Source organism: Sabethes cyaneus, chromosome 3 (genome assembly GCF_943734655.1).
Source record: "Sabethes cyaneus chromosome 3, idSabCyanKW18_F2, whole genome shotgun sequence".
In the NCBI taxonomy this organism is placed as follows: Eukaryota; Metazoa; Arthropoda; class Insecta; order Diptera; family Culicidae; genus Sabethes; species Sabethes cyaneus.
This window is the reverse complement of record NC_071355.1, coordinates 230,473,623-230,545,711: the sequence shown is the minus strand read 5'-3', so window position 1 is coordinate 230,545,711 and position 72,089 is coordinate 230,473,623. Positions and strand designations below refer to the sequence as shown.

At 40.4% G+C, this 72,089-nt stretch overlaps 2 protein-coding genes across 2 annotated transcripts; both read left to right on the top strand.

Moving 5' to 3' along the window:
• The first annotated feature begins 5,159 nt into the window (after positions 1–5,159).
• LOC128740861 (17-beta-hydroxysteroid dehydrogenase type 3-like) lies at positions 5,160–14,348 on the top strand. The gene is made up of 4 exons (XM_053836431.1): positions 5,160–5,325; positions 5,391–5,624; positions 5,681–6,018; positions 14,088–14,348. The coding sequence occupies exons 1-4, from the start codon at positions 5,160–5,162 to the stop codon at positions 14,346–14,348; spliced, it is 999 nt and encodes a 332-aa protein (XP_053692406.1).
• Positions 14,349–50,762: 36,414 nt separating this feature from the next.
• On the top strand, positions 50,763–57,234 carry LOC128743892 (uncharacterized). The gene is made up of 5 exons (XM_053840577.1): positions 50,763–50,795; positions 50,866–51,702; positions 56,580–56,777; positions 56,845–56,976; positions 57,037–57,234. The coding sequence occupies exons 1-5, from the start codon at positions 50,763–50,765 to the stop codon at positions 57,232–57,234; spliced, it is 1,398 nt and encodes a 465-aa protein (XP_053696552.1).
• The last annotated feature ends 14,855 nt before the right edge of the window (positions 57,235–72,089 follow it).

Sequence of the window (72,089 nt, the reverse complement as noted above, 5' to 3'; positions counted from 1 at the left end):
TAACTCGAGAACTAATCAAGCAAATGGAACCAAATTTGACATGTAAGTGGTTTTGGACGCAAGATTTTTTTGTATGGTGAATTGAGACCCCTCTCTTCTTTAGAAAGCGAGTTATGGCCCATCTCCCCTTTAAGAGGGTGGGCTTCCATACAAATGAAATGCAAATTTCCTCTTATCTCGAGAACTAATCAATCGAATGGAACCAAATTTGGCATGTGGGAGTTTTAGATGGCAGAAGTTTTTTCTATGGTGAATTACGACCCCTTCCCCTTTTAAGAGGGGAGCTCCCATACAAATGAAATTCAAATTTCCTTATAACTTGAGAACTAATCAAGCAAATGGAACCAAATTTGGCATGTGGGAGATTTTGGAGTCTTGAATTTATTTTACGATAGTTAGAGACCTCTCACCCCTGTGGTAGGGGAATGTGGACTCTCATACAAATAAAACAGAAATTTTTGCGAAACTCAAAAACTAATCGAACTCGAGAAATTCGAGACTCTTCCATAAAACATTAGTCAATACAAGACCACAAAAACTATCTATAGTAACACTAGATCATTCAGGACGAGACGGTCGCGAGTGTTGCCGGTGACCCGCCGTCGAAACCGCCGCCCACTGGGGGGCTTGCAAAACTTGAGATTGTGACAAAGATCATCCGAGATTCATGATTTATGTACAACACAGGTTAATTTGTGGCAATACGAAGTTTGTCGGGTCAGCTAGTACTTATATAAAATTCAATAGTGATCTTTCATTTGTCACCAAGATCATCCAAATCTGTCTATCGACTCTGAGAAAAGTGAGTGCAAAACGTTCTTAAGTACACACATACGTACACTCGCGCATACGTACACTCACACATACATACATACACACTATTTTCCTAGGTTTCCAAAAATAAAATACGGAAACAGTTTGCTTTTACATTTTATCCGTTATCTGCAGCCAACTAAACTAAGCTATTAATCATCGCCTCGGTGATAAATTTCTGTTCGCTTCTTCATGAAGATCGAAGCATTCGAAGAAGAGTGAAGAATATCATGTACGCTTCGCACCGCAAACGGACCGAAGGCGAAGAATAGAAAGCGCAAAGATAAAACACAAATGTTCGGCCTATGTATTATTCTCTCGCAAGTCACATCGCTGCAAGCTTTGTAGTGTTATTATTATCTTCATTCTGGAGCAGTGAGGCGTTATTGAATCTTCGAATGCGTTCCTGCTTGAAGACTAAAAATAGGCGTTATGATGCGATTATCAGCAAGCCTGATTGCAGCAACTCGATCAACTGGATCATGTGGTTGATAGCTACAATAGCTATTATCCCAATATTTAGTTCATTTGTGAAATTGAGAAGAACAACTGATTACTCTCGTTGGTATGCTGTTAGTAGCCACGACAACCAACATTTCTCCACCGAATGGTATCAGAAACCCATTGCGAGTGGCCGTTTCCTAAATTTTTCCAGACGGTGACTTCCACCAGGCCGTTTATACTGTTGTTGTTGTTGTTGTTGTTGTTGTTGTTGTTGTTGTTGTTGTTGTTGTTGTTGTTGTTGTTGTTGTTGTTGTTGCTGTTGTTGCTGTTGTTGTTGTTGTTGTTGTTGCTGTTGCTGTCGTTGTTGTTGCTGTTGTTGTTGTTGTTGTTCTTGTTGTTGTTGTTGTTGTTGTTGTTGTTGTTGTTGTTGTTGTTGTTGTTGTTGTTGTTGTTGTTGTTGTTGTTGTTGTTGTTGTTGTTGTTGTTGTTGTTGTTGTTGTTGTTGTTGTTGTTGTTGTTGTTGTTGTTGTTGTTGTTGTTGTTGTTGTTGTTGTTGTTGTTGTTGTTGTTGTTGTTGTTGTTGTTGTTGTTGTTGTTATTTATTTACGAGTGTAAAATCTTGAATAGTGCATTCGTGTCGTCCTTCATACTGTATATCTCCCCGTTCACCGCAAGCCCCGAAGGAAAGAACAGCAGCTTGGACAATTGCTTCTCGCTGATCGTCAGTTATAGAAGAACCTTCTTTGGGAACTTTGTGAGGGCGATGTATTTGACGCCATCGCTTACCTTCTCGGTGGGGCGTAATGTACATGTACCCAGTGCTTTGCCAGTCGTTGCCATCTAACATCAAGTAGGTCACGTCATCCATCGCCAAAAAGATGTTTTTCACTAACAACTTCAGCCTTGATTGCCTGCTGCTCAGATATGACCAACCATGATTGATGCATCCACATAAAAATGTCATTTTGGTGAGGTATTTCTGCACCGTTAGGTTTCGACCTCCCCAAGGCGCGGAAGGCTGAGGACACCTCGCTCCCGGAGTCCCTTTTCAGCTTTTGCTACACTTAATCTTTCTCTAGAAGGGAGAGGTTGTTGTATGTGCCGGATCGGTTATATCCGGCGGACACGAAGAGCCTCACGATGTTCAACTTCTTCACTCCGGGCTGCAGCTGGCAGTACGAACAAAGCATCGAGTGTAGTTGCTTGGCTGATTCCGTCACAATCAATTGATAACGCTATCAAATTATTTTTGTACACAATCGGATTGCTACGATTGGCGGTATATAAGTGGATTCATCACCAGTTGGCTGGGTAATCACATAAAAAATTGCTAAAATCTGTACATTTTTTATGCATATATTATGTCCAAGAATTAAAAGTTGTCAACAGTTTTTTGCACTATGCAGTATACGCTCAAACAAAAATATGGTACTTTTTGGGTAATTTAGACTTAGCGATCAGTGATTAGCGAAATTTTCGCTAATGTGAGTTCATCGATTAGCGTTTAGCGATTAGCAAGCTAACCTTTTCGGTTAGCGGATTAGTGGTTAGCGACGCTAAATTTTCGGTTAGCGGTGCCCACCACAATATATTGGGTTTTATTTAGGAATTGAATATCAAATGTAGTATGACATGAGATTATAAAAATCATTTCATAAAAGATATTACATGTCATTCATTCATTCAGATATGATAACATAACCAGTTATTTAACTCATTTTACTACAATATTCTAAATATACTTACTTACTTACTTACTTAATCAGCTCCAGGCCGTAATTTCCTCTGCTGTACGAAGAAGTCGTCTCCATTCCACTCGGTCCATGGCCGAAATTCGCCAGCCACGTAGTCTGCGTAGGGTCCGCAGGTCGCCTTCCACTTGATCGATCCATCTTGCTCGCTGCGCGCCCCGCCGTCTCGTTCCAGTCGGATCATTATTGAGAACTTTCTTAACCGGGCTGTCGTCCGACATCCTCTCGCAAGCATCGCAAGCGACCGATTTTTGCGGTATGAGCGATGGGTGGTTCCCTATGCAGCTGATGCAATTCATGGTTTGTTCCCCTCCTCCACGTTCCGTCTTCCATCTGCACTCCGCCGTAGATGGTGCACAACACCTTCTGTTCGAAAACACTAAGGGCGCGTTGGTCCTCCAAGAGCATAGTCCATGTCTCATGGCCGCAAAGGACTACCGGTCTAATCAGCGTCTTGAAGATTGTTAACTTCGTGCGGTGGTGAATTTTGTTCGATCGCAGCGTCCTACGGAGTCCAAAGTAGGCACGATTTCCAGCCATAAGCGTCTGCTGGTGTCGTTGTCTGGGGTAACCAGTGAGCCCAGATACACGAACTCTTCTACCACCTCGATTTCATCATCGTCTAAATGAATCCGGGGAGGGAGGTCTGCATTCACCTATCTAGAACCTCTTGCTTTCATGTATTTTGTTTTCGACACAATAATGACAAGTCCAATCCCTTTGGCTTCAGCTTTCAGTCCGATGTACGTTTCCGCCATCCTCTCAAAGGTACGTGTAATGATGTCAACGTCGTCAGCGAAACCAAGAAGCTGGACGAACTTCATGAATATCATGCCACACGTGTCTATCTCCGCTCTTCTTATCACACCCTCCAAAGCGATATTGAATAGCAAACATGAAATCCCATCACCTTGCCGTAACCCTCTTCGAGATGCAAAATGGCTCGAGACTGCCCATGATACTCGAACAACACACATTACTAGATCCATCATCGCCTGACCAATCGCGTTGGTTCGTCCGCAAATCCGTAGTAGTGCATAATCTGCCATAGCTGATATCGATCGATCGTGTCATACGCCGATTTGAAGTTGATGAATAAATGATGCGTGGGCACGTTGTATTCGGGACATTTCTGCAATACTTGCCGAATCTGATCCGTGGTGGCACGGGCACCCATGAATCCCGCTTGATATTGCCCCACGAGCTCCTTTGCAAATAGTGATAATCGACGACATAAAAGTTGGGAGAGCACCTTGTAGGCGGCGTTCAACAGTGTGATTGCGCGGTAATTACAACAATCCAACATGTCGCCCTTTTTGTAGATCGGACACACGATGCCTTCCGTCCACTCATCCGGTATTAGCTCCTCCTCCCAAATCTTGACAATGACCCAGTGCAGCGCTCTAGCCAGTGCGTCACCACCGTATTTCAGCAGCTCGCCGGGTAGCTGATCAGCCCCAGCCGCTTTATTGTTCTTCAGTCGACCGATCTCTTCTGCTCTGCTACCTCCTGGAGGTCGGGGGCTGGTATTCTGTCGTCTTCTGCACGTGCTCCAAGGTCTATTGCCATATCGTCACCTCCATGTTCAGCTACATCGCTGTTAAGGTGCTCGTCATAATACTGTTTCCATCTCTCGATCACCTCACATTCGTTCGTGAGAAGATTACCGACTGAGTCCCGACATATTGCTCTTCTGTTGGTAGCGCTGCTTTCAGTTGCCGCGCGTATTCCTGGGCAACAATGTTCTAAATATGTATCTACTCAATAACAAAGTGTGTTATCACATATATTTGCTTTCTAATAGTTTCAAAAATTTCCAATAAGGCTCAATAAGAGCCTTGTCTGTAGCCAAAACGAGAGGCGCGATGTGTATTTTCGTGGTAATAATCGCCCATATTAAGCAAAGACTCAAATCAATCACACCAGATTGCATTCAAGACGAGCAAAAGTGACACGACTTCCTGCACCGGTATTGAGGGCAAATGTTAATCGTTCCAATTTTCAACTACATTATTACGCTGTTCAGAACAGTGGCGTCACTCTTCTATAGAAATGACTGATGAGATTTATCAAACTCACCCGAGGCAAGCAGCAATCGAAGCCGTCAGTCGGTTCACATAATTCACAGCATCTGCGACAAGTGCCGTAGTGATGCAGTTCGACTTTGTGGGTTTTGTGCTTTACCTGTTGACGGCTTTAGGAGTGTACGCAAGTGTCATATATTTTTACGAATGTGCTAGGTCACCCTTAGCTATTTTGTGGAGTGTCATTTTCCCGAACCGCAAACCGCTAAGCGAGCGGTACGGACCTTGGGCTGGTAGCGCCAAGAATGCGGAAAATATTTTATCAAAATGTCAACATACTTTCTTAAATCTTCCGCAGTAATCACCGGATCTTCCGATGGCATCGGGAAACAGTATGCAATCAATTTGGCCAGTAAAGGCATGAATGTCTTTTTGATCTCAAGAACCGAATCGAAGCTGTCTGAGCTTGCCGAACAAATACGTTCACAATATTCCGTTGATGTTCAGTGGATGGCAATTGACTTTTCCCAGGGAGTGGAAATTTTTGAAACTATTAGAAAATCACTTTCCGGACTAACGATAGGAATACTGGGTGAGTTCATTAATGGAATTTAAGGGAATTAAAACAATCAAATCGATCTTCATTAGTCAACAATGTCGGAGTGGCTCAAGACGGTTTCTTCGAATTTGAACGTAGCCCCATCCAGGATGTACAACAAACAATATCTGTCAACATAACGGCCGCTACGATGATGACCCACATGTTGCTGCCAGAGATGAAACAACGACGACGTGGACTTATTATCAACATATCGTCCTGCGCCGGGTTAGCACCGATGCCATACCTTGCCCTCTATGGGGCTTCCAAGGCATTTCTAACTAGTTTTACAGCGGCTCTTTCTCAAGAACTTCGTGACTCCGGAGTCGAATCTCAACTGGTCACTCCGATGTTTGTGCGTACCAATATTAACGAGTATTTACACAGCGTAAAATTATTGTCACTGCTATTGACAGACGTTGAACGGTATAGCAAACAAGCTGTTTTCACGATCGGCCGGTCAAACTGTACCACTGGATATTGGGTACACGGAATACAGGCAATTTCTATCCATATTCGTTAGAATACTAGATTTAAAGGAGGTTTTATTACAGGTAACACTTATGCGACTTCTCCCAACAAGAGGTATTTCAACTTACTGGTATTACGTGGCAAAACTTTTACAAAACAAAATATGTAGTTTAAAAGTGGAAAACAAGAGGGATCGATTGTAATGCAATATACTAAACACTAAAATGAGTCAGTACGAATGTTTAAAATATATGTGAGATTTGATATTTAGATATTTCTTTCAAAGAAACGCATATTTCAAGTTCGTTTTTTCCAAAAACATCCTTTTCTATGCAGGCGAATATCAATCACCATGCTTCTCCATTACATTCCTGTATCTTTACTTCTTTTAAAAAAATTGTATGATAAAAACGAAAAATCATACTCTTCTAAATTTCTGACATGTTACGTAAAAAATGCTCAGTCTCCAGAAAAAATATAAAAATTGGGTGTCCCTTTGATCTACATTTTCCGAATTACTTTTCCAGTATTCAAAACTATTAAAATCGGTTTAGTGGTTTTGAAGTTACGATTTTTTTAAATAAAGAAAGGTTGGCAAAAAAGGGCACTTTAAATGCCAAATAAAAAATGCGAGTCTGAAATTTACGGAAAGACAGTAATATTGAGACTTGAGAGCAATGCTTTTCGTTACTCTTAATTTCCATTTAATTTCCTGTTTCTCTTAATATTCTCAGTTGCTCTACTTTTCTATTTCTATGTTTTTCGCTTTTCTTACTCTTCTATTGATCTGTTGCATCGATTCTCAATAAACTCTTTTTCGAGTGCCTCCAAAATAAAGTCTCCTTGCATACGATGTCCTACAAAAATCACCTTTATCACCGCCCCGATCGCATCACCGTGAGCCAACTAAAATATGCGCATACGTTCAGCATGCATTAGTACAACACGGCCTGATTTGATGAATTCCGAGCTTTCCAGCCGACGTCCCTACCGAATTACTTACGCCATTCTTCGGCAGCTTATCTAGTTCAACCGATCGATCTTGCCTTCTTCGACAGAAACCGCTCGGGCTCGGCTGCTGGCGATGGCGATGGCAATGGCGACGACGGCGGTGGATCTACAACAGTGGCAGTGATGATGATGACGATGATGAATTTTTTATTTGCCCCACGGGGAAACCTAAGCCGAGAGCCGCTAAACTACACTCAAAGGTGGTATAGCCCCATTTCCATATATACCATTTACCAGTCACCTACAGAACGCCCCGTTCTCGCCCCGTCAGCCGGCCCCGGTATCCATTAGAAGCTGAAAATAGTGCTCTCCATAAGCTTCTCGATGGGTACCCCACAATCGCGAACAGCTCAGAGGTCTTACCGCCGCCGCCGCCGCCGCCGAACCCTGTACTAACGAACACCCTCTGCCGGCCAAGAGCCCGCGTGTCCAAGTCTATCGATTTCGCCGATCGGTGTGTTCCCATCGTCCGAAAGGCGCTAGTCTAAACTATAACATTAATTTTAAATAGATTGAAAAAGATTTATGTCTACTCGAGATGGTTATCTTAACATAACAACAAAAAGGTACATTGTCTCTAATGATGCTTCCCTCTTTCCAGTGCCCTAAGCGTGCGCTTCGCTTTCGGCCGTTGCTTGTCCCGGACTCCTCGTCCTCGTGGTCGGCGAGCGTCCGTCGGCCGCCTAGTTCAGGCTGGCCGCAGCCGGCACAGCGAATGTTCTTCTCTAATCGTAGCACGTTAATCTCTCATATCAGCTACGCCATTATTGCCACCGGCGAGGAACAGTGACCGCAGCCGCCGGTCGGTCCATATCGAGACAGAAATCAAATCATGTGTTTCGGGAAAGTTGTTTATCATCGCGGATTATGGAATTAATTTCTCGAAACAATCTCTTCGAGCTCGATTTATTGGTCGGTGCTTCTGGCGGCCACCACCGGGTGGTGGTTGGCGCCTCCGTTAGAAATTTGTTTTGTTCTATCTATTGAAATGTTCAAATTTGACGGCTGACGAGTTGGGTTTCGGACCTTTGGTTTTCGAACTTTAATCGTCGCTTTTGCCGGATAATATATTGCAATTTTACAGTCCAACCAGTAGCATAACATAACTCAATCCGCGTGTGAAACCCAAAACCCGTCAGTTGGGTACAATTTATAGCTTGGCATCCACCTGCGAGCGGCGCGTTCTCTGATTCCATTATAGCGTGATCAACAAAGTGTCCTTTCTTTCTTCTAAACCAGCGGCTACCTTTCTCGAACGAAAACTAAGACTTAAGGAAAAAATATGGTGCGATCGAATTGAATCAGGTTTGAATAAATAATAAACATCCGGTGTCCGCAGCCGTCCATCGATATGCCTTCAATGAGAGTCTCACTGCGGCTGCGGCTGCTGGATGCATGATGCCGTGACGAGGCATGATCATGAATGAGATTCGTGTTTGCGTGAGCGACAAGAATTCCTGCACACCGCCGAACTAACTGCGGCCATGGAACATGGGGCAGAGCAATTGTAAGGCACGATCGGAGGGCTGTGCCGAACAGACCGAACACAGGGGGGAATCATCGCCACTAGATGCTGCTGCGATCGATGGCTGCGACTCGGTGACACGTGAACTGACGGGACGGAACGACCGACGGTTGGACCGGGTCGGTGGATACGAATCCACAGCGGCATGACATATGAAATTGACAACCTTTTAATATTTTCAAATGTATTTTATTGCTCTTAATTTCTTCATATTCCTCTTTGCCGACCGGCAGGGATGTACCTGCCGGGCGGAGTGTGTTTGTGTGAAAGTTGTCTGGACGCATTTGCTTAAGGAGTACATTATATCGGAGAGTAATTTACTGTGTATGATACTTTGTTACAGTCCAGCTGCAGCGCAGTGTTTAACAGTTGACACTGAAAAATGTATCGTCACGAGTGAAAGCTACTTTATATAATGAGCTAGTTTTTCGAAATAGTTTTAAAAGGGCCACCATGATCTCATCCAGTGGCATCGGGTACGATTTCCCAATAAGGTCAGGAATTTTTTTAGAATTTTCTGCATTTTATACTAATTTGAAATTATAGCTTGGTTCGACTCATGCACCTTCCAGCATTGGACAAAAGGTAGGAGTCATAACAACTACTTGTTAAGCGTAGCTACCATCCCCCCCCCCCTCCTCACCTTTCCGCTCTCCCCCCTCCTTCACCAAAAAAAATATTTTATATTTCTTTCCCCTACCGTCCCTTCATCAATTATAGAACCATCGTTTCAAAAAAATATCAATATTTATCGCATTTCAAGGTCAAGACTAAAAACATGAGATCTATTCAACTTACCTGGTGTCGGTTCAATTCCTTTGAAGTCGGAATTAGTGTCTTTCTACTCACTACTTACTGCTCATTACGCACTACTTACTACTCAATACTCACGAGTCACTACTTGCTACTCACTACTCACTACTCACTATTCACTATTCACTACTCACTACTCACCACTCGTTACTCACTACTCACCGCTTACTACTCACAACTGACTACTCACTACTTACTACTAACTAGTTATTACTCACTATTTACTACTCGCTACTTACTACTCACTACTCACTACTCATTACTCACTACTTACAACTGACTACTCACTACTCACTACTTACTACTCACTGCTCTCTATTTATGACTCACTACTCACTACTGCTTACTACTTACTACTTACTACTCATTACTTACTACTCACTAGTTATTACTCACTACTTACTACTCACTACTCATTACCCACTACTCACTACTTAATACTCACTACTTACTACTTACTAATCACTACTTGGCCAAACTCGCGTTTTAGTCTTTGACCTTGAAATGCGGTCAGGCATTAATATTAATATTTTTGAAACGATGGCTCTGCAATAGATGGAGGGACGGTAGGGGAAGGTAATGAAAATTTTTTGGGAAAGGAGGAAAAAGAGTGGAAAGGTAGGGGGGGGTAATAGGTAGCTACGCTTAACAAGTTGTCGTTGTGACTCCTACTTTTTATGGTTCAAAGGTACACGGGTACCAGCGAGCCACACGCCCTGGCGGGTGTTGTGGGTTCAAATCCGGTTATAAGCTCTGATTATAGCTTGGTTCGACCCATGCACCTTCCAGCCTTGGACAAAAGGTAGGAGTCAAAACGACAACTTGTTAAGCGTAGCTACCTATCACCCCTCCCTCTTTCCTTTCCACTCTTTCCTCTCCTTTCCCAAAAAATTTTGATTACCTTCCCCTACCGTCCCTCCATCAATTGTAGGACCATCGTTTCAAAAAATATTAATTCACTACTTACTATGCGCTACTTACCACGCACTACTTTCTACTCACTACCTATCACCTTTGGTACACTTCGAAAGTTATACCAAGTCAAAGTTAAAAAGTGTTACAAGTATCCCCGGATGGCGGTACCTAACATAACGGGTGGCAGTAGTTTAGTTAGTAAAACATTCGGGTACCAACCGAAAGAGCTGCCATCGCCCTACCCAATATATTTTTGGTCGTTATATCGAACATATCGAAATTAGCCAGTTCATCAAATGATTCATTCTTCGCATCAGTCACTTCCTCCCTTTTCAAAAGAGAATCAGTAAAGACTGTACTGGAAAAAGAGAGCTTTTGTTGCTTTTAGCAGCATTAGTGTGTGGTTTATAGCATGTGGATCAAAATTGATAAATTTTTGACTGAAACTAACTAACTAGTGTTATGTTTACGTTTACAGAATTTGATCACATTCCATTAAGTAGGCAGATTTCACCATGGTTTCCCAAAGCCCTCCGAAACGAGCTGCTCACGGCGAACTAAATCTTCACTTTATTTCGTTATTCGCACACCAGCTGAAAATTTAATTTTATTCAGTAAGCTTTATTTTGTGAAAATGAGTGAGTTTAAATGCTACCAAAAATCAGCGGGAAAGAGACCACTTACAAGATCTTTGAGCAGCGTTCATGTAGAAACCTGTATGGAACTGACCGTACTCTCTTTCATTATAGTATGGTTTTGGACTGGTGACTTTATAAAATATGACCCACAACAATAGACGATTCCTGAAACGGAAAATAGGGATGACACTTGAAGTCAAAGGATTTCGATTAAATCCATGAAAGGTAATTATCGACGTTGCTGCACAGAAACTGTCTTGTTGTGACAAACGATCCAGTTCAATGTTAACCGAGTGAAGTTTACCAGTGTCCACGGCATATTACATTATTACATGATTTTTATAGGTTTCTGGGGATTAAATGAAAAGTTATTATACAATTATCTCTTCACATTTTCGCCGATTATATTTCGAAAACTACACAACAATAGGTTCTGAGAAAGAAAGTTCCCTGACTTAAAAATCGTTTCGAAAAAAAAACGCTCAACTAGTAGGGTAGCCTGGGGTAATATGCAGGGTTTAAGGAAATCGTGGATTTTCCCTAATAAAACTTAAAGCAAACATCAATCTTAAATACTGAACATAATCTCATGAATATTAGTTAAAAGTTTCTGAAGCTATCATTCTGAAAATATTTGTGAAAAAGGCGTGCAAAGTGATTTTTGATACTGAGGCAAAAGTCTGAAAACGCAACTAGCCGGGGCAAAATGCACCCATGCATGTTTAGTATCAATTAAAGGGAATATATTCAATAAATTCAATAATTGTAATACAATTCGTGCGTGCTGTCGTTTCTAGTTTTTACCCAATGCTGTGATTACAGTTCCCAATCGAGGGAAGGAAGATGAATTATTGGAGGTATGTTTTCCTTGGAATTCCGTGTACCCGAGTAGCATAATTTTTGAAACACAGTATTTAACAGCCTCCAATGCTGACTACAGTTGTTTAACAGTACCTGACAACATGTTAGACATTCGGACGTAATTGCGTGTCATTTTTAAAAAGAAGCAAAGTAAATAAAGCATGTTTGTTGAAGGTGCATTTTGCCCCGAGTAACGGGGTGCATTTTGCCCCGAACCTACACAAAAAAAAATTCTTGTAAAAACAATAGTAATAAATATCAAAACTTCTGAGTTCTGACGTTTTATTGTTTATTGTTTCTTTATTGTTTTCCCCATAAGATCTAGAGTCTAAATGAAGATTTCAAATATGAATGGGAAAAGCCGATTTGAGTTGAGATTTTACCCATTCTCAAATCGGCATAAAAACCCATTATCTTTTCTTATTAGAACTGTGTAGCTCAAACCAAATTAATCGAATTATAACATTTACCAGCGATTAATCTGATCGGAGCAGTTAAAAAGCGTTAGTAAAGCGAAGCAAAAAGTTGCAGGTTATTTATAGAAAACATATTTTTGTTATTATTTACGTTTCCTTATTAGACAGAACTGCCAAATTCACATAGTAGCCAAAGCAAACATCGATTTAACAGGCAGAATTACTTTTTTATTTTTATATTGTGTTTTGGCTTAGAAATAAAGGGGATGCATTTGGCCTCGACGGTGCTTATTACCCCAGGTACCCCTATGTAATCTAAAATTAACATGTTACCGCTTAGAATTGCCACCAAAGATTTTGGTATGGTATGGTTATGGTAAGCAAATCAAATGGTTATTTATACCTAATTTCAACCCTGCTGGAAGTATCCCATGGGATTGTGACCACTGTTTGCGACCAATCGGCTCCGTTTCCCAGGCCGCACAACTAATCCCCGCGAATCATTTATCCCATTCCGTTTTCACTGGCCGTCTCATCGATCAACAGATCCCGATCTGTCCATATTTTCCGACTCTTTTGTGTCGAAATGCCATGTTTTCCGTCAGTCATTCATTTTCTTTCAGTTGTTCTGTCGAAGATATCGGCTACCAGGCAGCCAGCCAGCCACCGCACCGGTAGCTCTTTCAGCAGGAACGATTCCTTCGTGATTCGTGCGATCGGCAATTGTTTCCCCCGTCATCTGCCGCCCCGAGCGATCACCTGGCAAGCAGGCAGATCCGCGATGGACGCTTTTCACCTGACAGAATGCGCCAAGTCGCCAAGAAACACTGGATTTGTTTGCTGTGTTTTGTTGGGGTGCTGCAGGATTTTGTCCGGCCGCACTTGCCGCGCCAGGCAACTGCCTGGTTCGTTTTGATCAGGAAAAGTGTCTGACACTTATCACGACGTCACTCGCAAGCGTGACGGCGCGCGCAGGAATGAAAATGTCTTGATTTCCACTGACAGTGATTCACTGACACCTTCACATACAATGCCGTCAAGTGCTTGGTTTTTGACGTAAACAAAGCCTGAGATTTTTACCCAAGACCGCGTTCATCTATTCGGAATGCTAGAGCAGCTCTCGGTAGGACCACCCTACTAGCGATTGTGAAATTTGCTAACAAAGTTTTCGAACAAAATCAGCTTGAGCTATCAGACAGTTTTGTCCATTATTTTGATTGACGTTGCCAATCGCCTATATAATTTTGATCGTTTGAAGCGCTATAAAAATAATGATTTTGAATTCCAACCGTCTATTTAATCACCGCTCATCTAATTTGCCTCCTAAAAGCCCCAATCGCCGTCGTTCACCGGACAGTAGCCGCAACGACTATAAGCAGAGCTGTTTTACAGTGGCTATACTGATTTACATAAAATTGATTTCGATTAAATTACCACGCTGCTGGCTGGTTGGCCTGGGTTGGCCTGGCCGCGCATCTTACCCGGAGTGGAGAAAACCATTTCATCCAACCAATAGTGGTTTTTATAGGACTGCAGCACATCAAAACCAGACCTGCGTTAGGGTGCCACTCGTTATTGGATTCTTAAGTAACAACTTTCTGCACTTAATCAAAAATCAATATTGTAAAAAGAATTTCAAAAATAGCTTTGAGTTTCAGTCAAAAGGAATCGTCTGTTGTTTTACTATTTTGGAATGACCCTAGCCCCTGCTCATCATGACTTTTCGGATCCAATCGGAGCCCTCCAGAGGTCTGTCGATCCGTCGTAAAATGGCTGGCGTGTCTAGCAACGAGACAGACACTTACAGGTGCCTCCGTTACCACCCATAACCTCGAACCGGCCAGAGTCTATTGGCTTGGTAGCAGCAGCAGCAGGTACTGCTGCTGCTGGTGCTCCTGCCACCGTAGATGACGATGCTGATGAGTCGCTTCAAAAATGGAAGCAACAGCCGCAGCAGCACGGTTCGGGCCTGACTCGCTACTGTTTTACGTCCGCGGATTGCCACAGGCAAATGGGCAAACGGGGAACTGGTCCACCGGTGGACGATCGTTTGATCCCCGGCGCATAATGCGGCGGCAGAAGTGCAAAATGTATGACGGCACAAATGCGATGGCAAATATCGCGGCGCAGATTATGAATTTCAATGCGACAAGAGCTACTGGTTTTACGCTTCGAGTTGATGGCATGGTGGAAGTCGGTAGTCATTAGGGTGACAATTAATTGAGCAAAAAAGAGAACAAATGTAATCCTACTTACGATTATTTTGTGCACCTGTAGAGAGATCCTAGTTCGTGAAAGAATAAAAATCATAAAACTTGCTACCTGCACAACACTGGCGTGCCAAACCCAAAGTAAATTGTGGCTTATAGAGAATAGTTCATCGCTTTAATTTTATGACGGTTTGGATTAAGTTTTACTTAGTCTTGATCCTGTACTGTCGGTTTAGTTTTGATTTAGGGGACATGATATTATTTATTTCAGATTTTGACTCTATATTTATATGCTTATTTTGATACCAATTTTATAAGGATCCGGCCACGGGAAGTGGGTGAAAAATAATTAAATACCTAAGCATTCCACCCACTTGCGGAACAAACCAATAGCAGAAAAACGTCGCTAGCAAAAAATCACGTTTTTCAAACTTGCACTTTTTTGTTTTGTAGGTAAACATGTGAAGTAGACTTATATAACTTTTGAAATTTGTAATCAAGACATAGCCTGGAAAAAACGAAAAAGAAGAAAAAAAGTTGCGCGAAAAACTAAAATATTGTCTTCTTTTTCTTGTTTCTCAGACTGTGTTTTGTTTACAAGGCTCTCAAAGGTTATAAAAGTCTTCTCAGCATCTCCACCAACCGAACAAAAAAAATTTGTTCTTTCAAAATAAGCGTAAAAGTGTATAGAATTAAATTCTGAAATAAAAATTCTGTTTTTTTATTTTTTGAGGTCGTTTATGTCCCCTTAAACATAAAAATGAAACAGTGATTTATTTCTGTCGAGTTTAGTTCAAATTTACCATATTTCTTAACTACATTCAATCCGTATCAAACGTAGTAAAAATTTAAATCATGATTCCCCCGGTTTATGCTTGAATATTCCATTTCATCGTCCCGGTTAATGTTGCTATAGAGCAGTTCCACGTGAAATTGGTAAATGACAAAATTTCAACCACTCTGATTTGGATGAAACTTTACAAACGTGTTTGATAAGAGGAAATATGCACCTTCCCCAAAAAAATTGGATACTTTCTTCGAAAATCCAAATGCTTCTCGTCGACGGAGCAGTAAACAGCTCAGAATCGAACACTCAACCGTATCGCAAGCAAATAGACGTTCAAGAAGCATCAGACTACCAAGCGGAATGATGACAGCGGTAGGAAACGCGGCACCACAGAATCGACGAATGCCATGACCGCATTTCAAGGTCAAGACTAAATACATAAGATTAGTCTACTTAAAAAACCAGTTAGTTTTTTTGTGTCAAAAATAAACTGACCTAATTTGATACCATTTTTGTTTACGTTTTGTATTATTATTGTGACATCATGTGCTGTGTCAGTTTTGTGCTACTTTGTTCCGTTTTAGAACTCTTGTTGTGTTCTTGTATTTAATTTGTTTTTTGTTTTCTGTATCATTTTTATTAATTTTTACGTAGTTTTGTGTCATTTTTCAGTCTTTTTTGTATTATTATTGACATTGTTTTAGTATAATTTTCGTTTCATTTTCTCATTGTATCTTTTGGTTATCATTTTTCTGTCATCTGTGAATCAATTTTTTGTTACATTTTATGTCTTTTCATGTTACAATTGAATTATGATTGCATTTACTCTTATATGTTTTGTGAAATTTTCTTGTCATTTTTGTACCATTTTTGAATCTCTTTTCTAACATTGCTGTGTCATTTTCAGAAGATATATATATCTTTTTGGTATCAATTTTTTTTTCATTTTTCGTTATTTTGAATCATTGTCTTTTCTCATCATATGTGTTTTATTTTTTAGTCTTTTTTCTCTTATTGTTTGCTGCATTTTTAAATCATTTTGGGGTCATGCATCACTTTAGTAGCCTTTCTGTTCCATTTTTGTCGTAACTGTCATATAAATTTTAAATAAAACATGATTCAAATTGGCGTACGTACTTATTATTTGAAACATTCTCAAGTAACATTTGAGGTTTTTCTACACTCTTATGGGGATTTTTGTCTCAGAAAGAGAAGCCAACTGAAATTGTTTTTGTGCATCGAACTGTCAGTGCAAACCGGGTATGAACTGTCATTGTGAACCGGGCTAGCTTGATTGAATAAAACAAGTACAAGTACAAGTGGAAGTATTTATTTGCGATGAAATTTCGAACCCCTCGCAAACCCAAGTATGCTGACTTGATTTAAATGGCACTATTTGAATTGTCTGCATCAAGTATGAGAAGAAGAAGAAGAAGAACACAAAAACAATCAATCTGTCACTGAGCTGGCTACTCTCTCTCTCAGGTTTTTGTGACTGAAATGAGCCATAAACACCATTAAAAGAACAGTGTTGCGAAGCCCACACTCGTGTGATCTAATTTTCTCATACACGCGTACTCATTCTAACGAACACGCCGGCATAAGCATCCCTTTCGGATTCTCGCTATTATTTGTTCATGCACTACGACGAGTTTTTGCGAGTGTGTATTCATCTAATAGCTACGGTCGTCGCTCTCGTTCGCCATTGCAGAAAAGAAAAAATAATGCAAAATCTGTATCCCATTGCGCCACAAGCCTTTACGAGCAGCTGGTTGCTCACGAGCAGGGATGGAAGATCAGTGATTTTGATAAAATCTGTGAGTTATCGCCACACGCACAGATCACGATCCGTACAGATCATGACAAACAGTGAATCTTTAGAGTTGATCACAAGATTTTGTTCTCTAAACAGTCTCAGCAGTCGATCACAGTGTTACATCTTACCTAGCTGCAAGAAAAAAGACACACATGTTGTTTGTAATGTGATTTATACGATGCACACAACCAATCGTCTGTATCTGTTATATTTCGCAACGCAATCATGCAATGAACATGATCTGACATTAGGTTTGTCATAATCTGTACGGATCGCGACAAAGTATTTGTCGCTTACAAGTAGTGAGGTCAATGAATCTGAATCTGATTGCTTCTATGATCTTGATCTCAGAAAGACGATATGAGGATGTGCGTTCGAGAGTGTGTAGGTAGCAGAATGTCTGCACACAGTAACGGCGGCTGTTCGTCTTATGCTTTCATGAGTGACATAAGCGTTGAATGCTATGCTTTTCATACTTTCTCGCGCTAGAGTAGGCATCGTTGGGATTTCGCTCGGTTTGCAGCATTGTTTAAGAGTGCAATAAAATCAAAATTGTTACTTGGGTTATTTTGTCAAAAAATGAACTGAACAAATTTGCTACAATTTTTGTGATACGTTGTTCTCTTTTGGAGCTTTTTTTGTGTGCTTTTATTCTATTTATTTTTTCGATTTCGATATTTTCTGATTTTTCGAGTTTTTTAGGCTGTATATCCCACAGACAATTGATTTTATAAAATAAATTAACTAATATCCTACAAATTATCTTTTTGTCCCCCGATTTGCAAGTCAATTTCCTTTTATGTCATTTTCATTCCGTTTCAATATCGTTTTAGTGTTTCTGTCGGGGGCATTTATGTTCTTTCAATAAATTTTTTATAATTTTATTCATCCATAAATTGGTATCATTGTCACATTTTTTGCATGTTTTGTACATAACATTTTCGAATTATTTCTGTTTCAGTTTCGTGTTATGTTTAGCCAATAGGTATCATTTCTATATCATTTTTGTGTCAGTTTCTGTGCTTTTAAGATTTCTGTTGTGTTTTTCTGATTATTTACTTTCTAGTTATTTTTGAGCTACATTCAAGTTATTCTATATGCGATCAATGGATTCCAAATTTTCTGAGAAATAGCGCAAAAAGTTGAGCTTGTTCGATCACGTTATTATGATATCTAATTGACAAACTGTAGTTTAAAAACCTTTGTGTTAGTACAGTAAAAATTGGTAAAGTTAGTTAGTAAAAATGAAAATTCTTAGGAAAATGTGATTGGAATGGAATCGATAAAAAAAGCAAAACTATGAGTATAAACGTCCTTCAGAACTTCACCCTTCTGTATCGACAGACTTCGTAGCTGGTTATTAGAGTACAGGAAAATTACGGGACAGGTACAAAGATCCTATTAACTCTGAAGCGGCAGCGCCCAGTCGAGATTCGAACATATGACGACTGGCTTGTTAGGCCAGCATCGTACCACGGAGCTAACTGGGCGGGCTAAATCAAATCGATAAGCTGCATCGTTTTTGGGTGACACGCGACTTATAAGAAGTAACTTAACTCTATTTGTTGTACTATTTTGAATAATATTTGAATCATTTTTGTGTCATTTTTGTAGTACAGTAGGTTTTTGATTTTGGCACGAACCGATTTTCGCTTCAAATGTATTCGTTTTTGGCAACATAACCGGCTCACATTTGTTACCAAATCCGAAATCCTACTGTATTTACTCTTTTTATTCCGTTACTTACAATAATTATACAAAAAAAATTACAAAAGACATACATGATTGATGATGCATGTCTTTTGTAAATTTTTTGTGTAATTATTGTGTGAGTTCAAATAATATATTGACGACATTTCCGTGATATTTGATTTTATGTGCTTATAAACGTAGTCCGTAAATTCAGGAAACTGGCGCTTTTCGACTATTCACTGTTTTCACAGACAAAAATTTCGTCTTCGGCAAGTTCGGGACGTGTGCCTCGTATAAAGAAGCAAGTAAAATTTTCCAGATACTCGAAAAAACACAATCTTTTTACTGTAATATTTAAAAAAATTCTACATTGCTCTGAAATCGTTTTAACATTTTCATAAAATTATTTATTCTAAAATTGGTTGGCTCAAGAGTTACGAGTTTTATAAATGTCCGGGAAAACTGGAAAATTTCTATTTGAGTTGACAGGAAATATAGTTTTCATTTATTCGTTTGCGTCTACAAACATCTGAGTCCACGAGCAAATTTTCATAAATTCACCACTATTTTAAAAAATTCTCCAATTGCATTAGTGTCAAGTTTATATAACTAGAAAAACTGCCATTAAATGAAATAAATTTTATGCAGAATTTAGGGCACGTTCCCAGTGTACTACATCATAGGCACGCCAGAGTTTGCAAATTACAAACAACTAAAATATGTAACTAAAAAATATAAACTCTATAAACTCCTTAGCACTAATCAAGCAAATTTCCAGCCCAAAAAATCCTCAGCCTGATCGGGAATCCGATATCATTACCATAGATACTGGCCGATCGATAAACACTAGCTACACGCCAAACGGAGAACAGATATATGAATATCGGTTAATCGCTTTTAAATAGTTATTTTAAATCATATCGATAAATGGGCTAAACTGTAAAGCTTTTTTCAAACTTTTAATAGTGCCCTGCGTTAAAACAGAAGTCGGAAACAATTAGGTAAACAATACTGCAATATTTTTTTGTTATTATTTACATTTAAAGCAATCAGCTGCCTGAACTGATAATGGGTTTAGCAAATGTGAGGGCCATTTATGGTACAATCATCTCCGGTTTTGCACGATTCACCAGGCTACGGCGAAACTTGACTGTGTCTGACATTTATTGAAACGGAAGTTCAAAGTCCGAAAAGGAGTTTACCTAATTAACCTGTTACTAAATAATGAGCCACAGCTAAGCCTACGCTAAACCTGAACATTACACGTACGTATATCTCTGGAAGCGCAGAACATTTCGGCGCGTGATGTTAGTTAAGCGCTCCATAATTACAGCATATTTTCGAACTCTTTCGTCACCCACCCACCGTCTGCATTCACGTCTCAGGAAACAGCCCTCCTCGGTTGCATTCGCTCAATTTTGTCTTATCACGACAGCTTTTTGTACCGGGTCTAGAAATACAAGCGGCACCAGCCGGTAGCGACAGACAGCACTGCCTTGCGCCGAGATCTGCGGATTTGGTTTGCCCACCGCACCAACAAAAAGACCTACAGAACTTCCACAGCGCAAAAACTGGTTGAAATTGAAGCTGCCGTCGACCGGGGGCCCGCGCAGAACAGCAGCCGCTCAAGTAGCTTTCCTCGGGGCATGCTAATAACACGTTTTCAGCGCCCCTCTTCCATTGCAGTGCAGTGAAGCAGAATTTTGAAAATCCATACGTCCGTACAAACGTACATTGGTGCAGCCTCCCGGCAGCGACGGATTCCAGAATCCTCTCGCTTCGGACCGGCTAATCATATATTTATGCATGCTGCGAAGCCACTGCAGCACTGTTGGCAGGAATAGGTTTTAATTTGCCCATGCTGTACCCGGTGCAGCTTCGCTGAAAGCCAAAACACGTGCTACGAGGGAATGCCACTCAGGCAATATTCAAATCGAAGATAATAACCTTGATCGTTCGTCCGTGTTTCCCTAGGAAAACGGAGCAGTTTTGAAATCGAAAAAAAACTCAATAATTTGTACAAGCAAAGTAAACTTATTAGATAGCTTGTTGTTTACAAAGTCCACAACTACTTTTCATTAATTTCAATTAAACTTATTGCAGCCGGTTGTCTGTTTATATCCTTTTCGCAAAAATTACAACTGTGCTAACCACCAATCCTTCAAAACCGCTAATGCTAATTGCGGCGCAGCCTAAGACAAGCATTGAGCGCGGTACAATGCATACACCGTACGTACTTACTTCAATGCACAGTAAGTACGACGAAGAAAAGCACCGTTTAATAGACAGCAAATGGTGCAACAATTCGAGCAGCCGGCCGGCTTGCTCGTACAGATTGACCGGTGCGGTTGTTGGTGCGGTGGTGCGATGCAGCATAGCTAAAGCGGCTGCTGCGGCTACATTACTCCCATTTGCCATAATCAAGTCATAAAATTTTGTTTGTTCAGCAGTTGCAGCAGGTTTTTATGCTCGATTTCGATACGGTCGGGCAAATTGATTCAATAAAGTAATCGTTTTATTGAGCAAACTTTTTGATTGGCCATAAGCCATAATTACATGCATTCCGGTTTTGTTCGGCTGCCGACGGAACGAAATCCCCAACATTGTAAGTCCGAGCGCGCAAATCATGTTCATTTTTTCACCGCGCGGATTAAGCTATAAACCCCCCGCTTGGCAAATCGCAACAGCAGCAGCAGCAGCAGCAGCATCAGAAGGATGCGGGATAGGATAGATCGTCACAGGCGTCAGGTGCATGTGAAGGTGGAGCTGGGATACACAATAAGGTTCTTGTGCTGCCCACGTCGGTCGTCGTCGTCGTCGTTGTCGGTGCTTCAGCATTTCGATGAACGATCAAGATCCATCAATACATTCTTGCACCCAATATAGGATTGCTTCACAGTGCGAAGCGATAAGGGGCGAAACGGAATTGCACAAAAAGAAAATTAATTTTATCTAATTTTGCTTCCTTTTTGCAACGGCACGCTGGACGGGTACAATCAAATCCTGTTTTCTATTGCGGTCCGTTGCGGTGCGATGCGAGATGATATCCACCAAGAGCCCCCAAACAGCGCGGTAATCACGGTAATGGTGTGAAATCGATACTTGCGATAATAAATTGTAAATCATCATTCAATTTAATGACATTTTGTGAGCGCACAACGAGCATGTGTTGTTCAAGACTAGATCTAGTCTTGAGCTCACATAGGTGTGTTGGCTTCAAGGTTACTAACATGAAAGTGGACGTACCTAGTTGCAGATGAGCAGAATGGTGCCTCAAGTTGTTTTCCTTTTAACCTGGACCGGCACGTCCAGCTCCTATTTGCATTAAAGAGGAAGAATTTATTTTTTTTAATTTTTATGACAATCATTTTTAGATTTCTCATCATCTTATTAGCCAATGTGATGACGATGAAAGTTTTAATATAAACAAATCAAATGTTTTGAAAAAATTGCATCCAGGACTTGTTCTATATTGGTTTGAAAATGTTCAATATAGCGCTACGTTTTACGGTAAGGTACGACAAGGCAGGGTATCATTCCAAAAATTCCTAAAACATGCGAGTCACAAAAAAAAGATCGGTTTCGAACGCGATTTCGTCGATTTCCTGAATGATTTTTAATATTTTTGCACCAATGGAATAGAAAATCTTCCACGCATCAACTCAAATAGAGAAAGTATTCACTGCTAAGTACACACCATGCTTTGTGATTAGTTGGTAAAGCCATGCTAATTTGCGTTGTATGTAACATATATCAAAGTGGTAACATCCTCAATTAAATGGAATTCTACTCTTTCTCGTTAATTGCTAATTTACCTGGATGATAAGTATTCCATTATTTTAACGTTACTACAATGGCAATACAAATGGTTTTGTAGTATTATGTCGCTTTCGAAGATTGTTACATTGAAAAATTATCTGCTATGAACAAGCGTTGCAGTTGCAACCAACCTTAATTGGACACTAATTCACAGCAACAAATGCATTATAAACTAAATAAGATAGAATCGCTGTAATAACACCGACTGCTTCATTTTTTAACAAAACTGTTCATAATATGAAAATTTAATTGCGGTCAGCAGCACAGCATAGAACATCTTTTATATCTTCATATACGAGTTTGTTGGCCCTGAAAAGGACGGTTTTTAGTAATCGATTAAACTGGCAAGGATTTAAATTTCCCTTGGTAACAAAACGGCTTGAATAGTCGACGAAACATTACTTTAGGCAATGGTAACACCTGACAGAACTATGTTCAGATTGTGGAAGCGTCTTGTTATCACGGGCGATATTTCGCACTAATTCTGAAACCTTAGCAGCCAACTTCCACCGCCAATAGGTAGAAGGGCGCGCCGCACCAACCGCCGTGTTGGGTATTTTTATCACTGCGGCCATTTGGTTGATCTATTGTGATATATCCCCCGTTTTATTATAGCTATGTTGTCAAGATGACGTACCACTATCAGAAGTGATCGTCATTGTTTGACTAATAGCATTTGTCCAGCCCGGTGATGCACTTCGGATGAAGTGCACTACTGCGCTGGGAGGTGTTGTCCAAATATCAGAGGGTTCTAACAGCCCTCTTTCAAAAAACCTTAATCTTTTATTGAGAATTGCCGGACATCGGCATAACAGGTGTTCCGAGTTTTCTTTTTCTATGCCACAGAAGCGACATATATCATCTTGAAGTTTTCCCATTAGCTTCAGATGATGCAGAAGACCAGTATAAATGCTAAGATATTTCTTCGAACGCTCCAGGATTTCGCGAGTCATTGAAACGTTTGGAGAGATAAACCATTTCGACTGCCTAGCAATGAAATTGTTATTCCAATTTGATTCCACTTTCGTACATTCCCATGGTTTTAGCTCCATTTTTAAAGCAGAAGCAGATAAACCACAGAAGGGCTCAGGTCCTACAAATTGATGAGATGATCCGAGTCTTGCAAGCGCATCAGCTCTTTCATTTCCATCGATTCCACAGTGACCTGGGACCCAATACAGGTTGACTTGGTTACGACAAGATAATTTTTGGAGTGATTGAATACATTCCCTGGCAAGTTCTGATGTGCATGTTGCCGACTTTAGAGCGTTTAGAGCTGCTTGGCTGTCTGACATGATGGATATATTTGAATGTCTATAGTTCCTGCGCAAGCACACAGTCGTACATTCTGTAATTGCTTGTATTGCAGCTTGGAATACAGTTGGTCATCTGCCCATAGAAATTGACATGTCTATTCCTGGGCCAGTCACTCCTGCTCCAACTTGTTTGTCCATTTTTGAACCGTCTGTACAGAAAACTGTCGAGCCTGGACGAAGATCGAAATCAACATCTCCCCAAGAATCACGTCTAGGCTCAAATACACGAAATATTCGATCAAAGGTGTATTTTTTCTCCATCCAATCTTCATTATTAGTTACAATAGGATTAATACTAATAGTTTTTAGAATACTGAGATGACCTGTTAGATCACCTTCAAAGAGGTTCATTGATCTTTTGATCCTTAGAGCACTCTTTTCAGCTTCTAATTGTATAAACTGATGCAATGGAAGTATATTGAATAAAGCATCTAATGCCTTCGATGGTGTACTTCTCATTGCACCCGTTATTGAGAGAGTGGCTAGCCTTTGAAGTCTTTCCAGCTTTTTTTGGGTAGCTTTCTCTTTCATTTTTGGCCACCAGACCAACGAGGCATAGGTAATCCTGGGTCTGACAATTGCCGAATAAATCCAATGGATCATCTTCGGTTTCAGTCCCCATTGCTTACCAAAAGTTCTTTTACATATCCATAGAGCATTTGTAGCTTTGTTTACTGCTTGCTCTAGATGTGTGTTCCAATTAAGTTTTCTGTCAAGAAATACTCCAAGATATTTGACAGTGTCTGAAAGTTTTAAAAGTGTTCCTTGCAATCTGATGTTGTTTAATGTAAATTTTTACCTTTGTTATACTATAACAAAGGTTTAGGAATTGGTCGAAAAACACAAAATTGATCCGAGGCCCGGAGGGCCGAGCCACATATACCAATCGACAGGGTTCGACGAACTGAGCAATGTCTGTGTGTGTGTGTGTGTGTGTATGTGTGTATGTATGTGCGGAGCGCAACTTTTCTATCGCCTGTTTCTCGGAGATGGCTGAACCGATTTGTTCGCTATTACTTTTGTTTGAAAGGTATTATTGCCTAGTATATCACTATTGAATTGTTTCGAGGTCCGACATTTCGTTTAAAAGTTATAAGTAAAAAAGTAAAAATTACGTGACACGATTTTCTCCATACCCAAATGACCGATTTCAACGATCTTGGTATCGAATGAAAGCTCTTGTTAACACTAAATTTTTCGGATAAATTTTATTGAAAACAAACAATCAGTTTAAAAGTTATGCTTAAAAAACCTGTTTTGACAAGGTAATAATTATCGCCTGTTTCTTAGAAATGACTAAAGCGATTTAGACGCTATTAGTCTCATTTGATAGGTAACATAACCTAATAGATCACTATTGATTTGTTTTTTGATTGGACGTTTAATTTGAGAGTTATGATCCACTGAATACAACACATTAAAATTTACAATAATTTATAACGATTTCATCTAAGATGATTTATCTAGTTTGAATTATTTTGGCATCAAATTAGAGATTTTAATGCTACAAATATATCTGCAAAATTTCAGAAGAATCGGTTTTGCCGATCAAAAGATATTAACCCTCCAACACTCGCGCCGACTTTTGTAATTCGGTTACTCGTGCGCACAATGGTCCAAAGCCAAAAAGACATGCGCATTAGAATTTTGACTGGGAAAACTTGGTTTTAGGTTTATGGAACCTTCGGAAGAATTTCTTGAAATTAAAAGTTCTATCGTCTGGTGCAATTTAAATTTTGATTAATCCCCCTATAAGTGAAATAAAAAAATTATTTTTCTTCAGTTTCAATATAACACATTGATGTGTTCTGCAAAGTTTTAGAACATATTATTACAAGAAATTTTGTTGAATACAGTAACCTTCTATCTATTAAGCGAAAAGAGAAAAATCTTATTCATTGTATATGAATTTGTAAGATCAGTTTTTTCTATTTTAGCTCTTTTTGTAATTGTTGCATTCCTTTTTCATGTATTACAAAATTGTATAAATAGTAAAAATACTCAACTTTGATTAATATAGTATACCTCTATGTTTGTTTGTTTAGGTACTGTAGAACTTTGATTAAAAAAAAGCCTTAATTTTGACCCCGAATGACTCGACTACCAACAGATACATTTTAAACATTTTATATTTGCTAATTATGTTGCTGCATACAGACACCATTTTTACATATGAAGAAACGAGAGAAACTTCCAGGGCCAATCGCGGTACAACTCACATGCTGATTGCTTCGTTTCTGTGATGTCAGTTTATGCTGATCTATTTGCCCAACAATTTAAAGTATTAATGCATAATTATGACATTTTGCTCATAACAAGGTAATTGAAGAACATACATTAGTTAAGCACAGATTTGTAACTTTATAACAATATGGCATTCAAAAACCTACACGTGTTGTACAAAATGCAACAGCGTGAGTAATCGAAGGTTAATAGAAATTGATGAAATTTATTCAAGAAAACTTTATTGATGTCAATCAAAAATAATGGCGTTACAGAAATTTATGCGTAGTTCAAAAACCTATGAACTAGACTTTTACTACGCAATGTATATGTTAAAGAATAATATTTCCTCTTATAACTTGCTTTTACTTGCACTTACTCAAATTAGAAACAACCAGCTTACCCTTACTCAGTAATTTCATGAAAAAAGGATCTATCAAAATTTATAGGTGCTGCTATTTTGTTCAAATTTTGTAAACTTATTAAATTTCCAAAAATTTAATGAAAACCAACGCACCACGCAACGTTAACCAATAGATGAATTATGTTTCGAAGACGTGTCGATTTCTATCTCAAATAGCAAGTAAGACCGTATAACAAAGGTTCCTTTCACCACTAGGTGGATTAAATCGGGTTTTTTCTTTTCGTAAATGGTATGATAGTAGTTTTATTGGCATTTATGCTGAGGCTCTGCCTATCATACCATGTTGGAATCAAATTTAAAGCCATTTGCATTCGGTCAGCGATAATAGAATCAAATTTTTCTCGAACAATTATGACTATATCATCTGCGAAGCCAATTATTTCAAAGTCTTGCGCTGTCAACTTTTGAAGAAGATCATCAACTATTAAAGACCACAATAAAGGTGATATTACGCCTCCTTGTGGGTACCCTTTTACTGCTCTAATGCTTATAGATGAGCTTCCAAGGTTTGCTGATATCTCCCTTTTTGATAACATTTCGCTAATCCAGTGGATAATGATTATATCGAAACCACGTTGCGTCATAGCCGTAATCATTGAATTATGAGATAAATTATCAAATGCACCTTTTATGTCCAGGAAGGCAGCTAGTGAAATTTCCTTCGCTTCAAAAGACTTTTCTAATTTTTTTACAACAGTTTGTACTGTTGTTATCGAAGATTTGCCTTCTTGATATGCGAATTGATATTTGCTCAAAGGATCTTGAGCTAATAAATATGATGACTTTATGTGCTCATCAATTATTTTTTCCATTGTTTTTAACACAATAGAGGATAAACTTATCGGTCTGAAGGATGTTGGGGAAGTTTTATCCTTCTTATTAGCCTTCGGAATGAACGTGACCCGTACTTGTCGCCATGCTGCTGGTATATAGCCTAGTGTCAGGCTTGATTGAAAAAGGTTTGTTAGAATAGGTGTTAAAACGCCTTGCCCTTCTGCAGTAGTACAGGAAGAATTCCATCCCTACCCGGTGATTTGTAGGTCTACATGAAATAACACGATTAGTTACCCGATCCTCTCCAAGGTTGCATCGTAATCCGGTTGGCCCCACAAGGAGATAGAGATATCGGATTGAAATCGGACTAAAAAAGTTCGTTCCGATTTTTAATCGAACCGGAACCCAGATTTCAATTTTCGTTCCGATGTCGAACACTACGGGTAGCCAACCTCGGCGGAAACTAAGGTCGTACAAGAACAGTGGAGGATGCAGTCATGCAAATACTGAGTACTAACACGACTAGTATCCTTGCCAGCCATGAGCGTCTGTCCTCATGTCAGGGGCGGTAATTGACGGCAATGCATTCCTCAACCTAGTGTGCGCCTGCAATGCAGGCGAGGAGCGACTCACAACAGCGTCTGATCCGGAGCGGGCAGCTGAATTAAGAAACGTGATGTCTCGGTACTAAAGCTAAAATGGCAACCACATCACGAGACACCATAGTGTGGCCCTACTAAGGCAAGGACCACGGCGACGAAATAAGAGCATGGAATGGATGCTTCATTCATATTTTCAAGACAAAGTCTGTTGAGCCAAAATTTCTCCAGTTTATTCGGTTGTGGGCTACTCCTGTCCAGTTCCTCGGAAACCGAGTACTTTCCACCAGATCTCACTCCACCTGGCCTAAGCATCTTGCTCGCTGCGCTTCTGTTCAAACCGGCTTTGAAGCAAACACTATCTTTGCAGGGTAGTTGGCCGGCATTCTTGCAACATACCCTGCCCATCGCATCCGTCCAGCTTTAGCCACTTTTTAGATACTGGGTTCGCCATAGAGCTGTGCGAGTTCATATTTCATCCTCCGCATCCATACTAAGTTCCCCTGTACAACACCGAAGATCGTTCTTAGCACTCGTCTCTGTCCTGTCCTCGAGCATTGACCTTGTTCATGTCCGTTACCAGTGAGCAAAGGTAGATAAATTCGTGAACTACCTCAGACATTGCCGTCGATCATTAGCACTGTGCCCCATCCATCGTAGATTTAATAATTTTGATGAGCTTCCTGGGAAAGCTGTTCTCGTCCATGATTTTCCATAGCTCTTTCCGGTCGATGGCATCATATGCAGCTTTGAAGTTAACGAACAAATGGTGCGTGGGATCTTTGTATTCACTGCCTTTTTGGAGGATCTGCCGCAGTGTAAATATTTGAATCATTGTAAACCAACTTGATGAAGCCGGCTTTATAATTTCCCACAAATCTGTTCACAATTGATGATAGTCGGATGCTTTGTACCTGCAATTGCAGATACCTAAGTTTCGCGGATGGACCCGACGAAGAGAAGGAAACGTTCTATGCGTGGCTGGAGGCAACGTACGAATGCTATTCGCCACGAAACACCATGATCGTTATCGAGAATGTGAACGTCAGTCAGCCAAGTCAGCAGGGACGTGATGTATAGACTGGTGATCGGCCCGTAGCCTGCACACCGAACCGAACGATAACGGCCTGTGATACATCAACTTTGCAGCTTCCCGAAGCCTGTGAAACACTTTCCAGGCCCCGCAAGATATCCACAAAGCCACCTGGAAATCATTGTCGGTTTTCCTCAAACATCACCAACATACGCCTCCTACGGGGTGTGTGATATTGACTCGTATTTCTAGTCGCAGTACAAGCGCACTCAAAACAATCATCGGTATATACCTCGCGCCAAAGCCGCCCCCCTCGGTTAAACATTCGGTAATCAGACAACCCGTGAATTGCCGAGAACTCCGCGCGGATGCTGGATAAAGCACTATCTTCCTCGGTGGAGCTAGGTGCTTTGACCCTCAAAGACGGATGGAACAGGTTGCCTGGAACCTGGAGTGCTCGAAATGACCGGTTTAACGGAGAATGCCAACAAGCGATTAAAAGGAAAAAAGAGCTTGGAAAAACTATCTTGGGATCGGAGGGAGAATTTGGTAAAGAATCGACGAGCGCGGATTAAGTTGACCACTATCCAGAGGGAAAAAGCTGAACGAAAAGTACTTAACGAAACCTGATATTTGGAGGTAAACCTGGTCACAAACGAACGCGAGGAGATCGAGATCGGTAAGCTGAAGAATAATGTAGCCGCCGAGAAGAACCGACTCCCGGCAGAACTCTATAAAAATGGGAAATAACCACTAACAACGGTACTTTACTGGATGATTTCAAGGAAGAGAAGAAACTACACAAGGAATGGATGGAAGGTGAGGTTTGCTCGGTTTCTATCTGCGATGAAAGGTTATCACACTGCATTTGTTGATGATGCTCAAAAAATGCCGGAAGCACCAACTCTGCATACGATCTACACATAGTTGCAAGTTGTCATAATCAATAGTACTGTAGTTGGTGATGTTATATATTTTAAGGCCGTCGGCGTAAATCAAGCGGCATCCAGATGGCAGTATAACAAAAAATTCGTTGATAAATAGCGAGAACAAACGAGGTCCAAAATTACTTCCCTTAGGAACGCCCGAAACATTTGTAAAAACTTCAGCGGAAGAAGCACCGATCTTAACGTAAAGTAATCGGTTCATCAAATAACATAAACTCCAAGTTTCTCTAATTTTCTTAACAGCAAATAATGCAAGTTCGGTCAAATTTGTCGCAACTGACCACTTAGAATAGAATCCATGCTGACCAATTGAAATGTAATTCTTAAATGAACCGAAAAGTGCCTCATTGATAATGATTTCAAAAACAAAAACATAAGAAGGTGATGCCTCGGAAATTCCAAACGTCTCTCTTTCTTTGGGAACATAAATGAGGAATTCCACAGTTCAAGAAATTAGCTCTCTTGCAATGTTCTGTTAAATAATTTCGTTAGAGGAGCAAGTAACACCTCCGCTCCGAACAAAACTTCAGAATTGATGCTGGAATGTCATCTGAACGAGCAGCATATGAAAGATTTCCTTTTTGGTGTGAAGACATGACGATGTGTTCACTAATGTGAAATGGTCGTTCGTTCGTTCGCAGAGCATTCGTTGAACAAATCCATAAAGTGTTGGACAAAAATATCGCTCTTCTCAAGTTCGCAACTTGCTCCCTAAGATGAACTAATAACGACAGAGCAGCTTCTTACTTCTGGAAATTTACAAGATACTAAAATTGCCTTGAATTCCTGCACAGAGATACCTGCGTACGGAGAACATATCGTTGGTACAGAAATCTGTTGAGTTCCTTGTGTTTCTTGTAGTTACTCGCACGGTTGAATTCCTGTTTTGTAAGGTGAGAACGATTCCGACAGTATCTTCGTGGAGCTCCAGCACGAAATGAGTGCTTAGCCTGCGTGAATGATTGATCGACCAAGGAGGCTTTGGTAGCGGGTGGGCTTCGCGTAGAAATTCAGTTATCACGTTCAAGATTTTATGCCGAAAATATTCGACGGCATCGTCAACACATTTAGCAGTGTCTGCTAGTCAACCAGCTAGTGTACCATCATTCCCGAAAGGATCCTCAAAAATAATCGGCGTTGGGAGATTCAACAGAACATCCAAAGTCGTAAAGCCGTTAAGGAGTTGACCTGAAATGTCCCGTCATTTGACTTACACCACCGAAATAATTACCAAATAATTACTGAGTTTCAAGTTGGAGTCAACAGCACCGATAGAGTCCAGATGCTCGTGAATGCTGCTAATATCGTTACGATGATCGACGGGGATAAATAGATGACACTCCCACTCACAATTCAACACGGTGTTGCGATTCAAACTCATAGCTGCTCTACAGCATCGAAAACATGCATTGGATCGATGTAGCTGTTCTAGCGAGCTAAAACAGCAATCAGAACATCCCCGTTGCGGCTTTTTCGAGGTGTTCCGATCAGTACAATGGACAGCAAAACCATTGCTGAACAGTTTCGTACTGTATAAATATTCATCAAGCTATGTCTGGGTCAACACAATAACATCGTAGTCGTACTCTACCTTTGTCTGTAGTAATGCTCGTACGTTTTGGTAATAAAAGCGAATGCGGTGGTTATCTTCCACATTGCTAGTTGCATCAGCTCCATTGTTCATCTCTAAAGTTGAGGTACCCAGTCGATAGAAGTATGAGAGAACAGTAGGATTAGAGGCTCGACAACGAGAGATATCGCTGCAGAGGCCATTACTACGGACAAATTTTTATTACTAACTTTCGAACAATTGAAAAATATTAGATACTATTTTACCAAAATAGTTTTTAATTGGAGTGTTGGACGTTTACACAGCTCCACTGATTTTTGCAGAAAAAACATAATTTATTATTTAACAGGGAGAAGCCTCAAAACACATTACGCAATGCTCTAAGTCTCCTAACAGCCCACATTCCAATCCAACCCAAAACTTTGTGGACAATCTTGAAAAATCAATGTGATCGAGAATAGCGTCCCAAGCAAAATCGTTTATTTCGATACTTTTCAAATCACCCTGCAGCGGTCAAGTTTTCTTCTATGGAAGTGTCAATTATTTTCACCCGACCCCGGACGCGCCCTCGCAACTTATTTGGCAAGCCAAATTGACACCTATTCTGTTGCCTTGTAATAGGAACCCATTTCTTCCGCGCCTTTCCCGGGTGCCGGTGTTTCTCGTTTACCTCGGACACACGCGCAATAAATTTCACACCGCAATCAATAATGTATAATATTCCTGGTTTCACCGAGGTTTTAAATTTATAATGGCATTGTTGTGCTATTGCTAGACTTTTCAAACTGCAAACTGCAAAAGCAGGCAGGCCGCACCGTGCGCGCCGGCTGGCTGGCTGGCTGGCCGGCCGGTGTCGGAGTGTCAAGCCCCAGCCAAAGCTCAGGCCAACAGCTGTGACAGCTTACGAGTGTGTGGACAAATGCCGGGGCGATTTATCGCATCGTACCGATCGAACCAGACCGACCCCCGATCCATTCATCGCGCAGTTCGCCACGTCGGCGACCGACGGCGGCCGGAGATTTTCAATTTATTGAGCCGTAATTGATATTTTAGATCACCTCGAGGGATTTGGGGCCAACGTGCGAGTGGATCATGGGTAGAATCTATTTTAATTGTTGGCTTTTGATTTATCGGCGCCGGCGATATGTGTCCCCACACGATTGTACGGGCTGCAGCTCTTGAAATGCGGGAAAATTGTGGAACGTTGCACTAGGTCGCTCCACAATTGACAACGAATTTTTATGGGATTTATGATGATGATTTGTTTGCGCGTTCTGACTTCGGTGCAGGTGCTTTCCAACATGTACCGCAGTTTCCTTGACCTAGCGAAGGATAATCGATTGGTAACGGTCCAAACTCGTAGATTCAAACTAAAGGAAACAGATGAACAATACGAAGAAATTTGCCGACGTAAGTGAGGAACAAAAGATACTTATTTTACTTCAATTAATGAAGCGGAAAAGCAGTCTTTCAACGTTAGCGGAATCGCTCTGGGTTACGGGCAACAACAAGTGCATTCATGAATGGACGCTGAAAAAGGAAATCACTAGAGACGATAGTATCGATCTTGTGCTGCTTTCCGTGATTCCAAAACCTTCGATTTATCACAATGAACATCAGCAGCTGTGTGTTTTTTTATACTTGCTCTTTCTCTTATTTTACCACCGCGTGAATGATTGTAATTTAACGTTCTTTTGAGCTTAACCGTCTTCGCTTTGATGAAATGAAATTGCGCCGACTTCCATGCAAAATAATGGTTTTCGTGTGAATAAAAAAAACTATATTTAGATATTCGAAAATGAAACTCGAAATTACAATCCCATGTCAATATGGGCACTGAAATTTAACTTAACCAGCTCCTTGCTCGGAAATCGTTCCGCCGTTGGCATACTTCGACGTTTTTTCCCACCGATTTCCATCTAGCACAATTCAACCATCCAGACATCCACCTAAAACGGAATTGCTCTGATAAGATTTCGCGGCTGTCCTACAAAAAGCCTTTTAAGTCCAAACTGCTACCGTGCGCGAGATATGTACAAAGGCCGAACCAGTATGCTACACACAATATTTTAACCAACCGACCCGCTCCACACCGGGATTGCCGCTTTTGTTCATTCCCCGCCTGGCCGAACTGAGCAGGAGTCGAGAAGAAAAAACTACTTACCCATTGAATTATACTGCGCGCTATCCATTTACAGCCTCACGGTTTTGCTTATCAATCGTTCGCATGTAAGCCCAGCAAGCAAGAAGCATCCGTTTCGCAATTTCAACCAACTAAAAGGTTTTCGAGCATTAACTTCGAACCTTTGACAGGGTCACTGAATCAATTATGGGCATCTGAGCGAAGGCAGGACCTTGATGTTTAAAAAAATATTTTTTTAAATTATCGGTACATACTACCAGTCACTATGGCTGTCCCAGTTCCATTCCCAGTGTCCCAATCCTAGTGTGCCAGTCCCAGTGTCCCAGGCCCAGTGTCCCAACCCCAGTGTCCTAATGTCTCAGTGCTCCAGTATCCCAGTGCTCCAGTGTCCCAGTTTACCAGTGTCCCAGTGTCCCAATATCCCAGTGTTCCAGCATTCCAGGGTCCCAGTGTCCCATTGTCTCATTGTACCAGTGTCACAGTATCCCAGCCCCAATGCTCCAGATCCAGTATTCCAGTTTTAGCGTCCCAGTGGCTCAGTGTCTTAGTGTACCAGTGCCCTAGTATCCCACTATCCCAGTTTTTTAGTTAAAGAAAGAAGAAATACTTTTAAACGGCTGACCTACAGTGGGATGGCACTATCCGGGATTTTTGTACTTTTACTCTATGTGTCCCAGTCCCAGTCCCAGTCCCAGTCCCAGTCCCAGTCCCAGTCCCAGTCCCAGTCCCAGTCCCAGTCCCAGTCCCAGTCCCAGTCCCAGTCCCAGTCCCAGTCCCAGTCCCAGTCCCAGTCCCAGTCCCAGTCCCAGTCCCAGTCCCAGTCCCAGTCCCAGTCCCAGTCCCAGTCCCAGTCCCAGTCCCAGTCCCAGTCCCAGTCCCAGTCCCAGTCCCAGCCCCAGTCCCAGTCCCAGTCCCAGTCCCAGTGTCCCAGACTCACTGTTTCAGACCTAGTGTCCCAGACTCACTGTTTCAGACCTAGTGTCCCAGACTCACTGTTTCAGACCTAGTGTCCCAGATCCAGTATCCCAGATCCAATGTCCTCGATCCAATGTCCTTGATCCAGTATCCCTAATCCAGTATCCCAAATCCAGTGTCCTAGATCCAGTTTCCTAGATCCAGAATCCCAAATCCAGTGTCCCAGTCCCCGGGTGCCGGGTGCAGACCGTCGAGCAAGCAGCACGTTAGTGTTATACCACCGATTCTGTCGCGGTCCAACGTAAACTTTTTAGTAAAGTGAAGGAGCGTTTGGTGAACAGAATGGTAGGCTGGATGAAACTGGGAAATTTCGATATATGTCCACATCATACTTAGTACTCGGATACCTAGTTCACTGCTTACAATTATGGCAGTTCATCAGCATCTGTAGCTCGAGCAGCACGTTCCACACAATCGTGAGAAAGATGGCAGTTCAAACCCGTGGAATAAAAAGCGTTATGCAGAAGAATGAAGGTTATCCACGCATACGTGATTAGGCCGAACAGGTCCAAGTTATCCGAAGCGAGCCTGACAGGCTGTACACCAGATGCCCCTCATCAGGCAATACCGAATGCTATTACTCGGTGTTTCCACTAATTTTGCAATGAAATGCTTCAAATAACCAATTCCAATGTCCAGCAAGTTCGTGATAATCTTACTACAATTACTAACACCATTATCAATCCTCACTCTGTCAGCAAGAGTGTACAATCGGCACTCCAACTTCGTTACTTGAAGTTCACTCCGGTAATATGCAATTTGACACTTTTATCAATATCCTATGATGTTATAATGCCGGAATTAGTTAGTTAACTCGCTTCTAGCTAATCAGAAAAATCTATTTTAAGGGGTATATCCCGGTCTGGTGGCTAACATTTACCCCGAGGACCCGGGTTCAAATCCCAATCCCGCAAAACTTCACTGAATTTTTCTCCTTAAACCAAATTAGTGTTAGCTACCCTAAACGGAAGAACATTTCAGCGGAGATGTACATACTTAAATGTTTTCGCACTCTAGAGAAAGGAACCGAGCGAGGAGCAGCCCAAAGGGCTAGGTTGGGGGACACGATCGAACGCGCTATTGTTAACTACCGTTCTCGCTCTGGCCTTGCTCTGTCCTTTCTCACTCTCTGTCCCACATCGTGCCGGTGGCTGGCTACTAAATGTAGGTGCACTGCAAAGAACAGACATACCGCCTACCGGAACGGGTCGAATATTGATTTTATCAGGCGCGGATCTCTTTGAAGGTTGCACCAATGAATGCGACCAACTAAGCTGCAAGTCAGTACCGCGCAAGCATGTAGGCGCATAAGCTGCCGTACGTTGCGCGCTTGCATGCATTGCTGTGGGAAAATGCTGCCAGTAGTGAACGCATGAACGTAATTTTTCTCCAAGCAGTCGCTTTTTTTCATTTGACGATGCACCATATGGAAAACTAATTTTTCTGTAGTCATTTTTCAATCGCCAACCTAAGTACTGAGTACAAAGTAAAAACGAACTTGAGTTGGCGGGTATGTTTTGATCAATTTACCGAGAACTATCTGTTGATCATCTGTACATGTTCGAGGCCACTCTACACATGATCACGCGCAGGCAATTCAGAATCAGTTATTGAAAATCACTTGTAAATCACCCCCTCAGCAGCAGCAGCGACGCGATGTGATCAGGAGGACGACGGTCATCGCAAATCGTGCATATAATTAGTATCCGCTGTCAAATGTTCGGTACAAGAAGTGCATAAATATTTCACCACCCGTAGATCGAAACCGTCCGATACTGTACCGTGCGATGGGCGGATTTCGCATTTACGCGTTGAAAGTTATTTTGTATGAGGCTGCAGCTGTCCAATTAGATTGTAGATCGAGGCGAATCGACCATTGATTTGTCAAATGTGTGATGGTAATTAGTTAACAGAGCAATGCCATACAAACAACCGAGTAAATTATCACGGAACAGTCCGATCACTTGTGACCAGACTTCTACTTTATAAACGTTGAATTTGAATAACAAACAGCATCGCAAACGTCTCTTCCTAATGGACAGGAAGCGTGATTTGCGTGAAGCACTAACTAGTGTTAATCCATTATGTTTTGCGCTACATTTTGCATTTTTATCCGGCCGCATAGCCGCCACAAAATGAAAACTTTTTAATTTCAACCTTCACAGAGCAACAGAAAAAGACCACACTGAACTCGTTACCAGTCGGAGTAACTTGCGAAACTGCACCCAAAGAAGAGATCGAACGGAAAACAATTTAAAATTTAAAGCTGATATATTATCGAAGCACAGTAGCAGCGAAATGATTTGGAATACAAATGCGTTTATCTTTCCATTCGCCTCTTTCGCCCGATCCGGTGCTGCCCATCATCTGCGCTTTTCACGCAAGGTTAGTCCTTCGTTAAGCTTGCCGCTTCGATTAGCTAACGTTCGTTCAGGAGCAAAGCTTCATTGTTGCCCCGGGTTCGCTGGAACCGGGACTAATGTCTTTCATTAGATGCAACATTTTTCCTAGAGTGTCGTGAAATATTTCATTTCGAATCGACGCCGATCGTGAGAACTTGTCTTATAATCCTGTCCAGCCGCCGTTCGACAGTTCAACCTCGAATGGATGGCTCTCAGACGAAGTCTATATTTTGTGCAGCATCCAGTCCAGTCCAGCAGCAGCTATTAGGGTGATGGATTAGACCTGTTACGATGATAAAATGTTTGACGAATACCAGTAGCAGCTGTCTGTTGTTTACGAAATATTTGATTGACCACAGCGTGAGTTGATGGATGGGATTATCGGATCGTTCCGGATACGTACGAGCACGCGCGGGGGCGAGCCTGCCGAAGGAGGTCCGCTCAGGAGTGATCGGCTCATGTCAGACCGTTTGGTCCAAATGTAGGTCTAATTGATATTGACTGGCTGTCCGGAGGCTACCGTTAAAAGCTCGTTCAAGCTCGTATCACATGGTGGTTAAAATACACTCGAGCTCGTAGTTTCAAAATAAGTTTTGCTTCATTAGTGTGTTTAACGTATTTCAAGTATATTTTAGCACTCTCCAAACTACTCATTTTAAGAAGGTACCACGTATCTATAATGCACTCAGTAGAAACAAATTCCACAGTTTTCCGTAATATTTTAAATTGTTTTATAGCAAGTTATGTTGCTTGGGTACTGCGTCAATAGTCATCGCTGCCTTTTCACAAGCGTAGTTGACGTGGTCGTTAAAGTTAAGCCTGTCATCTACCATCCCTTCAAGATACTTAAGCACACGCATTGAGGCAGTTACCCACTCATGGACATTGATTTTTGCCCACTGTACGGCTTTACAACTACTGACAAGCAGGAGCTTCGTTTTGTGGTGGACTATTTGTAGTTTCGCCCCGCTGCATCCAGTTTTCAATCGTTCTTATCGCCTTGGTTGCTAGCATTTTCACCTCCTCCAGTATTTCGCCTCTCACTACACGAGAGGCTGAACCTCCTCAGCAAATCCGTGTGCTTATCTTCGGATGTTTTAATATACAAATATTCCTCACAGTAAAGTAGAAAAAATTGCCTGCAAAAACACCCACATGCTAAATTTGGTTCCATTTGCTTGATTAGTTCTGGAGTTATGAGGAAATTTGTATTTCATTTCTATGGGAGCCCCCTCCTCCTAAAAAGGTAAGGGGTCCTAATTCATCATAGAAAAAATTCATGCCTCCAAAAACACCCACATGCCAAATATGGTTCCATTTGATTAAGTAGTTCTCGAGTTTTGTGGAAATTTGTATTTCATTTGTATAGGAGCCCCCCCCCCCCTAAAGTGGGGAGAGGTCTCAATTCATCTTAGAAAAAATTCTTGTCTCCAAAAACACCCACATGCCAAATATGGTTCCATTTGCTTGATTAGTTCTCGAGTTATGCAGGAATTTGTGTTTCATTTGTACGGGAGCCCCCCCCCTCTTAGTGGGGGGAGGAGTCTCTAACTATCATAAGAACCTTCTCTGACCCCAAAAACCCCTGTATGCAAATTTTCACATCAATCGGTTCAGTAGTTTTCGATTCTATAAGGAACATACGGACAGAGAGACAGACAGACAGAAATCCATTTTTATAGGTTAGATTGAACTTGAGTGTTGATATTATTGCTTAATGTAGTTCAATACATTTTCGCATTTTTTCCTGCCGCACCCTGTATTGCTGAAGTAAAATCAATAGATGTTAGGGAAAAAATTCCACAGGAGATTGTACAGCCATCCTTTTGGCTATTACTTATCAGTGCTCCCATAATGTTTTTCTGCTTGCTCTTCAGCGTCACAGCCAGGGATCCCGCCTGAACTGGACCAGTGTTTTCATTTCAGCGTTTTTTAGCATAAGCATAAGCATACACTCTTAAATGATTCTACCCGTAAATAGGTCGGATTTAGCTAAAGCTAGGTTGAAACTACTCAAAATGCCCTTAAAGTGTACAAACTCAAATTTTGGGTAAAAAGTTCAACCGATTTTGGCTACTTGCTACCGATAATTAAATTATTCTCTGTGACAAATAACGCACTTTCAAGACCGGTAGGGGTAAAAAGAATTATTGCTGGTTACTTTTTGTAATTTTAAGCATTCATTTTTCTTGTTCGATTCTTATCTAAACAAATATTTATCAATATTGATCATTGGCTTAATATTAGCTGAGTAAGCTTGAATTACAGAAGTCCTCAATAGAGTATACCACAATGAATGCGGTGGCACAATTTCCCAACAGAAAAAAATGGAACGTTTTATAGCTTCCGATTATAGTCGACCGATTTTTCTTCAAAGTCTTCTTCAAAGAATAACAGCGCTGCTTGTGATACTTTCCTAGATATTGGTTATGAAAACCATATCGATAAATCAAGTCACACAAATGGATAAATAGAAAAACGCGATCATAATCTGAACAATGCCCTAAGTCGCCAGTTGTCATACGCATTCGAACATAACTTAATGTGCTTCGTCGTCGAAGCTCGTTGAACTGACTGATTTCACAGAACAAAATGAACGCAATGACGACCACAGGAAGCAGACTCATTTCCGGTGGCGCATTTATGGCTCCCCCAGTGCAGCACAGTACCAATTTAACGGCATTCAATGACTCGGCAATCTCGAGTGCACCGTGAAGACTGCACTTTCGAGCTTGTCTTCTTGTTTTCTGCAGAAAACGGTACAGTAGTAGTGTAGACGGGCAATGGCAATACCGTCTTCCAGCCGACACCGAGAGCACTATCCCGTAGAAGAATGCTGTCCGAAAGCCAGCGATGAGCCTGCGCTGAATAATATTTACAAACGTCATTTGATCGTTTACTGTATTATTAGTTTGTTTTAAAGTAAGATGCCTCTAGGCGATCTCCGACTCCGACTGCAAAAACTCGGCAGAGCAGACTAAAGGTGGAATTAAACTGCTGCGACGGTAGCATTATGCGCACCGGGACTCGTTTATACGATGTGCCAAGATTACGACCCTTGGGCTGCTGGAATGGGCCCCATAGGCGTAATGCAAAACAAGGTTGGAATCTGGAAGCGGACGGTCAGAGAGAAATCACTACTGTTCTGCATTTTAATAAGTTTCGCGTTGCATCCTACTTGCCGTTTTCCAATCTCGCGTCTGGACGCATATCGCGTTCGGTCATTTTTCATGAATCTTCAGCCGCGCCGAATTGGAGCGCAACAGCGGAAGAAGAGGATGTTGGTTCCTCCGGGCTACAGCTTTTCGGTGAATTTAGATACCTACAGGAAATGTTTAAATTATTCATAAACGTTTCGCAAAACGGTTTCCGTTCGTTCGGGTAGTTTTACTGGCATTTTATTCTCACTTTTCCCCGATTTGGGTAATTATGATTTTCCAAAGTCCTTATGGGGTCTCGACTCATCTCTCACCAAGCGCTCGCTGTCATGTGGCATTCGTCCTTTACGTCTGCCTCGGGTCCACACTGGTGATGGTGCTGCTGCAGTTAGATGAGTTGTTCGTGCAAAAACAATTTCATCCATCGGCTGACTGATGGACACACGTTACTGATTTTCTGCGGTTGCAGATGAGGGTAATTGCAGGCTTTTGGACTGCTTTTTATTGCAGATGCGTTTTTACGAGAAATTATGTTACATTTCCTCTCGTTCAACTGCGTCATGAGTGCTGCTGCGAGCGGCTACCGGCTGACCGACTGACTGACGGATGGATGCGCGATTCGGCACCAGCAGCAGCAGCATGAATGAAAACATCTTGCTGAGCTGGTAGGTTTTTGGTTTGGAATGCGGTACTAAACCACAAAAAAACACCGTCCTTAAACCCGATCGATTAGTGATCCATTCTTCATGATCAGCTCTGGCAATTGTTCGGAGCTAAGGTTCATTTCATTGAGATAATTTTCTGCGTGCTACCGTGTATCCGCGTGTCCATCGCCAAACTTCGCAGTTGCGGTTCTAGGTGATTACGGGGTAGCTGGCTCAATTCGAAACATCATTTATTTTTATTGAAATCCTGAGTGCTACACTGTAATCTTGCCCGGCCGTAGCAAGTCACGAAGGTCCGTTTCGAGCCAAAAGTGGTGCCAGATGAGTCCCGCTTCTGGTGTCGAGTCCGACTTTACCCCTACAGTAGACTGTGTATAGATGGTATTTTAATTATAATTGTGATATAATTTAAAACAGACAACGAAAAAAAAACTGCCCACGGCATCCTTCTCTCCATTTCTCGAACAGATCGCGGAACAACTGGACCGCAGTAAATGTGCGGTTTGGGCTTATCCGCAGATTACCCATATGCACACAGCACTCGCTCTTATTGAGTTGAGGGTATTTTTTCCGTGCGTCAGTTACTCGTCCAAGTGGTCATCGCTTTCAGCCACGATTTCATGTTTTTGGGGGAAGTCGTTTTTTTTTCTTTTCTTCGGGAACTTGCTCGCGAAATGCCCGCAGGTGGGACACAACCCAAGCAGCAAGCAAGCGGCAGTCACTACACTGTATATACTAACAACAGTCGTCGCATCGCAGATTTCTAAGGAGGTTGTTTTAATGATATAAAAATTAGCAGTTGTGAGTGAAATATATTTCAGAATTATAGCACAATTGCTCGGCGGATAACATTGTAATGAGCAGTTTTTGTTTTTGATAAAAATGTAACAAATAACTACCCGTTGTGGTTGTGATTTTATTCTTATGCAAAATATTTCATCCATTAAAATTGTATAGGCATCATTAATCATTAATACCGAACTACATCCCCCTCCAGTGATTGCACTTTAAACGTATTTGAATAACTTTTAAGGCTTCTAGATCTTGTACATCTTGTACATCTTGTAGATTCAAAGGACTATACAGTGCTGCTGCCTATTAATAGCTTGTTATCTTTTTTAGTAAAAAAGTAGTCAAATTTTATAATACGACTGCTGTTACGCAGCAAATGAAAATGCAAAATAGAATAATTTTTGAGTAAAGTGAGATTGCGACTAAGCCTGACGTTGGTCCATGCAAATGGTCCGATTTTGAACCACTTGCTCGAGCATTTCGCCTGGTATCTCAGCAGTTACCAGGGTAATATAGTCTTCTAAGGCCTTAATCGTTTCTAGTTAATTCATTTAACCGAGAAAGTTTATGTAAACCCACAAAGAAATAGTGTAGTAGCATAAAATCATCTTGGTGGCCCCTTTACAGGTCCAAAATAATAAACTAATTACTCACTAAACTCACTTCCTAATTGGTCCATTGATTCGTGTCTCACTCATTAATCATCGATAACGAGTCGGAAATAATATGGCGGCCATTTTCAGTGCATTTTCTTGAATATAGCAATATGCAAGAGAAGATGTTTTACTCTCTCCCTAACTAACTGCTCATTTATATAGAAAACTCTTTAGAAAATGTGACTGTTATGCGAATAGCGGCAGTAAAGAGCGAACACAAAATGATTGCAACACAATAAATTTACTGTCAATTCTATTGTATTTATTGGAATTTGGAATGGAAATCCAAATTTGTAAGGCAGTTTAATACATGAATTAAGTTTAATTTACATAAATAGGATCTATTATTAGAGGTTGCTTGGTAAAATACTTTCGCTTAGCACCGTCCATGACAATTTGCCCAGTCGCATCCGGTATGTTTTTCTTATTTTTTTGCACATCTTTAGTATGTGAAGCTAAATCTGGCCAAAATAGTGTTTTTCTACGCTGCTCCAAAAATGGCAAAATACGCTTTTGGAGGCATCTTGACTTGTTGGAGGTGATTTCGTCATCCATCAAACAGCAGCTGTATTTGGTCAACATCCCCGTATAGTACGAGTTTTGACAGCATGTAATCCAGCTGGTGTCTTCCCAAGTAACAATGTGAGTTTTATTACACTATTATTGTAGTTTTCATGGCCAAATTTGGTCATAAAAACCGTTATAAATGGGTAATAAAACCAAAATTGTTACTTTGGTTTGACTTTTTTTAATGTAGCTTTTTGAAATGCCGAACTTCCTGGCGACACATTGAAATCACAGACGTATTTCACATTTAGCCTGAAAACTAGCACCATCTATGATCGACATTCCCAAATATCAAATAACAACAGGAGTATCCCTCGTAGCAAGTAGCAAGTATTTTTTATAGGGAATTCCCCTTCTTTCGTCAGCGCCACGTTGACCAAGACGGAGACATTCCCAACTAAGCCCAAATTTGAAATGACGGTTTAATCGGCACGAAGAATGGAAAACAAGAGTTATGTCTGTTTGTCTGTGCTTGAACCTTCACCGATGGTTGAATATGGGATAAAGCCGGATTTTCCCCATAGGCGTACAAAATTTTCTCACGCTTCTCCATTTTGGCCGAAACAAAATGCATAACTCCGAAATTCACAGGACGTACACAATGCACTTTAAAGAGAAACTATGCCATTTTTTTTAATTTCTACCTTGTCCTAAAAAATTTATGACTAATTGTACATGTTGTAATAAATTCGTGTTCGCCCTTTACTATTGAATTGCCATATAAGATGAACTCGACCGTCCTTGAGCTGGTAAAATCCGTAACAAGTTGCGCTTCAACGAGCATGTTGCATAATACACAAATACACAAATACACAATTAGCTGTATCCAGGACTTTTCTGTTCTGGGTATCGTTCGCCACCATATGCAAGGTTTAGGTACAGAATAAAAATAAGCGGGCCCAGTACTCTGCCTTGTGGAACTCCTGAAGTGACATGGAATGCCGCTGAGGTTAATGACCAACCTCAACGAAAGCTGTTCGTCTAATTAGATATAATAACAGTAACCGTAGTTGGATTTAGTTACCTGAATTTCAAGAAACAGCTGAATGTCACCAAATATTGTCAACCTGAAGCATCGTTTCAGATGGTTAATGATTTCTTGAAACTCCTCCTTGCTGCTGCATACAACCAGAATATCGTCAACGCAGATGAGAAGGAATGAACTCTGCCCATTGACTATCCCTCTGTAACTCAAAGGCGGAATATCTTTCGTTCGACGAATAGGCCTTCTGCCTTCAGTTGCTTCTTCGTTATCGCAATAGTCATCTCCAACGTGACATCAAGCAATTGCGGTCGAGCAGACTAAGTCCCCTTACAAAGTGCACCCTGTACAAGACGCTTATTAGACCAGTTGTTCTCTACAGGCATGAAACATGGACAATGCTCGAGGAGGACCTGCGAGTGCTCGGAGTTTTCGATCGACAAGTGCTAAGAACGATCTTCGGCAACGTACAGGAGAACGGAGTATAGAGGCGGAGGATGAACTATGAACTCGCACAGCTCTATGGCGAACCCAGCATCCAGAAGGTGGCTAAAGCTGGACGGATACGATGGGCAGGGCATGTTGCAAGAATGCCGGACAACTACCCTGCAAAGATGGTGTTCGCCTCAAATACGATAGGAACAAGACGACCAGGGGCGCAGCGAGCAAGGTGGTTAGACCAGGTGGAGTAAGATCTGGCGGAGAGTACTCGGTGTCCGAGGAATTGGAGAGCGGTAGCCCTCAACCGAGTTACATGGAGAAACTTGGTTCAACAGGCTTTGTCTTAGGACGGCAAGCCACCTAAGTAAGTAAGTAACGTGACATCTTCAACAACCATTTCCATATAGTACTCCGTTTCGATCGAAAAGCTTCCAGAATCGTCATCATCGGAGTCGTCTTCTTCCTCAACTTCTTCAGCTGGCTCAGCGTCAGCTTCTCCGAGGTTGGGTTTATCTTCTTGTGCTTCTGCTTGGGAACAGAGACCTACGCCATACTGCCGAAAGCAGTACTAGCGTTAATGCGCTACGTCCGACTTCGTGCCACTCCAAAGCCTGAATGCTGACCTCGATGGCAACCGGTTCTGTAAATAGATACTTACGACTTTAACCCAATAGAATTCCGGAAGCTTACTGATTTACTTACTGCTACCATCCGAGAGCCAGGGTGGCTCTTGCCGCATCAAGAATACCTCTCACTGTACTCGGTCCTGGGCTACTCGTTGCCAATTCATTGAACACGCAAGTCGGTTTCAAACTTATAATGCCTTCTACCACGTTAGGCCCCTCTATTTCTGGTGTCGGTGGGGTGCAGAGAACGGATTTCACTGCAAAGTCGTCCGGCATTCTTGCGACGTGGCCGGCCTGCTGTAGTCTCTCAACTTTCGCCAGGTATAGGCTGGAAATCTCTCCAAGTAGTGCCTGCCGATAGTCTGCTTTAAGGGGACATAAACGACTAAAATTTTAGGAAGGGTCATAAAATTTTTAGTTCAGATTTTGATTCTGCAATCTTTTCCGCTTATTTTGATACTAATTTTGTAATGATTCGACCACGGGAAGTGGCCGAAAAACGATCGAGCACCTAAGCATTCCAGTGCGGAGTGGAACAACCTCAACAGAATAAAACGCCGCTCCTGTAAAACCACGATTTTCAAACTTTATGTAGGGTATGTTGCTACATCGTCGTAATTGCCTATTGCCGTCCTATCCGACACAAATTATTTAAAATATCAGAATTTTTATGACACACAATGCAAAACTAGTTATGCCCTAATATTTTAGTTAGTTATCTATCATACGCGATCAATCAAAGTGAGATGAGATCTATTTAGCAAAGCAAAGCCATGGGTTTATACCGTCTTTAGACATTACCCTTCTTTATCGACAGACTTCGCAGCCGGCTGTTAGAGTACAGGAAAATTACGGGGCCAGTGCAACGATCCTATTGACTCTAACTAGCAAGCCCCGCCTAGCCGAGATCTATTTAGTTCTATTGAGTCGACTAATCGTTTTAATTTCCGTCATTCATAAATGAGAATAACTCACGCAAGGCATTGTCGTTATTCTACAGCCAGGAAAACTTGCCTGGCCTGCAAAAATTTTGTAGAATAACATTTGTCATGCCATCCTACACAAATACATGCGCGTTAGCTTCGTAAACATTGTTGTGATTTTTAGTTCGCACGATGAAAAATTTTGATGGACGGATTTTAAAACAGTACGACGAATTTTAGAAATAAAGTCAGTTGCGTAATTTCAATAATATGCTTTAATAGTCGCTTTTCAGTGATTTCAAAGTGCACGGATCGGAAGGTAAGTGTGTTTTAGTCAAATCAGCACAAGAACTTTTGGAGTATTCATTAAATCCATCCAACAAATGATGAAAATTAGAATGGCTTTACTTATTACGACGGGAATTACCTACCTACCTTTTTCTCAGAAACTACACAACGTATCGGAACAAACTTTTTTTTTGTTTTGTTGGTAGAAACTTGGCAAAAACTTTTTTAGCTTTTGAGCTTTGTAAATTAAACACAGCCAGGAAAAAAGGAAAAAGAAGACAAATTTCAATTTCCTCAGCGATTATTTTCTTCTTTTTGTTTTTTCTCAAGCTGTGTTTTGTTTACAAAGCTCAAAAGTTATGAAAGTCTTTGCTAAGCTTCTACAAATAAAACAAAAAAAGTTTGTTCCGATACGTTGTGTAGTTTCTGAGAAAAAGGTAGGTACATAAAGTTTGAAAATCGTTGTTTTACAGGAGCGGCGTTTTATTCCGCTTTTCGTTTGTATTTCGCAAAAATAGTCTGCAATAATCAATAATTTACGTTCAAATTTGGCAAGCGCACGTATATCTTCCGTAAACAAAGTTACTGTCTCAAATCCGTAGAACACCGGTCTGATTAGCGTATTGTACATCGTCAGCATCGTCAGTAAAAATTAGCCTCAGCTTCCAGCTTGAATGCGTCGTTGAATCTGCTTGCTCATATTATTGTCGGTGGTGACCAGCGATCCCAAATATATGAACTCATCAACCACTTCCAGTTCATCGCCGTCAGTAGTCATTGTTCGTGGGAGGATGTGGCTTTCTCTGGAGCTTCTTCTTCCCATATATTTGGTTTTCGATGCATTAATTTGTAACCCAATCCTTCTAACCTCCGTTTTTAGTCTGGCAATATAGCCTTCGCCATCCCAAGGTTTCTAGTAATGATATGGAGGTCAACTGCTAAGAGCTAAGCTAAGAGCTAAGAGCTCCTTCGACTTCCCAGCAAATTCTTCTTTTTCGTTACCTTTTTCGCAGTATAAATAATCGCAGAACCTGCTATCAGTCATCAATTACAGTTTTGAGGTAACGATAATCAGAGGCCTTTCTGAACTTAATCGTAGAATTCATTATCACGGCACATGTGTGTGCCCAAATAACGTGTTCAGTCCACCATAGCCTACCAATTTTCGCCAGATCTCTCCAAGCGATGCTTGTAGCTCGTGATTTATACACCTCCGCCATATATCGTCCGCAGCACCTTCCACTCGAACACGGAAGGGCGTGTATGTCCTCCGTGAGCAACGTCACAACTTCAAGTCCATAAATAACTAACGGTCTAATAAGGGTGTTCTATATCGTGAGCTTCAAAGGGCAAAGTAAGCCCGATTTACCGTTTGAATGCGCCGCTGGGTCTCCTTACTAGTGTTGTTGTCCGCAGTCACCAGCGATCCCAAATACACGAACCCATCTACCAGTTCTAGTTCGTCACCGTCAACGATTACCGTCCGTGAGAGGCGCGCATTTGTTTCCTTTGAGCCTCTTCCTTTCATGTATTTAGTCTTCGACGCGTTTAACTTTCTCCTAAACTCCGCTTTCAGTCTGGCATATATTGCCTTCGCCCTTGCAAAGTTCCTGGCTATGATATCAAAAGCATCTGCAAAGCCTAGAAGATGGTTACCCTTAGTGAAAACCGTGCCTCTCGTTTCGATACCCGCTCGCCGGATCACCCCCTGAAGAGCGATGCTTGTCTCAATCCTCGCCGCGTCTCAAAAGGACTCGAGAGCGTCCGTGAGATGCGCACGAAACACATCACTCGATGCAACGTAGCTCTGATTAATCGCTTCAGTTTATCTGGAAACCCATGTTCCTGCATTATCTGCCAGAATTGGTCTCGATCGACTGTATCGTATGCTGCTTTGAAGTCAATAAAAATGTGATGCGTGAGCACGTTGTACTCACGACATTTCTAAAAGACCTGTCTGATGGGATAAAAATTTGGTCCATAGTGGATCTGAGAGAGAACCTTGTACGCGGTATTTAATAGTGTTGTGCCGCGATACTTGCAGCAATCGTACCGATCACTTTTTTGTAGATGGGACAAACCATTCCTTCCATCCATTCCTCCGGTAGCTTGTCATCTTCCCAAATTTTGAAAATTACGCAGTGTAGAGCCGTTGCCAGCGTTTCTCGGTCATGTTCAAAAAGCTCTCCCGGTAGACGGTCTTGCGGCTTTTGGGGCTTCAGCAACCCGATTTCTCGTTTTTATGGACACGCCTAGGTTTACTTCCGCTTCGCCTCCTTGTGCAACTTCGCCATTGAGGTGTTCATCGAAGAACTGTCGACTATCTCACGCTAGTTTGTGATTATATGTATTTCCTTGCTCGTCCCCGAGCAGGAGCGAAGAGCAAAATAATATCAAAATATGTTATTGGAAATCGAATAACTCATATCAAAATTTGGTCTTGTTTTGGCTGACATAGTTGGTAAAATAACAAAAAATAATATCAAAATTTTATTCCTTTAAGGCCAAAAGAATAACTGCTCGTGTTATTTGAATAACAAAGCAATAACATGACTGTATTCAGAGTTTAGAATAACATATTTTAGTATTATTAAGGTATTGAATAACAAATGCAGTAGTATATGAGATTTTAAAAAATCAGTTTATAGAATATTTATAATCTAAAACCTCTTTAATCAATAAAAAAAATTGTATGATATATATCGAATGTCATTTTAAGGCCAAAATAAGATATGATAACAAAATCAGTTATTAAACTCATCTTACAACCACTGTTTTAAATATCTACTCAATAGCTAAATGTGTTATCAATGTATCTCCACATCTATTCAATAACAAAATATACCATTATAACACAGTTTTATATTGTTTTTATATTATTTTGCTTTTCGCTCCTTCGGGTCCCTACACTTTTCAGGTTTCGGTGTAAAAGCCCAGACACAATGCATACGGATTTTACTACGTTGCGGAAATCTGACAGAAAACCCATAGAAAAAGTGCCAAATTGCCGCAACATAGTAAAATCTGTATGCATTGTGTCTGGGCCTTAAGTCCTTACAAGATGCCAAGTGCAAAGCGTACTAGAAGTGATTTTTTCGAGATAAGTGATACCATTTACACGCTTTGATGATTTTATTGGAAGGAATTTTCAAATATAGGTCAGATTCCATTAGTGGAAGACACGATTATACGAAGATTCGATAATCCGAGACTCAATTTTCCGGAATTTTAGAATTTTTGCATAATATGTTATCTTTTGCTGTCACAAACGACATTAAGTAGTCGCAATGGCCCATTCTGTTATGAAAAAGAGCAAAGCCTTGGCTATAAACATCTTTTAAATTTGGCCCACCTTTACCAACAGACTTAACAGTTATTAGAGTTTCCCATTGACTCTAACAGCACCGCCCAGCCGAGATACGGATATACGATGACTGGCTTGTTAAACCAGCATCATGCCTCAAAGTAGGGCGGTTAAATAGCATTAGAAAAAAATACTTGTTGATTTTGAAGCATCATCAAACTTATAATTATTGGTTCATCACCGTAAAGTCAGAACAAATATTTACGAATTTTTCCGCAACGGTTAATCGGATAATCAAGTCAATTATTTCTAATAAAAAATTATTATATATCTATGTTTCCTAGTTTATCTAGCATTTTTGGAAAAAAATAAATAAAATATTAACCCGATTCGCAATAAAAACAACCCAAGAATGCATTCGAGAAGTGATGACTCCGGATAATCGAGTCCCACCTGTCCCAACAACCCAATAAATTTTATGATGGATACAGTATTACCAAAGCGGACAAATTCTTCTTTTTCTATGCATGGTTATTTATATCGCAGATTAATGCAGCTAAAATGTGCTGTTAATTATTTGAGATGGCTTGCCCACGCTTGACGAGAGGCACGCAGAGCTGATCACATTTAGTGTTAACGTGCTATTTTATAAATTATTGGCCTGATTTTTAATAGCCTCTCACCTCCAAATGTCAATTAACCGAGTAAGAATTATCTTCGATGCATGTTTGCAGGTTCCTAGCTTTTGCAGAAATATAGCGCAAATCATTACGATAGCTATTCGAACCATTCCAACTAGGTTTATAGTCTGTGAGTAATTTGTAAAGACAAAATCCTCACCGCGTGGAAAGGTGGCACGGGTAATCGGAGAACAGGATCACAAGCAGAAAAGAAATGACAAAATTGTTCAATATATCCCATAAAACATTGATGTAGCAGCTCACCTACATCAGCAACATTCAGATTCATCCAATGTTAATCGGAATGAGACCTGAAGAGAGCATTACGTAGGTACGTGTGTTGCACATAGGACTTGACATGAGTGACACACAAAATAAGAAGAAAATAGGAACCTTTCGTTTCAGTGTCGTTCTTCTTTCTACCGGTCCTTCCGTTCCTACCGCGGTGGTAATTCGCATTTTGTTTCGATTCCTTTCTTTCCATAACTTACGCCGACAAAAAGTTACTGCTAGTTCCCGCCGGGTAGGAGCAGTATTTCACGGTCGAGCCCTTTTCGGGTAAGTAGTGGCAGCTGTTCGATCAGATGTTTCGTTCGAGTGCGATCACAGTTGGCGACTGCTTGCTTGCTTGCTAGTCGGAATTCCATCTCCGATGTTTGTAAACGTCGGAATGTCGGAAGCGATGCAGCGCCTTCCCGTTGAGGTAAGTTTGATGATGAAACAATCAAAATATTTTGGTTTAAAATGTGTTGATTTCGAAACCATTTTTCTAGGTGCTTTGCTATATATTTGATAAGCTCACCGTTACGGAGAGGAGAAATTTACATCTGGTGTGCAGTCGCTGGTACGAGATCCTGATGAGAAAGCAGTTTTTGTTAAAGCGCCAGCTAAAAGTGAACTCCGATAACGTCGAACTCCTTGCAGAAAATGAGGAATGGTTGAAGTTTCCCTGTGTTAGAATTCGTGATGACGACTCTAATCCAAAATCCGCACGAAGAAAAAATTATCTGAGCTTGCTTGGCAGGACAATATTTGGTAAACAAGTTTTAAGTCACATAGAAGAATTGGCCATCGAAGACGTCCAAAGTGATCTATGTGAATTGTTTCGTGAATCGTGTGAGCAGTGTCGTTTCCCTAGTCTTAACTATTTAGTCATAAGCTGCAGTGAAATAAGTCCATTATTCAACAGTCGCACGTGGCGTTTTCCAAATTGCTTGACCAAGCTTGCCATTGAGATTAGTAGCCGAAATGTGCTAGCCTTGGTGGAAGCTGTCGCCGACCAACTAGAAGAGCTGCTCGTTCAGTCAACCAATCTGGATCTCCTCCTGCAGTGTTGCAATCTACCGAATTTCGTGAAACTTCGAACATTGAAACTCAAATCGGACACATTTTTTCCGGAACGATTTTCCAACGCTTTCGAAATCGGTGAAAACTTCGCACGAACGTTAAATATGCTGAAGAGTCTTGCGATCGGTTTCCGACATAATGACTTTCAGCTGGGATATGCCCTATTGTTGGAGCACTGCCACAGTTTGGAGGTTCTCTCTATTCTTGGCGCGGATCTATGCGTTGCAGCATGCAATGCAATCGGGCGGCTGCATGGACTCAGGGTATGTACTGAACAGTGTTTGCATTCTTTGTGTGTATTTTCTTTCTTATTCGTTTATTCTCGAAGATTATACTCAAAACGATGTAAATTTACTCGAGATTGTTCAGAATTTTCATAATAATTCATAGAAATAGATAGATCTGGATTGCAAATCTGATAAAACCCTGTAACTACTGATAAAAAAAAATCAACCAATCTATTTTACCAACAAAATGTTTCCGATAATTCACATAATTAATGCGATATCATTAAGAATTTCTGTTATAATTTAAGCAGAATTCATGGCTAATTCATAGGAAGAATTACAATATGTTCTGGCCTGACTCAACGAGAACGAGATTTTATAACACAAGCAGTTTAAAGCATTATGTGAACGAGAGTTCATGATCTATTCAACCTCGGTGTGGTTTGCCGTCGTGTCGTCGAAGGAAAGTTGTCGTCTCCCAGGACTCGAACTTCACAGACTTCACGATCGCCTCCCAAAGTCCACCGAATTAGATGCGTGCGGTGATATGATCTTCCACAAAATGCAACGTAGTTTCCCAACTTTTGTAAGAAGTACGATGGAAATCTCTCCAAGTAGTGCCTGCAGCTCATTATTCATGCACCTGCGTCACTCTCGGCTTTCCGTTTGTATTTCGCCAAAAATAGTCCGCGCACCAAAAATAGACCTTTTGTTCAAATACAGCAAGTGCACGTATGCCTTCCGTAAGCAAAGTTACTGTCTCAGGTTCGTAAAGGACTACTGGTCTGATTAGCATTTTGTATACATCATCAGTTTTGTTCAGCAACATATTCTTGATCGAAGCGTCTTGCTGTCGGAAAGGTAGACTCGACTTCCAGCTTGAATGCATCGTTAAATATTCTTACTCGTATTATTGTGCGGTGACCGGAGATCCCAAACATATGAACTCATTAACCACAACTACAACCAGTTCTTCGCCGTTAATAGTCACTGTCCGTGGGAGGCGAACATTGTTTTCTCAGGAGCCTCATTCTACCCTCTATAGGAGCCAATTCCTCTATTTTTAGTCTGGTATCGATTATCTGCGCAGTACCAAGGTTTCTAGTAATGTCTTTCGTTATACTATTTAAAAATAAATATATAAATATAATGATACTGAGGTTGTCTGCGAAGGCTAGGAGCTGGATTCTTTTGCTGAAGATCGTTCCTCTCGTTTCGATGCCCGCTCGCCGAATCACACCTTCTATAACAATGTTGTATAACATACAGGACAATATATCCCTTTGCCGCAAGCCTCTGCGCGATTCGAAGGGATTCAAGAGTGCTTCCGAAACACGCACGTAGCACATCATTCGCTCCAGGATAGCTTTGCTCAGCAGCGTCAGTTTGTCCGGAAAACCGTTCTCGTGCGTTATCTGCCATAGCTGTTCGCATTCGATTGTATCGTATGCTGCCCTGAAATCCACGAGAATGCGAATGATGCGTGGGCACGTTATATTCCCGATATTTTTGGAGGATTTGTCGAAAAGTAAAAATTATTTCCGTAGTAGCACGGGCCCAGATAAAGCCCACTTGATTCGGCACCACAAATTATCTCGCTATTGGGGATAGACGACGTGACAAACTCTTGGAGAGTATCTTGTAGGTGGTGTTCCAACCACTCCTCCGATAGTTTCTCTTTCTCCCAAATCCTTGAAATTAGATTGCTAGTTGTGCGTTACCATTTTTATAGGGTTCTGCTGGGAGTCGGTTTTTTGCAGCGACTCTATTATTCTTCATCTTACCGATTTCTAGCCGGCTCTCTTCGAGATAACATTTGTAGGCACTTCGAAGTTAACTTCCGGTTCGTCTTCTTCTGTTATAACGCCATTGAAATGCCCATCGAAGAACTGCTTTCACCTGTCGACCAACTTACGCTCGTTTGTGCCAAGTTTCCCCCCTCATCCCTATACATATCGGATATGTATCCTTCGTTATGCGCTTTTTCCTCTTCAACATCGTAGTCAACTCATTCCGCGCTCGTCCTTACTTGGCCCACGGGGCAGTACTTAGCTAAACTTTTCTAAACTTTTTTCCTCTCCAACGCTTGCTGTCATTCCCCGTCACACTAGTCATTTTGTGACACTTCACCTAGCACCGCGGTTGCGGCCTCATTGATGACCCAGCATATCCTGCTTCTTCCACCTTCGGGGATCGAATCTCGGCAGCTCATAGGATTGTCGTCCTGCCCTCGAAAGAAAGTTACTTGTCATTGACCCACGACTCGAATGAATGATGCCTTCGCAGACTTTACGATTGCTTCCCAGTGGCCGCCCAAGTTAACCATCACCAAAGTTCAACCATCCTAGACGGATCATGCACCCAGTCCTACAACTCTTACAGGTGGTTACTAGAACTCTCTGTATTTAGTCTCCTGTGGTTTGCCAATATCTTTGATTTATCGGGCCTGAGAGAAGTGGATATGAAACCGACAATTGGCTCTGGTTTTAGCTTGCTTAGATCCACGGATTCCCCGGCTTGAGTAAAGAGAAGCGGTACACAACTACTTAAGCGTTGCTTCAATGACCTTTCCTCGCCTAATTTTCCTGGTCCCATTCTGGCCCCATCAACATATTTGTTTCATTACTTTCTTCTATCGTCCCCTTCGTGGATTGTAAAACCTACCATTATACAAAATAATCAAATACCTGATCACATTAAAAAATCAATTCAAAACACAAGGTGGGTCTACTCTGAATATTTTCTGTCATTTAAAATCTTTACTTTTTGTTACTCTTTCATTACATTTTTTTTTTTTTGTTTTGCAAAATCCGATTCAAAATCTCTATGAGAACTTTGACAAACTTTAAAAAAACGCAATGTGTATGTGTACGTCTATGGAATGATCAAACTGGAGAGACAAAATTAGATATGAGACTATCTAATAAAGCGGTGTGACGAGAGTTTAATTGCCAAAACTCTCGGGTACCAATCAAGAGAGTGTGGGTTGGGGTCCCAAGTGTCATTGAACGACCCAATACATTGTTGGCCTCTTATAGAAATTTCCTATTTCCATCCAGCCTGCCATTCTTCTCACCAAACGCTCCTGCACTTCAGAAAAAAAAAGTTTACGTTACACCACGACAGAGTCAAAGACACGTAAAAATAGGAAAAAATGCATTCTTGTCACTGAAAATCGCACTTATTGAAAAACATTTGAATTACTTGAAACTGTATTTTATAATAAACTAGCTGACCCGACAAACTTCGTATTGCCACAAATTAACCTGTGTTGTACATAAATCATGAATCTCGGATGATCTTTGTCACTATCTCGAGTTTTGCAAGCCCCCCAGTGGGCGGCGCTTCCGACGGCGGGTCCCCGGCAACACTCGCGACCGGCTCGTCCTGAATGATCTAGTGTTACTATAGATAGTTTTTGTGGTCTTGTTATTGATTAAAGTTTTATGGAAGAGTCTCGAATTTCTCGAGTTGGATTAGTTTTTGAGTTTCGCAAAAATCTGTTTTATTTGTATGAGAGTCCATATCCCCCTACCACAGGGGTGAGAGGTCTCTAACTATCATAAAATAAATTCAAGACTCAAAAATCTCCTACATGCTAAATTTGGTTCCATTTGCTTGATTAGTACTCAAATTATAAGGAAATTTGTATTTCATTTGTATGGGAGCCCACCCTCTTAAAAGGGAAAGGGGTCGTAATACACCATAGAAAAAAAATTCTGCCATCTACAACTCTCACATGCCAAATTTGGTTCCATTTGCTTGATTAGTTCTAAAGTTATGAGCAAATTTGTATTTCGTTTGAATGGGAGCCCCCCCTCCTCCTAAAAAGGTAAGAAGTCCGAATTCATAATGGGAAAAATGGTTGCCTCCAAAAACACCCACATGCCAAATATGGTTTCATTTGCTTGATTAGTTCTCGAATTATGAGGAAATTTGTATTTCATTTGTGTAGAAGCCCCCCATCTTGAAGTGTGGAAGGATCCTAATTCACCGTAGAAAATATTTTTGCCTCCAAAAACCTCCACATGCCGAATTTGGTTCTATTTGCTTGATTAGTTCTCGAGTTATGGGGAAATTTGTATTTCATTTGTATTGGAGCCCCCCCCTCCTAATGTGGGAAGAGGTCCTAATTCATCACAGAAAAAATTCTTGCCTCCAAAAACACCTACACGCCAAATTTGGTTCCATTTTCTGGATTAGTTCTCGAGTTATGAGGAAATTTGTATTTCGTTTGTATAGGACCCCCCCTCCTAAAGTGGGGAGAGGTCCCAATTCATCATTGAAAAAAAAATTGTCTCCAAAAACACACATATGCCAAATTTGGTTCAATTCGCTTGATTAGTTCTCGAGTTATGAGGAAATTTGTATTTCATTTGTACAGGAGCCCCTCCTCTTAAAGTGGGGAGGGGTCCTAATTCATCATAGAAAATTTTCTTGCTCTCGAAAACCTTCACATGCCAAATTTGGTTCCATTTGCTTGATTAGTTCTCGAGTTATGAGAAAATTTGTATGGAAACCCCCCCTCTTAAAGGGGAGAGGAGTTATAATTCCCCTTATAAAGAAGGGAGGGGTCTCAAATTACCCTAGAATAAATTCTTGTCACCGAAAACACCCACATGCCAAATTTGGTTCTATTTGCTTGATTAGTTCTCGAGTTATGCAGAAATTTGTGTTTCATTTGTATGGGAGCCCCCCCTCTTAGTGGGGGGAGGGGTCTCTAACCATCACTAAAACCTTTCCTGGCCCCAAAAACCTCTACATGCAAATTTTCACGCCGATTGGTTCAGTAGTTTTTGATTCTATAAGGAACACAGGACAGACAGACAGAAATCCTTCTTTATAGGTATAGATTGACAACATCAGAAAATCTTACACATATACTTAACTGTACTATTTTCTCCTATTTCCAGAAATTAGAACTTTTAGTTCGCATCGAAAAATCCAACGATCTAATTGCGTGGAACTTCCAGAACCTAGTTAGCCTTCACACCTACGTATGGAATCTAGCTCCCCTGGGAGCCGATTTACCATCGCTGAAAATAATCCGAATTTCCAACTACACCATCAGAGAGGGTCGATTCAGCGTTCGGCCTGTGGAACAAATCTACGTATGTAACTCAATTTAAACACTTTATGGTCTTGAACTTCATCGTAACTCTATAATAATCGTTTCAGCTGCAACGATACTTCTGCCACTTCGGAACAATCGTCAAGCTCTTTCTGTACGACATATACCTGGAAGATATTCTTCTTCTACAGCTACCGAAAATGCAGGCCCGCGAGATTACTCTACGATGCGTTCGAACGGTACTGCTACGTTGCTTCCGGCAGAATCCCTAAATAATTTCACTTAATTTCACCCTGCAGAGTTCGCTCGTCCTGGACGTCATCTACGAGCGGGCACCGGCCATCTTCTACCTGTACTTTTGGGACTGCGGCTTTCTCGTCAGCCCGCGGGCCAAAATTCCATCCTTCGATGAGCTGTCCCGTCTCCTGCCGCACGTCCACATCTCGCATTCCAGTAGCAAGATCATCGCAGTGGATTACGGCCAGATACTCTCCTGATGAAGAAATATACGCATATATTTCACTCCGACCGCCTTCGGGTGCTGCCACGACCGCTGCCGAGATTGATCAATTTTAGTCGATACCGCCCGCCATCGAACCCAGCCAGCCAGCAGGGAGGAAAAAGTGTACAGTTATTCGCGTGAAACTTTCAAAACCTTACATATATTGACCTAGCCTATCCTGACTGCTGAAATTTCCGATCACGCTGGCTGTCTTCGTTCGGTCTCTGTCGAAGGTTAGCCGGCAGCATTATCGAGAAATTAGAAAATCAATCAAGCCCTCGAAGGCGTTCTGCATTTGATGGGAGCTAATTTAAATATTTATTAGGATGGCTGCCAAAAGGGTGCTGTGTTGCTGCTGTTCGTCGGCGTTTTTTAACCTGTTCGTGCTACTCGTGTTGTCAGAGAGAAGTGTACCCAAATTGATTTTCCTGCTTCGTGAGAAAAGAAGTTTTGAAATAAAAACCCTAAAAAATGTTAACACTTTATTGATAGCACAATACACTGTCACTGCTGAACCAAGGTGATCTAGTTTTCACAGTTTGTAGAACAGAAGCGTGCGGAGCAACCATCGACGTTGTTTACACATTCAACAGTTTTCGCTTTGAAAATTTCGGTGATCGTCAAAGGGGTAACCCAGCGGGGGTGAAAAACAAATTTGAACATCAGAAAACCTCTCTTGACTAACCTTGTGCTGAAAAACCTGAGTAAAAATTCAACTAGCAACACTGATTTGATAACCTCCAAGCAATTTTATATTGCCCTGTATCCAAAACTCATAAAAAAGTTCTTGACGGCAGTCTTTGGTTGGTATTTGAAAACAACACAGTCGACGAGCTTCCAGATTACGCACGCTAGGCTCGGATTTTTTATGTTCATTTTTTGCCGTTAACTATTAATTCTAAAATACCGGCTCGCCAGATTTCGTGGTTGATATGCAGTAAGCTTATTTGCTTTCTTACAGTCAGCTTCTGCTATATGAAATTAACCACTGATGCTAACTGAAATGAAATGAAACAAAGAAGCTGAAATCTATCTGATGGAAACGGTTCATTCGAAACGCTCGAGGTTTCAGTGAAAATCAAATTTTCCTAGTAATGATACATTCATAAAAACAGTGCCGCAGGATGTTCGTCGTATAGTCCGACACGACGGTAGCCATTTCCTATGACATATCGTTTTAGTGTTTCTCAGGTGTATCAGAACCCATCAGTATATGTAGCTCCGATGATCACTTTTGGAACAGATCTCATAACAAACGAACAAGCGTCTCGCGATGTATCCTTTACGCACTGCCAGACAAGAACTCGATCATAAAGTTAATTACCATGGTACATTGCCTGGTGGAGCATGGTTTGCCAGTACATCGGGCAACTGCCGCGGGATGGCAAAGATTAATGCTGGGTTCCGCCCTTTCGCGTTGCCCCGCAGGAACAGACATCCCTTTCTTCGGGTACGCATTCCGGACAATTTGCTTCAACGACATCACCATTATCGTCATCACTGTCATCATCGTTCAGAATCTCGTCTGCGGGAAATGTTCGTCTGTCACGATGAAACGTAGCACGGTAGCGATTTTACATTAACGCTTGCACGGACCATTATTGGTGCTGCAATCACCGGCCATTGGGCGTCTCCATTTCAATTTTTCATTTTGCGCAAGCACAATGGGAGTGGATGGCCCAAGATAATGGCCAATTTCAGCGATTTAATGAGCGAACTCAATTACGATTCGATTTCGCAATTAGTTCGAACGATCAAACTAAGGCAGGTATGTATGTGGGGTGCTCGCATTTGAATTAGAACTGCTGGCGTTATTCTCGTCTCTGGACTTATCAGCTCCGTGCGAGCTTCGTTGGGGCAGTTGGATTTTTGACACAATAGTTTTGCTCCAACCTAAATGTTTGGCAACTTTCGGAGGACTCAATATATAATATTTTCCCAGGCTATAAATATTATTAATACAAATAAATGGATCTGGTGTCTATTGAAAACTAATCAAAAAATTTTTTTGGTGAATGGGGAAACATTTTCTGTAGTTAAAAGATTTGAAAATATTCTGCTGCCCCTTGTCTATGCTTAGTAAAAATATCTCCGGTTTGCTTTCACTTAAGCAAAACGGGATGAGTACACAATTTAATTGCATTTCATTTCTTGCTGGAACGTCATGTACAATGTAGGATATGAAACATTTATAGTTGAAAGGAACCAATGCAATGAAGAGCATTTAAAATGTGCATGGTTGCATGAATCCAAAACTAAATTGATATTTAAGCTACTTTAAGATGTTAAACCAGCACTAATATTACAGATTGCTATCTATCAAATTGTCATCATCAGTTGGGTTGATTACAATCGGTTCTTTTCAGCAGTGTAATAAAATAAAACTCAGAACACCCATTAAAAGATTGTAATTTTTGATTTTTAAAATCGCTAATCGCTTTCCATTTTGTTTTATTTTTGCTTTGATTTTTTATCAATTTCAACTGTATTCGTTTTGTAAATGTGATCATTTGCATGCTCTCAGTTTCGCTTTGCCATATTTTCTTGTTTGTTTTCCCAAACCGCAAGGAAGGTTTGATAACTATTAGTACTGTCTTCATCCCAAAATCTTCCCCCAAAAATCGTCCCAACAGGTCGATGATTCATAACGACTAGAGATGTCCGTTAATCGTTCGATTAACGCAACTAATCGAATAACACAAGGAATATTCGAATAATTGTTAATCGAATACTGCCAGCACGAGTAGTTGAATTAAGTAGTTGAATAATTAATTGCTCAATGAGTACGAATAATCCCCGAATAATGCTCTTTAATAGTGATGTCCGGTAATCGCTCGATTAATCGAGTAATCGATTAGATCATGGAATAATCGAATAATTTGTAATCGAATACTGCCAGCACGAGTAATTCCTTAATCGAATAGTTCAAAGCGGATAAAAAAAAACGCAGATAATCCCCATTAATCGTTCATAATCGTCCGATTAATCGAATTATTAAACGAAATAATCGAATATTTATAGTCGAATACTACTAGCACGAATACTGAACTAATCGATTAGTGCCTACTACAACGCCAACTGATTAATCGGTAATCGAATAATTCAAAATTTCGGACATCCCTACTCTTTAATCGTTTATAATTGTTCGATCGTCAAAGAAATATCCGTATATTCGTATTCGAACACCACTAGAACAAATAGATGAATCAATCGTTTAGTGCAGACAACGCTCACCGATTAATCGGTAATCGAATAGTTGAAAATTTCGGACATCACTAATAGCGACGTTCAGATTTATACTAATTTGATATCTATGCTTGGAAAGTACGCCAGAAAAAGTGATATGCCTCCGCATACCATCAAGATTTCTTAGGACCGCAATAAACCTAGTCTAATTTGATATCCTGAAAGTAAACAGGTATAAAAAAGTGAGCGACCAATCTTACCTTTCGCCCGATTGTTTCCATACACGGAAAGAATGTATTCAAAACCGATGTCTTATATTAAAAAGTGGCTAACGGAATATTAATGTAGGGTACGGGAGGGTATTTTCAGCAGGTATCTAAATTCAGCCTATTTGCCTTTTCTTTCGCCAATAAAAATACTTTGCCGACATACAATTTTAATATGTTATAACTATTTTCTCAGGACTATAAGTAATCTACTATTGTTTATTCAAAGAACGTCAAAACCATCTGTTCTTCCACTAGAACTAGGCCATACGCCGAAAAAATAGATGCCATCGCTTAATTGGCTGAAAATACCCTCCCGTGCCCTATGTGCCCCGTGATGTAGCAATTTTCAAAGTGAAGAAAAATTTTCGACTGTCTGATCCAGCGATATCAACCTTCAAGACATTTATGCATGCATAAATTTGGGACCCTGTCATTTTCTCCGCTGTATTCTATTTTCTCAGTCTACTCTTTTCTATAACAAAAATAGTTTTTCTAGTGCTTTAAATTTCAGTAACATTAGTAAATCCAGAACTCACAGGAACTTGAATAATTGGTGGGTCCCGTATTTATGCATGCACAAATGTTTGGACTTCGCTGGTCTGATCCGAAAATAGGGTTTGGACGGTTTAATATGTTGCTTTAATTGATGATTTTTAAGTGTCACAATTTTAACTCGTGCGTATGTTAGTTGAAAGGGAATTATATTTTAAATCAACCTGTCACAATAAATGGTGCTAAGTATCAACTATTTGCAAGGAAATTGACGAAACTGAACCAGTGGCAAATGATAACCCAGATTATTTATTTATTTTTTCCGTTCAACCATCAGTTGTACGTCCAATGACAAATATATTATGGTTTGAGCAAGATCCTTAAACCAATTAACATTCGTTGCAAGCCAGTCACCTAAAGTTGACTAGTGCTACAAGTCACACAAAAATTTTCAAAATGCGATATCGTCGTCAATAACCAGAAGTGTTATTGTGGCCTGATGAAACTCTTTGTGGAATTACCTACAAACTCTAAGAAACAGATATAACTTGTATATCAGCATGAGCATTTAGGAAATTTAAACTTGTCTTCTTGTAACAAATTTACAGGAATCTTTCAAAGCATTTATTACAATATAGTAAATTAAACATTTGCGTGACAAACATTTGCAAAATGTCAAGCTTTGTCAAATTGAATCTGCAGTCGTAGTTATACGTGAGCCCCTTGTTCGTGCCCCTAGGCACAGACCTTTATACATTTTTTGCAATTTTTCTGAATACCTATAAATTATTTTCGATTAACTTAGTAAAATTTCCAAATCATCGAAAAATTCCGCGTATTCATGAAGATTGCTTTTGTCACAACACAAAATCGAAATTTCTCTAATTTTACCTGTTTGTCCTGTAGGTTGTGTTTTATATCTTGTAGTTTATCTAACTTCCAACTTATCGAAAGGCATTATATATATTTTGTTTGTTAACTCTATGTCCCGCTCAACATTTTTAGTTCATATTGTCATTTAACATCTCAGTAATTCTCATAGAAAATAACGTACATAGAAAAATTTGGAAATGGAGAAATGAAAACTCTAAAAGCTATGAATTTTTATGTCTAAGCGCGTGTGTCAATGTGAAACGAGCGGTTATGCTCAATCGATGTTCTAACTCATGGGCAGCTTCATAACGAGGCCGCCTTTGATGCTATTAAGTGTAACGTGTCGTTGAAGCGCGCGTGTTCGTCCGCTCGTTTGCATTAACGTGCGCGCTTCGATATAAAAATTCATAACTTCTAGAGTTTTCATTTCTCCATTTCCAAATTTTGCATGCTTCTTCGAGAAAGATTAACAAATATTTTAAAATAAAAAAAATCGAGAAACAAAAATTCCAGCTTTGAAAAATTACAATTGTTTATAAAAATGCACTATTTAACTATTGAAAAACAATTGAGAGGAGGTATGGTTCACCAATTTTGAAAGCTTGTGGAATAGTGAACGCATCTGGTAGAAAGTCATTTTTTGATATTACAAACTATGTTTACAATCAGCATTTAAAAAATAATGATTTTTTCGGATTACAATACTTTAAGAAAATCATATCTCGCGAATTCCAACAGTAACATCGAAATAAAAAAATACGTGTCGATTTTTTTTGCACAAAGAACGTAAAAAAATGTTCCGAACAGAAAAAAAAATTTGACTGAAAATTTTCCGTGGAATGACCCATATTTTTTTTGTTATCTCTATGTCCCACTCAACATGCTTGGCTAATTTTTTTGCCTGATTAAAATAATCACATTGTTTTTAATTCGAGCAATAACAATAACTTTATGAAATATTTGTAATGGTCTAAATCAAAAAGAAAAAACACATCCGGTGGTGGTTTTAATCACGAGACTTGCCGCAGCGACTGTCGGCAACGCACTGCTTGTTTCTATCGCATTGACCGAGTAGATAACAGTCTATCTTCTTGACGGTAGAAACATAGAACAGTCATACAAAAATAATATAGTCGCATAGGAAGTGTGTGATGCGTATACGGGGAATTATGGAATTGGATGAACAAATCAAAATTAGTTATTAGACTACCTAATGTAACGGGCGACAGTAGTATAGTGAGTAAAATATTCGGGTACCAACCGAAAGAACGAGGGTGCGAGCCTTAACTACAGAGGTGGGCACCGCCAATCAGCTAACCACTAACCTTTTAGCCAGCGAGTAGTGCGTTCGCTAGGTTTTAAATGTGTTAGCGCCTTCATCAGCTACCGATAAGTTAAAGTGCCACTAAATAAACTGCTAGCCGCTAATTTTTGAAAATAATAACAAAAATAAGTGTGCGACTTCTTGCAAATTGATAAAATTAGTCGCTGCTGTTCGCCACGCGAGTAAATATAATTCATTCATGGCTAGTTGTACTATTTCCAAAAATTATTTGCAAAAATTAGTGGCTGGTAGTTTATTTAGTAGTACTTATATTTATCAGAAGCGAATAGAAGCGCTAGCACATTTAAAACTTAGCGAACGCGCTACTCGCTAGCTAAAATGTTAGCGGTTAACTGATTAGCGGTGCCCACCTCTGCTTAACTGCCATTGCACAATCCGATATACTTTTGGTCTATTTCAAAACTTTGCAGTTCATCCAATTAAATTTTCTTCTTCTGCCTTTTTTTCTCATCGATTCTATATTTTCTATCAGTATTCGCCGTTTCATTTTGATTTCTAATTAATTTTATTGCGTTCGTTTTGTGTCTCTTTTCATTATGTGTTCTTTTTTCTTCGTCTCGATTCTTTTTATTTTATAATATTTTCTATTTATGCAACATTTTATAATATTCGCTGTTTGTCAATTTTTTTGGAATTGGATTCTTCTCTTTCATTATTTTCTATTCGTTTTCTCTCTGACTTCTATGTATTGCTAATTTTTTTTCATTTTACATATTTTCCTTTATATTTCGTTTTTCTCTACTCTTTTAACTTTGTCTGAAAGCATGTCATTCGATATCTAACAACTAATAGACACAGGAACGTTTCTTTTTCTCGTCATATTTTATTCAGATTTTTCAGTCTTCCCCTTTCATCTTTCATCTGTTTCTCTGTGTGTTCTTCTCTTTTTCCTATCTGTTTCATCATCGATTCTTTTTGTTTCCAGTCTATGCTTTTGTTACCTTTCTTTCATTTCTTTTTTCTCTATTTCTTCTCTGTTGTTTGCATAGTTTTTCAATCTTAAAATTATTTTCCGATAGGTTCTCTCAAAATTTCTCTGTTGAATTTATTATTTATCTTTTTCCTGTTTTCTATTTGATTCACTGAGTCTTTTACCTCTGTTATACTACAACAAAGGTTTAGAATTTGGTCAAATAATACCAAATTAATCCAAGACCCAGAAGGCCAAGTCACATATACCAATGGAGATGGCTGAACCGATTCGTCCGCTCTAACTTTTGTTTAAAAGGTATTAATTAGTTGATGGTCCGACATTACGTTTTAAAGTTATAAGCAAAAATGTGAAAACTACGTGGCACGCTTTTCTCCGGCTCCGCTTAACCGATTTTAACAATTTTAGTATCAAATGAAAAGTCTTACTACCACAAATTTTATGGAAGAACTTTGTTGGGAACAAACAAACAGTTCAAAAGTTATACTTGAAAACGTGTTTTTACAAGGTGTGAATTAGTCGAACTTTTCTCAGAGATAACCTGTTTGGAAGGGAATAAGCCCTATAGATTACTATTGATTTGTTCTCAGGTTGGACGTTTAATTCGAAAGTTATGAGCAATCTTGTAATACACGTTAAAAGTTACTTATAATTTGTTTTAACCGACGTTATTTATGCTAACTATTTCAATAATTTTAGTGGTAAATGAGAGGTCGCAACGCTCCCAATAAACATACAAATTTTCATAAGAATCGTTCTTGATGGTCAAAAGTTATTTAAATTATTATTTAAGAAAACTGTTTTGATATGAAACAGCTGCAATTTCTTCAAAACAGACATATCGAAATTTCAAAGTACCACATTTTATTTAAATTTTGTATACATTCAGTTTTGAAAATTTTGCACCTATATTTTTTCATTTGGCGCTATTGGCAGTGTTGCGAAGCCCACACTCGTGAGGTCTAATTTTCTTACATACACGTACTCATTCTAACAGACACGCCGGCATGAGCATCCCCTTCGGACTCTCGCTCTTATTCATTCATGCACTGCGACGAGTTTTTGTGAGTATGTATTTAGCTAACAGCTACGGTCGTAGTTCTCGTTCGTCATTGCCGATTACTCGCGCTCTCACCCGTGAGTAGAATCGGGGGCGAAGAAGAAGAAGAAAAGGAAAAGTAATGCAAAACCTGTATCCCAGTGCGCTTCTAGGCCTCCCGGGCAGCTGATTGCTCAAGAATTATTTGACTCGCGAGTTCGCTATGGTAAAAAACGATATGAGTCTGTGCGTTTAAGTGTGTGTAGGTAGCAGAATGTCTGCACACGGCATCGGCGGCTGTTTGTCTTGCACTTGCGTGTACGGCGTAAGCGTTGAACGTTATGCTTCTCATACTCTCTCGTGTTAGAATAGGCATCGTTGGCTTCTCGATCGATTCGTAACATTGGCGATTCGTAACATAACATTGGTGCTGCTTTCTGAGTAAGGGTTGTCGCAAAAATTGCCATTTTTGCAAACTTTTCCTTTCTTCTTGTTGTTGTTGTTGTTTGTTTATTAGAACTTTTTAAACGTAAAGTTTAGCTTTCCTTTTTTTAAATTCATAGCTTGTGAACCACTAAATTGATTTGACTGATTTTGGCGCCAAATAAAAGTTAGTTTAACGAGCTTTTCAGGAAAATTATGGGGCTGGTGCTCAAAGTTTTCAGTAATCGCGAACACATTAGATATATGTTTTTTCATCCTTGTTTTCAATAAAATGATGATGAAGCAGCGATAAATATGAAAAAATTAAAAGAAAGCCAAAAATAAATAGACAAAAAAACAAAGGTTTAAGAGAAGAAGGAAATAGAAGACCACCACAAAACAGAAGAAATAGAAACAAATACATACACACGATTGAAGGATTGCCAATAAAATAAATCTGTGGCAAGACGTCAATGGTTTTGTAGCTTACCTGAGAGGTGAAATATCTCTGGGTCAAGAGCTTTCACCGCAAAAAGAAGTGTTGCAGGTGTCGCCAGTCCATTGATAGTAAGAGTCCTCAATAAAAGTCGTCTCTCCAGGTGTTCATATCCCATAGAATTGAAACAATAGCAACAAATAATTAATAGAATAGTCGAATAAAAATGTACTGTTTATATCAACTATTAATTGATTTATACCTTTGTAATAAAGTTCGCGATAAGATCGATTATCATTTAATTCTAAACGTAATAATTAAACTTTATCACAAAAAACTTTATTGAAGCAATAAAACCAACTAATAAAGATATATAGAAAGCAAACGAATCGACCTGTTTACAGCTAGCAAAGGTAATCTGAACAAATCCAAATTCGCATGGAGTAAAACAACGTCCAACAAACTTGTTAACAGACCCCGCTTACAACATCACATGTGCCAACCACCCAGGGTGGCACTCGTCCCTAGCTGGGGCCCGTTCATGGGAAAGTCCGAACAGCACCACCACCGCCAGCAATAAAGTACGCGCCTCGCGTAATGACAATTTAGCTAAATTGTAGATAAATAGATTCTAATGAAGACATCGTCCGCGATACCCGGGCCAGAGTTTATGAAAATTTATCGTTCCGATAAACGCTTGCAACATAAAAGAAGGGGAAGAAATACGATACGGGTCTCCAACCCCTTGGGCCCACCAACCCTACGCTCGTTCGATCCCGCGTGGTCAGGGCGAGACCGGGAGATCAAACGGCAATCGAAAAGTGGTTAGGAGTAATAATAACATAACCTCAAATATATTGATCATCATAAATTCAATAAACAAACGCCACAATAAGCCGCCTGACACGAACCGATTGCGGCTGCGCCGGCCGAGTGTGAGGAATAGAGTCCGCGCTCCGCCAGCTGATGCAAGTGTGAAAGGCTCTAGCGCAAAAAGCGCCGAGAAAGGGTTCGGATCAGGAGAAAGAGCCACTTCGGTCGGTGCTCAAGTGCTCCAGCCATCCCGTCGTCGTCGTCGTCGTCGTCACCGTTGGTTTCCACGGTGAATAATGTCCAGGAATAGCGCCATAAATCTTCAAAGTGTGTTGTATAATAATACCCTTACACTCGAAGCCGCTTAGCGGCCTGATTGGATTTATCCAAATGGAAGTGGCTGCGCCGCGGCGGCAACTGAATGGAGCTGGAGCTGAAGTTGATTCTTCAGTCGTTGGGTGTTTTATTACTCATTGGCTGAAATAGTCCACCAAATAGATCTCCTGTTGTTGCGGTGGCGTTATTATCGCTCCGGATGTGTAAAATCCAATCATTCTGCAACAACATGGTACACGGTGCATCCGATGCTTTCGATATAGTAATTGCAGCTTCTGCAATTTGCCTCCTTCCTTTCTACGCTACCGTTCGACTGAGTCAACTCAGCGCAGATTACAGCCGCGCAAAGTTACTCTTCGTTAGACCCCATCGTGACGAAGAGGTGATGCCAAGTCTCAGTACATTGTCGGCAAAATAAGAGGTGAAAATGATAGTTGAATTTAGTGGCTGATTGTAAATTACTTTCAACAGCTGGACGACGACGAGGATGACGACGTTAGGAAACAGACCAATCTCGAATGACAAATATCACAATAAATCTTGCAATCTTTGCGCCAACCGATTAATGTAGCATGTGCAGAATTTATTGTTCCTTTGCAGTAATTTTGCGCAGAAGAAAATAAGCCATCGTTCTAAACATTTTAATTAAACGATGTCAGCTTAGAGACATTAAATTTCGAAAATAGATATAATAAAATGTAATGTCGTAAATTTGCCTCGAATGCACGGGAAAATTTCATCAAATTTCGAAACATTTAATGGCAGTACATTATTTGTCTCTTGTCTCTTTTTACTGTAAATTTGTGTAATCAAAATTTGATGGGTTTTCGCTCTCCTGCAATCATCTACTCCTTCATCATAATCATCACCATTCAGACCAAGGTTCACCATTTACCACCATTGAAATGTTCGGAAAAGTGCAAGGACTATATGCTCTCCGGCCGAAAACTGAGAACAACATACAACGCTAATTTACTGAAATGTCGTGTCAAGTGGATCATTTTACGATGTCTAGAGCATTTACACGGTGCATCTTAAAGGTTTTTTCGCCATCGTTGCTTCATTCCTCTTGCGGTTGAAAGCTCATATATATTGTAAACTGTCCGGATGCGACTTGTTGAATTTTTCTTACCAAATACATTAATATTCCTTTACAAAGTGATACAAAGTTAACGCAATCGTTATGTTGGGAATTTCTTTTTAGCGGCTAGCTTATCATGTATCGTTAACTATACGATTCAAACATAACATAAAGTCAATTAATTTCAGCGAATTTTAGAGTCAAAACTACTTTCCATCCCAACCCGAAATCCGTTCGAAATCTAATTCGAATCAACAACCGAGATCCCATATACATAAACGCATTCAAAACTAAATAGAGTCTCCGATATTTTTGAAAAGTCATCTAGCCCATTAGGTCTCTTTCTCAGATACAATCCCACCGCAGAGCCGAGTGCCTCACATTAAGTGGCCGCGTCGCGTCATGTGGAAAGTCATCGCTTTTACAAACGCAGGCGCAAAGTGGTATCTATTTGACCCGCGCTAACGACTTTTCGATCTGTAACTCAAATCCACGCCAAAAAAGCTCCTGCTGCTGCTGTTGCTGCTGTTGCTACTGCTACCTGAAGCGTAAAGCAAGTCATTATCAATCCCATATATCTCGAACCACGAGATCGAACCCTGATGGCAGCCTATACGATGCTGGACCAATCTCCCCTTTGTCCCACCCCTCGCGGAACAATTTGCCCTTCCCGGTTCGGTTATAGGCATAAAATTAAACTCTTCCACGAAAGCTACCAGCAACAGCCAACGCATGTTGATGGAGCCTTTCGGTGGCCGAAGAAAACAATAACTGATCTACGAGTCAAAATAGCTCTTTAGCTGATTATTATTATATTGAAAGAGCCCAATAAAAGACTTTTGCTACCACATTTGCTACATAGAAGCGCTAAAATAGGTATTAAAAACTGAAACGAAGTCGAGCTGTGCAAATAAAACAACTACAGCAGTTTATCACCTTCATAATAATCACTCAAGCAGCAATTGAAGCATGTTTAAATAAAACACAATCTCACTTGCTGCTGAAACGTTCAAATGACATCACGAAATTTTAAAATATGTTGTGCAAAATTGTACAAAACAAACATATAATGCGAGCCATAAAAAGTAATTGTTGACTCGGTACATCTAACAGCGACCAGGTATTGAAAATAAAGTTAAACGTTTGCTGTTATTGTAAGGGGGTACTGAAGTAATAAAAGCATCGTTGTGACACTTTATATGGTTCAACCCCCTGCAGTACAGTTTCCCATTGCTTGCAGCTCGAACTCTACAATAATAATTATTGCTGTCAAGTGGCCAGATTATTGCTAGATGAATGCCGGGCTATATTGGCTGGGAAAAAAATAAGAAAATTGGTTCTGTTAATTTAAAAATTACTTAATACCGTGGCATAACTATAGCCTCTCTGCGTCGTGAAAGCTGTTTGAAATAATTGCTGGCACTGTTGGTTTGGCCCATACAAAAAGCTTCATTTATGCCAGGATGATCTGTTTGTACAAATCTTTTGGTTTTCACATCGACGCGACGTGCATCTCCCATATAGAGCAGAAGGCTCAAGTTGACTGAATACACACTGATTTGAAGGCCGCGTTTGACCATATAGATTTACGTTTACGAATATTTTTACGTGTACTTCCTCGACTTGGCGCATCGCAACACTTTGTTGAATGGTTATATTCTTATTTGAGTGATCGAGCACTACGAATGCGGCCTTTCCTCCCCATGAACAAATAGCTCGGGTGTACCACAAGTTAGCAATGTGGGTCCACTTCTGTTCTCGTTATACTTTAATGACATTGCTTTTCTTTTAGGTACGCGGACGATTTGTATTTATATCTCGCTGTTCGATTCATCGAAAACTGCCGTAATTTGCAAAAGCTGCTTGACATTTTCGTCAATTGGTATTGGTCAATTGGTTCATTGTTAGCACGGCTAAATGTCAGATTATGACATTCCATCGAGCTGTTGAATATAATATTGATGGCCAAGTACTCAAGAGAGTTGAATAAATCAACGACCTGGGCGTTGTCCTCGAACCCAAGCCATGCTTTTATCAGAATCGCCTGAATGTAATTTCAAAAGCAACCCGACAGCTTGGTTTTAAAAAAGAGATTTTTATTAACGAACACGTTTAGCAACATTTGCAATTGAAAGCAATCCTCGATATAGCATACCACTACCTTCCATAGCCGTCGAACAAGTGGTAATGAAGTCTTACAAGTTCGTAGTTACGGATCTATCGGGAACGAAACCATGCTGGTCAGAGGAGATATAAGACTTCATGACTTGTAGAATTAGGTCGCTGAGGATAATCTCAAGCAGTTTCTAAGCGGTGGAATTTGGGACCTAAATCCTAAGTCCAAACCTAAAAAAGCAAAGCCATGGGTTTATACCGTCGTTAGACATTGCCCTTCTTTATCGACAGACTTCGCAGCCGGCTGTTAGAGTACAGGAAAATTACGGGGCCAGTGCAACAATCCTACTGACTTTAACTAGCAAGCACCGCCTAGCCGAGATTCGAACATACGACGACTGGCTTGTTAGACCAGCATCGTACCTCGAAACTAGCTGGGCGGTCCAAACCTAAACCTGAACCTAAATCTAACTTGAATCCTAATTTATGTACAAATCTGTGTCAAAATCTAAGTTCAAGTCCAAATGTAAGTCATAATTTCAGTCCCAATCTAAGTTCAAATCGGAGTCCTAGTCTGTATCCAAACCTAAGGCCAAATCTGAGTCCCAATCTGAAATTGAATCCGAGTCAAAGCTGAAACCAAATCTAAGTCCGACCCGAAGCGAAATTGCGAGTCCAAATCAGAATTCAAATCGGAGTCCAAATAAGAATCCATATCGAAGTCCACATCAGAACCAAATTATGAGTCCAAATATGAGTCCAAAAGTCTAAATCGGAATCCAAATCCGAATCCAAATCCGAATCCAAATGTGAGAGAAATCGAAATCTAAATCTGTTCCAAATTGTGAGTACAAAACTTCAGATCAGCCCTAGTTTAACTCCAGATCTGTGTTCAAACCTAAAACAAAATCTAAGTCCAAAACTGGGAACAAATCTGATTTCTAATCGGTATCCAAACCTGAGACAAAATTTAGGATTCAAATTTTCTCTCCAAATCCAAATCTGAATCAAAATGGGAGTCCACATCGGATGCCAAAACGAAGCCAAATTATGAGTCCAAATCAGATTAAATCTGATCTGGCCGGAATCATGAGTATAAAACTGAGTCGTAACCCATCCTAGTTGACACTTCAGTCTGAGTCCATATGAGAGGTCACTTCGGAGTGCAAATCTGAACCCTAATTTGAGTACAAATCTGTGTCAAAATCTGAATCCACAATTGAGTCCAAATTTAAATCCAAATCGGAGTTCAAGTCTGCTTCCAAACCTAAGGCCAAAACTGAGTCCCAATCTGAGGTCGGATCTAAGTCACACCTAAGACCAAAACTAAATCCAAAGTCCAAATGAAAATTCAGATTTATAAGGAACCAAATTATGTGTCCAAGACTGAGTTCAAATCTGAGAGAAAATGAAATCTAAATCTGATTCATATTCGGAGCACAAAACTTGAAGCCCGTCCTAATATGAATCCAAATCTGAGCGCAATTCTGAATACAAATCTAAGTTAAATC

Excerpts from the sequence above, each read along its gene's own strand:
- LOC128740861 (XM_053836431.1), top strand. The coding sequence starts at position 5,160 with ATGCAGTTCGACTTTGTGGGTTTTGTGCTTTACCTGTTGACGGCTTTA. Across the intron at positions 5,326-5,390 it reads GCGGTACGGACCTTGGGCTG|TAATCACCGGATCTTCCGAT; the intron begins GTAGCGCCAAGA and ends AATCTTCCGCAG. Across the intron at positions 5,625-5,680 it reads ACTAACGATAGGAATACTGG|TCAACAATGTCGGAGTGGCT; the intron begins GTGAGTTCATTA and ends GATCTTCATTAG.
- LOC128743892 (XM_053840577.1), top strand. The coding sequence starts at position 50,763 with ATGTCGGAAGCGATGCAGCGCCTTCCCGTTGAG. Across the intron at positions 50,796-50,865 it reads TGCAGCGCCTTCCCGTTGAG|GTGCTTTGCTATATATTTGA; the intron begins GTAAGTTTGATG and ends CCATTTTTCTAG. Across the intron at positions 56,977-57,036 it reads CTCTACGATGCGTTCGAACG|AGTTCGCTCGTCCTGGACGT; the intron begins GTACTGCTACGT and ends TTCACCCTGCAG.